This window comes from Nicotiana tabacum, chromosome 18, assembly GCF_000715075.1.
Source record: "Nicotiana tabacum cultivar K326 chromosome 18, ASM71507v2, whole genome shotgun sequence".
Taxonomy (NCBI): Eukaryota; Viridiplantae; Streptophyta; class Magnoliopsida; order Solanales; family Solanaceae; genus Nicotiana; species Nicotiana tabacum.
This window is the reverse complement of record NC_134097.1, coordinates 143,826,253-143,898,341: the sequence shown is the minus strand read 5'-3', so window position 1 is coordinate 143,898,341 and position 72,089 is coordinate 143,826,253. Positions and strand designations below refer to the sequence as shown.

At 38.0% G+C, this 72,089-nt stretch overlaps 2 protein-coding genes and 1 non-coding gene across 6 annotated transcripts; all 3 read left to right on the top strand.

The window, feature by feature from the left end:
- The first annotated feature begins 28,492 nt into the window (after nucleotides 1–28,492).
- On the top strand, nucleotides 28,493–28,604 carry LOC142173125 (small nucleolar RNA R71). The gene has a single exon (XR_012702555.1). It is a non-coding gene; the product is annotated as a small nucleolar RNA R71 (small nucleolar RNA).
- A 7,096-nt stretch (nucleotides 28,605–35,700) lies between these two features.
- On the top strand, nucleotides 35,701–41,856 carry LOC107763276 (uncharacterized). 3 transcript variants are annotated; one of them, XM_075237389.1, is made up of 10 exons: nucleotides 35,701–36,458; nucleotides 37,157–37,278; nucleotides 37,433–37,495; nucleotides 37,922–38,011; nucleotides 38,101–38,266; nucleotides 38,491–38,680; nucleotides 38,914–39,752; nucleotides 40,164–40,781; nucleotides 41,043–41,108; nucleotides 41,554–41,856. In XM_075237389.1, the coding sequence occupies exons 1-10, from the start codon at nucleotides 35,883–35,885 to the stop codon at nucleotides 41,659–41,661; spliced, it is 2,838 nt and encodes a 945-aa protein (XP_075093490.1). In that variant the 5' UTR covers nucleotides 35,701–35,882; the 3' UTR covers nucleotides 41,662–41,856. The 3 variants fall into 3 exon arrangements, with proteins under 3 accessions (XP_075093490.1, XP_075093491.1, XP_075093489.1); XM_075237388.1 differs by having other exon boundaries at nucleotides 35,702–36,458; nucleotides 37,151–37,278; XM_075237390.1 differs by lacking the exon at nucleotides 41,043–41,108 and having other exon boundaries at nucleotides 37,151–37,278.
- Nucleotides 41,857–64,932: 23,076 nt separating this feature from the next.
- LOC107831892 (zinc finger CCCH domain-containing protein 46) lies at nucleotides 64,933–68,896 on the top strand. 2 transcript variants are annotated; one of them, XM_016659691.2, is made up of 9 exons: nucleotides 64,933–66,238; nucleotides 66,614–66,796; nucleotides 66,885–67,064; nucleotides 67,156–67,256; nucleotides 67,343–67,606; nucleotides 67,688–67,835; nucleotides 68,039–68,242; nucleotides 68,335–68,415; nucleotides 68,505–68,896. In XM_016659691.2, the coding sequence occupies exons 1-8, from the start codon at nucleotides 65,202–65,204 to the stop codon at nucleotides 68,366–68,368; spliced, it is 2,151 nt and encodes a 716-aa protein (XP_016515177.2). In that variant the 5' UTR covers nucleotides 64,933–65,201; the 3' UTR covers nucleotides 68,369–68,415; nucleotides 68,505–68,896. The 2 variants fall into 2 exon arrangements, 1 of the variants encoding a protein (XP_016515177.2); XR_001658453.2 differs by having other exon boundaries at nucleotides 64,986–66,238; nucleotides 68,355–68,415.
- The last annotated feature ends 3,193 nt before the right edge of the window (nucleotides 68,897–72,089 follow it).

Sequence of the window (72,089 nt, the reverse complement as noted above, 5' to 3'; positions counted from 1 at the left end):
ATGCCAATGTTTGAAAGCAGATACTTGTGTGCAGGATCGGGCCAAAAGTGAAGTGGTGCCAGGTTACCTTGCGTGGTATAGAAGAGAAATTGAGCATGAAAGGCCGGCTAAAAGACCCCATATCCTGAATTTTGCCGAGTCATCACAAAAGCAATGAGATTGGTTAGCAAAAGAAAAAGGCTATCGTGTTGAAATCAGCAAATTGAAATGACAAATTAAAGGTCTAAAATATGAGCATGACGTGCAAGTTGCTACTGATCTGGGAGAAAAGAACAGGTTGACCCAGGAAAACGAGATGCTTAGGGCCCAGATCCAGCAGATAAAGATAGCCGCTGATAACCAACAAAGGAGCCGGTCAGATGAACGATTGATAAGAGGTTTAAAAATAGAAATTGATGAATGCCGGAGTGAGTCGGAAAATCTTGAGAATACCATAGCAGGACTCGAAGCACACTGGGCAAAAAGAACAGAAAAGTATAACCGGTACCTGCAACAGCTGAAAAGGGATCACAAGCAAACCATTGCCAATTTGAAGAGAAAGGCGGTTACTCTTGAGGACAGAGCAGCTGAGCAAGCCCGAACCTTTGAAGCTAAAAATAGACGTTGCTACGATCTACTGGCCCAAATGGAAGTAGAAATTCAGCAGTGGGAAAATCAATATCTCCAGGATTCTTGGGTTTTTAAGGACCGTAATGATCAAATAGAGCACCTACTCATAGAAAAGAGGCAAACCAGGAATAAGATTAAGACCATTGCCCATGCCATCATCAGGAGGTGTCTACGATGCGAAGATATGACCAGCACTACCTTCTTCTCGGCAGTGATGATTTATGTCAAGCAAACCATGTATGAGCTGGAACAACTTGAAAGGGACCTCGCACCTAAGCCCGCGGTAAGGCCGAACGATGCCCCGCGGGCGCCAATTCTTAAAACTTTAATGTATTTATAGGTCGAGTCTGTATTTTCTGTCTTGGCGTCTATTGCTTGTCTTTTCGTATCAGGGTGTATCAGTAGTTGTTGAGTTTGTATTTATTTCAAGTATGTTATTCTCCCTTTTCCAAAAATGTTAGTTTGTAATAGATTGTTTTAGTAATAAAAAAAATGTTTCTTTATTTTTACACTCGTTTGTTTTGAACTATGTAATGATCTGATTCACGCGGTATCGTGATACGTAGGCAATCCTCATCGGATCCGGTCACATTTTTAACTTCAAATAATAAAAAATATAATAAATATAATAAATAAAGGGGGAGCATGAAGAGAAGCCGGAATGACGCATGTCATCGATACAAACATGTAGAAATTCACTTAACTGTATAGGTGCATCACACCCCAACGTGAGATTACCCGTTTGTTATTTGTTTCAAACTAACCATTCGTTTGCTGCTAAGTCCAGGTTTTTAGAAAAAGGTGGTTTGGTTTGGTGGAGGTCTGGCCTCACATTCATACTTTACGAGGTCGAAAGGAAGTGTTCAGTTGCCCGTCACTGAGTCAAGAGAAAGTGTTCACACTTATTTCACGAGGTCAAAGGGAAGTGTAGAGATGTCTTTAGAAATTCCTTTGCCAACAATTCCTGTCTCCGAGGAGAGTTCAATCTCGACCATCCCAACTTCCGAGTCAGCAACTGCTGAAGAAAACAGAATCTTGCGGCTTCGCATGTTGGAAATGTTGGATGACTGGAACAACGGAAAAGAGCCGCCGAGTGTAATCCCTGGATTCCCCGAGTTGTTCTCTAGGACAAGTGGGACTTCCAACGTCCCCATAAGTTATCCAACTACCCCATTCTGGTACCCGGCCATTTCAGCCCACTCTGCTGGATCACCCTTTGATTCTTATCCCCGGATGTCAACGACAGATGTGGCTACAAACACATTCACCGCACTGCCCTGTCCAATCACGACACAACCCACTACACACAGGCCTAATGTTGACTCTACCTCATTCACATTTCAAGCACCATCCTTCTCACTGGAACCAGCTCGGTTTACCACCAGCACTCACCCTCAACAGCCTCAATATGAGTTTACGCCTGGGCAAGACCAAAATCCCAGAGCTTTTGAACAAGATGAAGTGGCAAAAAGAATGAGGAGCCTCGAGCAGAGTTTGAAAAATATGCAAGGCTTAAGCGGGCAGAAGAGTGTTTCCTATACTAATCTGTGCATGTTCCTTCATGTGCACCAGCCCGTAGGTCTCAAAACGCTGAAGTTTAAGAAATATGATGGGCATGGCGATCCCGTTGCTCATCTCAAAAAGTATTGCAACCAATTGCGTGGAGCTAGCGGCAAAGAAGAATTGTTAATGCTATACTTCGGAGAAAGCTTGGTAGGAATAGCCTCATAATGGTATATGGATCAAGACATATCTCGATGGCATATTTGGGACGATCTCGCCAGAGATTTTGTAAGACAGTTTCAGTATAATATTGACATCGCGCCGGACAGGAATTCTTTGTCAAACTTGAAGAAGAAACCCTCGGAAAGCTTTAGAGAATATGCTATTAAATGGCGCGAGCAAGCATCAAGGGCAAAACCTCCCATGGATGAAATAGAAATGGTCATTACTTTCCTCCAGGCTCAAGAATCTGATTACTTCCAAAATATGATGTCAGCCATGGGAAAGCCTTTCGCGGAAGCGATTAAGATCGGGGAAATGGTAGATAATGGTTTGAAAACGGGTAGAATCTTGAGTCAGGCAGCCATAAGGGCAACCTCCCAAGCCGTCCAAGGCGGGTCCGGAGGAATGGCAAGAGGGAAGAAAAAGGAAGAGACGTCCATAGCGGCATCAGAAGCAAGAGAATATCGTAATCCCAGGCCCCGTTTTCCAGAAAAAAAACCACAATATTACTACCCCCACCAAAATGTGACCTATGCTCCTCAACCCTACATGGTCATGAATACTCAGCCTTATGTCCAGCCACCGCAACAAGCCAATCGGGGTCAAGCTCCACCTCCCAGAAATCAGCCTCCTTACCGAAACCATTATAATCCACAACTACCTCAAAATAACTTCCGTCCTCAAGAACCACCCAGAAGACGGACTTTCACACCCATTGGTGAACCGTATTCTACCATATTCCCAAAGCTAGTCCAGATGGGTTTCCTGCAACCAGTCCCTCAGACAAGGCACAATCCAGCATCACCTGCTTACAAAGCCGGTGTCAGGTGTGCTTATCATTCAGGAGCAGAAGGGCATGATACCAATGATTGTTGGACTTTAAGAAGGGTGGTAGAGAACTTAATAGAACAGGGAAAGATAGTATTAAGAGACGATGAGGTCCCAAATGTGACCAACAATCCATTGCCCGCTCATAATAATGGTCCGTTGATTGGGATGATCTGTGAGGACAAGGAGTTTGATCCTGCCCTGAAAGCTATAATCGCCATTGTCGATGCAGGGAGAAAGCCTAAAGCAGCCCCGAAGCAAGATAAAGGGGAAAAGAAGACTAGTACTGTCAAGGCTGAGCTCGAAGAGAAGGTTGAGACAAAGACAAAGACGATGGTGCCTGCGAAGAATGAAGTTCTCTATATTCCACGAGGTCGATCAGAGAAGCCACAGAGATTCGAAATAAAAGGGGCAATACCGATGTACGTGTCGAAAGGGGCCTATGTGGTCCGGGGGACGATTAAACCACCTTGGCTGAATGAGCCAGTGGTTATCGGACGCGTGCCACAGAAGCCAATGACAGACCTGTCCACGGTATCGTGGAATTATCAACGAACATTGGTTACATACAAAGGCAAAGAAGTCACGGGGGAACTTCCAGAGAATACTTCCGTTGGAAAATATTCGGGCACTCAAGAAGTAAACAATGCCACACGGAAGCGCTTCCCACCCAAGAAGCCTGTAAGCGCTGAAGAAGCAGAGGCTTTCTTCCAAAAGATGAATATGCCTGACTATGAAGTGTTGGATCAGTTGCGCAACTACCCTGAACAAGTGTCTCTGCTATCTTTTCTAATGAGGTCCGCCGAGCATCAGAAGATCCTGCTCAAAACTTTGAATGAAGCGTATGTGCCGGTGGAGACTTCAGTTGAACAACTTGAAAGAATGACGAAAAGGTTCTTTGTAGTTAATCAAGTTTCTTTTAGCAAGAACGATTTACCTCCGGAGGGAGCAACTCACAACAAGGCTTTACATCTGACAGTCAAGTGTGAAGACTACTACGTCAAGCAGGTAATGATGGATGGAGGTTCGGGTGTTGACATTTGTCCGCTTTCCATGCTGCAGAGAATGGAAGTTGGGACATGAAGGATTCGCCCCAATAATATATATGTAAGAGCTTTTGATGGCATCAAAAGGGACACCCTCGGGGAAATAGACTTGGTATTGACTATAGGACCGGTGGAGTTCGAAATAACTTTCCAGGTACTGGATATGGACACGTCTTACAATTTTCTCCTCGAAAGACCTTGGATTCATGCTGCAGGGGCTGTACCTTCCACTCTCCGCCAAATGGTGAAGTTTGAATATGAAGATCGGGAAATTGCGGTCCATGGAGAAGACGAACAATCTATTTATCGGGACCCATCCATCCCATATCTTGAAGCAAGGGAAGGGAGTGAGCACACAGTTTATCAGGCTTTCGAAGTTGTGTTGACAGAGCAGTATGAAGAGGGAAAACCATGCCCCCAACCTTTCTTGTCCAACGCCTCAATCATGGTTGCTAAAGAAATGATTCGACGGGGATTCAGACCAGGGAAAGGGATTGGACGAACGCTGCAAGGAATAACGGAACCCATCACCTTACCTTCCACTAAGAAACTCTTTGGGATAGGTTTCCAACCCACTCCAAAAGATGAAGATTGGGCAAAGAAGAGAAAAAATGAGGGATGGAAGTTGCCTTGACCATTGCCACATTTATACGAAACTTTCATCAAACCAAAGTACATTGAAGAGGAAGATGACAAGGCCTTTACGGCCGAAGAGATCGAAGAAATATGTGGGGCAATGAGAGAAATGCTTTACGAAACTCACATGGTTCAGCAGGGAGAAGGCACAAGCACCACTGAGGTGTTGTATATGGGTCCCAATGCCAAGCTACAGAATTGGAAGGCTACACCATTCCCAATTAGGCAGGAGTCCGGGTAGACCTGTCCTGCCACCTTTCCTGCATCACGAGTTATCCCAGGGTGTAACTCGGATGTTTTTCTTTAGTTTCCTGTTTTAACTTCCTGAATTACATACCCTGTTATCTTCCCAATTCCAAGGAATAAAATCAGTATTTCATCATTTTCCCTTTATTCTTTCTGATTTTTGCTATTTTTCTTTTGTCTTTTCCTTTCAGTTATAATAATGCGGCTTTAAATAATATGACATGCTTGTGGACTTCACGCCCAGATCCAAACGAGCTGTTTAATTGTGAAATAATGAACCAAGAACCGGAATATGACGAAGAAGAGGCTTTTAGGGAAATAAATCGAGAATTGGAACACTTTGAGAATAAACCTAAGCCGAATTTGAATGACACTGAACCGGTTAATTTGAGAACTCCTGAAGAAATCCAAGAAACCAAAATAAGCATTCACACAAATGAGAAAATGTGAGATGTAATAATTCAACTCCTTTTTGAATTTAAAGATGTGTTTGCTTGGTCATACGATGACATGCCAGGATTAGGTGTTGATCTAGTGGTGCATAAATTGCCAATTTACCCTGATTGTCCTCCAGTTCAACAGAAGCAGAGGAAGTTCAAGACTGATGTCAGTGATAAGATCAAAGAGGAAATCACAAAGCATTTGAAAACGGGAGTAATCCAGGTAGTCCAGTACACTACGTGGTTGGCTAATGTAGTTCTGGTACTGAAGAAAGATGGGAAGACTCGGGTATGTGTGGATTATCGAGATTTGAATAGGGCGAGTCCCAAAGACAATTTCCCATTGCCCAACATCCACATCCTTGTTGATAATTGTGCCAAACATGAGATACAGTCTTTCGTAGATTGTTACGCTGGATATCATCAGGTGTTGATGGATGAATAAGATGCCGAGAAAACCGCCTTCACTACACCTTGGGGTACTTACTGTTATCGGGTTATGCCATTTGGTTTAAAGAATGTCGGGGCAACTTACATGAGAGCCATGACTGCCATTTTTCATGATATGATGCATCAAGAGATAGAGGTGTATGTAGACTACGTGATAGTCAAGTCCAGGACTCAGGACGATCATGTCCAAGACTTGAGGAAATTCTACGAGAGGCTGAGAAAGTACGACCTGAAGTTGAATCCGGCTAAGTGCGCCTTCAGAGTCCCATCAGGCAAAGTTTTGGGTTTCATAGTAAGCAGGAGAGGTATCGAGTTAGATCCAACAAAGATAAAATCTATCCGAGATTTACCTCCTCCAAGAACGAAGAAAGACGTGATGAGTTTGTTGGGCAGGTTAAACTATATCAGTCGATTCATTGCCCAGCTAACCAGTACATGTGAGCCCATATTCAAGCTATTGAGGAAGGATGCAGCAATCAAATGGACGGCTGAGTGTCAAGAGGCTTTTGACAAGATCAAAGAATATCTGTCAAATCCTCCAGTTTTGGTCCCGCCAGAGCCAGAGAGACCCATGTTCTTGTATCTGACGGTCTTGGAAAATTCTTTTGGTTGTGTCCTCGGGCAACATGACATAACCGGAAAGAAAGAGCAGGCGATCTATTACTTAAGCAAGAAATTCACCAGCTATGAGGCCAAGTACACTTTGTTGGAAAGAACATGTTGTGCTTTGACGTGGGTCGCTCAAAAATTGAGACACTATCTCCAAGCTCATACTACTTACCTTATAACCAGGTTGGATCTGTTGAAGTACATATTCCAGAAACCAATGCCTACTGGTAGACTAGCCAAGTGGAAAATCTTGCTTACTGAATTCGACATAGTCTATGTCACTCGCACGGCGATGAAAGCCCAGGCGTTAGTGGATCATTTGGCTGAGAACCCGGTTGATGAGGAATACCAACCATTGAGTACTTATTTTCCAGATGAAGAAATAAACACCATAGAAGTAGTCTCGGAAACGCTCATGTTTGGAAGATGTTCTTTGACGGGGCCGTAAACACCAAAGGTGTAGGAATTAGGGCAATCTTGATCTCACCCACTGGTCAGCACTATCTTGCTACAGCAAGGCTTCGTTTCTTTTGCATGAACAATACAACTGAATATGAAGCCTGCATCATGGGCATGCATATGGTGATCGATCAGGATGTTAAAGATTTGTTGATTATGGGGGATTCTGACCTGATTATCCGGCAAGCCCAAGGTGAATGGGAAACTCAAGATGTCAAGCTTATTCCTTACCGACACCACGTGGAGTATCTCGGCAAGCGATTCAAATCAATAGAGTTCGGGTATATCCCACGGTGTCACAGTGAACTAGCTGATGCACTTGCCACCTTAGCTTCAATGTTACCTTACCCAGGTAACGCCCACATCGATCCCTTGGAAATCCAAATTAGGGAAAGACACGGTTACTGTATTGTAATCGAGGCAGGATCGTGTACCCAGCCATGGTACCATGATATCAAGAGGTTCTTAAAGACACAAGAATACCCCGAACATGCTACTGGAGATCAAAAGAGGACTATTAGGCGGCATGCAGGTGGTTTCTTTTTTAGCGGCGAGGTATTGTATAAAAGAACCCCGGACCTCAACTTGTTAAGATGTGTTGATGCTAAGGAGGCAGGAAGAATCATGCATGAGGTACACGTGGGAGTATGCAGGCCCCACATGAACGGGTATGTTTTAGCAAAGAAAATCCTTCGAGCGTGTTACTACTGGATGACCATGGAAAAGGACTATTTTAGTTTTGTTCAGAAGTGTCATCAGTGTCAGGTGCACGGTGATTTGATTCATGTACCCCCCACAGAACTACATCTTATGTCGGCGCCGTGGCCTTTTGTCACTTGGGGTTTGGACGTCATTGGTCCGATTGAGCCGAAAGCCTCAAATGGGCACAGATTCATATTGGTCGCTATCGACTACTTCACAAAATGGGTCGAAGTTGTCACTCTCAAATCGGTCACTAAAAAGGCCGTGGTGGATTTTGTACATTCAAATATTATCTGTCGTTTCGGTATTCACGCAACTATCATCACAGATAACGCGGCAAACCTGAATAGTCACTTGATGGAGGATGTGTGCGAACAGTTCAAAATAACGCATAGGAACTCCACTCCTTATCGGCCCAAGGCCAATGGCACTGTTGAAGCAGCAAACAAAAACATCAAGAAGATTTTGAGGAAGACGATCCAGAGTTCCAGACAATGGCATGAACAGTTACCTTTTGCTTTGTTGGGATATCGCACTACAGTACGCACATCAGTAGGGGCAACCCCATACTTGTTGGTTTATGGGACCGAAGCTGTGATACCGGTAGAGGTAGAAATTCCTTCGCTCCGAACCATTGTTGAAGCAAGAAATTGAAGATAGCAAGTGGGTTAAGACTCGATTAGAGCAGTTGACTTTGATTGACGAGAAACGAATGGCCGCGGTTTGTCACGGGCAGTTGTACCAACAAAGAATGGCCCGTGCTTACAACAAGAAAGTACGACCCAGGAATTTTGAAGTAGGTCAACTGGTATTAAGGCGCATTCTGCCACATCACCAGGAAGCGAAAGGAAAATTTGCTCCTAATTGGAAAGGCCCGTACATCATCAGGAAGATACTGCCAAGAGGAGCGTTGTATCTGGGTGATATTGAAGGAAATGATCCTGAAACAGCAGTGAATGCGAATGCAGTCAAAAGGTACTATGTCTAAGTATACTTCGGTGATGTCTTGCCACATTTGAGATGATGAAGGTTTTATTCCCACTACCCAAACACTGTCAACTCTCTCTACAAGCCCTTTGAGCCGGTTATGTTTCTTTGGCTACCTTCTTGAAAAAAAAAAATCAAAAACAAATGATTGGCCTGAACTACGTCTAACTTGATTCCGAAAGGATACGTAGGCAGCCTCTCTACGGGGTTCAGTCACACCAAAAATAAAATCCAATTTTCCCTAAAGTTGAAACTGGGGCCTACCAAATGGTTCCGAAGTTGTAATTTCATCCACAATTCTTTTTACCAAAAACCAAGTACAAGTCCTTCGGATTAATTGCCAAAGGCGAGGGAAACCAAGAAATATCATGGTTGGAAGCCAATGCATTCTAAGATTGAGAGAAATAAAATGAGAGAGTCTTGCCGGTGAAAACCTTCGGGCACCTTGAGGCGACGGAAGTAGAGAAATCGAAAATGAGAGAGATTGTTTAGTAAAAAACTCGTAAAGAGTGCTATCAGGCGACAGTGAGAAGAGAAATGAGAGAGGTCGACTAGCGAAAACCCGCAAAGGGCGCTGTCGGCCGAAAAAAATGATTCCACCTCAGAAAGTGCTGGCAAGGTTCCCTGGTTTGGAAACATAGATCCGTGTTGGTTCATAAGGAAATACAAGTTCATGAGGGTCGGGCATCCAGTCCAAAAAGCATGTCATGTCAATTTAAAGTCAGCATGTGCCTCAGATAAGTCTTTCTTTTCCCGAAAGGGACGCTTCTCTTTTAAATTCGTTTCTCCGCTTTTTGTTTTACCTTCCTTGAATCCCTTTCATTTTAACCCTAAATTCCAAAATGTGTTGAAAAGAAAAGGTGGCAGGACCGGTTTCACAAAGCTTTGTTTAGCAAGAAGTGAAGAAAATACCCCGCTTCAGTGGTGCGTCATTCCAATCTCGATAGATCATGATGTTGATTGCCTTCAAAGTAAAGACACACACAAAAAAAAAATCCCCAACAAAAATCCCCAACGAGTCTGCCCCAATAAGAATCCCCACTGAGTCTGCCTTAGTTAAAAATCCCCAAGCGGAATGGGACGGAAGGACCAAAGCCTTACACGGGCGAATCATCACAAAATCCGGAAATGCGAGTCTGATCAGTTTGAAAGGGGGTCGCCAGTGAATCCAATCAATGGCAGAGTTTCTCAACAGAAATGAGGCCGGGACCAAGAAATTGGAATGATCAAGGCCACCGAACCAACCACCGTTTTCAAACTGACAATTGTTCTTTGTTTGGAAAATTGAAATAGGTGCAATCCAAAGCAACCGTTGCAAGAAGCAGGTGCCACCCAAAAGGAAAAGAAATGTGCGAGTGCAAGAAATAGCTTTGCAACAAGGAATCAACCCAAAAGGGAAGTTTCCCCAAATTCTCTCCTGCATTTTTACTAAACAAAAAATGAAAAAAAAAACAACAAAATAAGAATAAAAAAAACCAAAAAATAAACAATAAAAACGAAAAGAGAAGTAAGAAGAAAATTCAAAAAAAGGGGTTTAGTTTAGAAGCCCCAAAATCAATCTTTCACCTGTTGCCAACATTAGGGCTCCAATCCCTGAGTTGAGCAGTTTTCTTTAGCCAACATTAGGGCTCCAATCCCTGAGTTGAGCGATCTTCTTTTAGCCGACATTAGGGCTCCAATCCCTGAGTTGAGCGATTTTCTTTAGCCGACATTAGGGCTCCAATCCCTGAGTTGAGCGATTTTCTTTAGCCGACATTAGGGCTCCAATCCCTGAGTTGAGCGATTTTCTTTTAGCCGACATTAGGGCTCCAATCCCTGAGTTGAGCGATTTTCTTTAGCCGACATTAGGGCTCCAATCCCTGAGTTGAGCGATTTTCCTTTAGCCGACATTAGGGCTCCAATCCCTGAGTTGAGCGATTTTCCGATATTAGGGCTCCAATCCCTGAGTTGAGCGATTTTCCGATATTAGGGCTCCAATCCCTGAGTTGAGCGAGTTTTCTTTAGCTGACATTAGGTCTCCAATCCCTGAGTTTGAGCGATTTTCTGTTAGCCGGCATTAGGGCTCCAATCCCTGAGTTGCGATTTTCTTTTAGCCGACATTAGGGCTCCAATCCCTGAGTTGAGCGATTTTCTTTTAGCTGACATTAGGGCTCTAATCCCTGAATTGAGCGATTTTTCTTTTAGCCGACATTAGGGCTCCAATCTCTGAGTTGAGCGATTTTCTTTTGCCAACATTAGGGCTACAATCCCTAAGTTGAGATTTAAACATAGGGCCTCCATTCCCTAGTCACCTTTGCCAACATTAGGGCTCAAATCCCTAAGTTGAGATTTAAACACAGGGCCTCCATTCCCTAGTCGCCTTTTGCCAATATTAGGGCTCCAATCCCTCAGTTGAGAGATTTTCCTTTAGCCGATATTAGGGCTCCAATCCCTGAGTTGAGCAATCTTTCTTTTAGCCGACATTAGGGCTCCAACCCCTGAGTTGAGCGATTTTCCTTTTAGCCGATATTAGGGCTCCAATCCCTGAGTTGAGCGATTTTCTTTAGCCAACATTAGGGCTCCAATCCCTTAGTTGAGCGATTTTCTGTTAGCCGATATTAGGGCTCCAATCCCTAAGTTGAGCGAGTTTTCCTTAGCCGACATTAGGGCTCCAATCCCTGAGTTGAGCAATTTCCTGTTAGCCGACATTAGGGCTCCAACCCCTGAGTTGAGCGATTTTCTTTTAGCCGGCATTAGGGCTCCAATCCCTGAGTTGAGCAGTTTTTCTTTAGCCGACATTAAGGCTCCAATCCCTGAGTAGAGCAATTTTTCTTTTGGCCGACATTAGGGCTCCAATCCCTCAGTTGAGCAGTTTTCCCTTTTAGCCAATATTAGGGCTCCAACCCCTGAATTGAGCATTTTTTTTATCTTTTGCAAACATTAGGGCTCCAATCCCTGAGTTGCGCCTTTTAAACTTGAGGTTTCCAATCCCCTCATCAATTCTGCGGGTTTTTATGGCAATTAACTCACGAAATTTTCCTAGTGAAACTGGGGTAGAAAATTTCGTTCGTTTGTTTTGTTGTCTCAGCAGGTCTGATCTCGAGGCGCATGGATCGAGATGACCTACGGAGTGAGTCTCAATCCAGAATAAAGAAAGGAAGAAAAGAACAAAAAAAAAGACGTTCCCAAATACTGGAGCAAACAAAGGGTGGATCGCTCAAAATCTGATTGAAGTCCCGAGCTCCGCCAATCCCGCTTCACTCAATGCTGCAAAAAATAAACAAGCACCTACAACTTGCAAGCATCAAGATTTGGATCGAAGTCTACAAGCAGAATCAGCTAAGACCCAAGATCAAGTTACGAAAGAATTATAGATAGGAATCTTGTAACTAGCGGTTGACAGGCATAAGTAGTTAGTTCAGTTTCAATTTTTCTTTGGTTGTAATAAGGAGGTCGGTAAAGCGGTAGCGGCAACAGCAACAGCAGTAACAACAAGCATTGTAATCCCATGGTAGTCCCAGCTACCAAAATTTTCCGAACTACATTGACCTGATTCCTGTTTAGCCCAGGATATGTAGGAAATCTTTGAAGCAAAGATTCGGTCAAATCTTTCAAAAATGGGCTTCACGCGGAGTATTCCAACGGGCAAAAATCGCTCATATCCGCTCACTTTATCTTTGCACGAAAACCTCGCATGTTTTCGAACAAAGAGGGGCAGCTGTGAGCACGTGATTTTTGTTTCCACGACAATTACTCCAAAAGAAATAAAAAAAAAATAATAATAAATTGTCTTTGTGTATAATTTTGTGAACTTGCGTGGCATTTTGATAGCTATTTGTAGTTTTGTCTTTGATTGTTTATTTTATTAATTAAAAATACAAAAAATGTGGATTGCGTTAAATTTAGGATCTTATTCTACCATTAGGAATTAATTAAATCATATTGGGTTTTTAAATGAATGAAAATCACACAAAAAAATATTATTTTTGGTAATTTTGTCATTTTTAGCGTTAATGGTTGATTTGCTTAATTATATATGATATTGTGTGTTAATTATTACTAAAAATCAATTAATGTCTGTGTGGTATAATTTTAATTTTATAATTTATTTTTGGGATTTTTGTAAATTCAGATTTTTAATTAGAAATTAAAGAAGGGAAAAGAAAAGAGTGCAAAATTGAGGAAAATATTTGGACCTGGGCTCGTTTTAAACCCAAAAATCAGGCCCAAACACATTGATCCAATCCGTCCCCAGGATACAAAAAAAAATGACGTCGTTTCGGCACCCTTCATCTGAACCGTTGGTCAAATAGATCCAACGGTCCAGTTCAGGTCTCTTATTAATCCAAACGACACCGTTTAGGCATGACCAATCAGAGCCGTTCATCCCATCCAATCCAACGGCTCTAGGCTTTCCCCAGATACCCGACCCACTGATACCCGGATTGACCCATTCCCAATATTAAACCAAAACGATGTCATCTCTTTAAGTTGAGAGATCAAGGCCGTTGATCAATGGTGATCCAACGGCCAAAATTCAACCCCTCGTCCCATATATAAACTTTCCCCTCTCTTACCCCCACGCCCTAAGCCAGACCCCCCCCCCCCATCTTCGTCTCTTTCAGAGACTGAACCCAAACACCCTCAGAACCCTAGCGCTGCCCTTCCATGCCCTCATCATAAACCCAACGGCAACAATGCCGGTAACCACCAGATTAACACCCCTAGTTCACCTCGACCCCCTGGACACGGATCTGCAAACCGTTGGTCTCAAACCTTCCCCCATCGTCTCGAATCTTCATTTTGAAGATTCGAGCCAAACCCCAACCTATGCCAAACCACCCCAAATCCAAACCAGTTACCCCTCTGACCTCCCTCGTGACCAAACCAAGCCTGGTTTAGTTCGAATCTAACCAGAAAAGCTCGCACCCCAAATTTGCGCCCCGAGAACCCTAAAAGTCCAAAACCTGGGGTTTTGTCCAATTAAGTGAAGGGTTGAGGTTTAATAGACCTTAATCGAGGTGTTCTCAGTTGAGAACACTTCGATTAAGGTCCATTCGACTTTAAAATAGGTCGAGTCCAGTTCGGGCCTGGTTCACTTTGTTCTTAATCTTCCGAGATAAGTTCCTTTCCCTTCTGCTTTTGTTTCTATTTGTATTTGCTTTGTATGATTAGTTAGCTTGTTTGATTTTTTTATGTTATCTTCTTTCAATTCTGTCCGTCTTCATAAAGACCTTTTATGTAGTCATTTTTTCTTCTGAATACTTGTTACTTGTACTCACAGTGAATTATATGTCCAAGCTGTTTTGAATCATAGGATAGTTAAGGTCGTGTTTAAAATCTCATGTTGCATCTAAAGTCACTGAAAGCCATCTGATGACCTGTTTGATATATTTTATTGGTTGTTGGCTATCTGTTGTAGCTCACATGGTCAATTAAGTAAGTGTCGTCAACTAAACTCACTTGAAAACTAGAAAACATGAGGCTGCCCATTCCAGTAGGATTTCTAGCATGACTCCTGTTCTTTGTGTTAAGAACTCGTATCAATGTGTTGGTTTCAGTATATTTTTGATCCTGGTTTGCCTCCTCAATTGCCTGTTTGATCCTTGGGCTTTGATTTGGTCAGGATTGGTTCCCAATATGACCTACTCATACCATTGGAGTAACTTCCCTGTTTGACTGAGTATGAATCAATAAATGAAGAAACTGGTTGTAGCTGTAGAACTGTAAGCTAACCTGAAACCAGTCTTAAGAGTTAAGTCTATATAGACTATAACCTCCAACTTCTAAGCTTAAGGGCAATGCAATAAATCACAGGAGTTTCAGGGGTATTCTTAAAAGTTCTGAAATGCTTAAGGGCAAATGGGCTGACAATAGGGTACTAAAATATTAATTAAACTAATGAAATTAATTGACCAATAGTGGGATTGATTATATGTTAAGCATCTTTAGCAGCTGGAACTCAGTAACAACATGGGTTAATAATAAAAAGCTGAAAATGCACATGAGAATAGTAGTGGAACCTGCTGTACAGTAGGATATCCACTGCATTTTTGAATTTCAGAAGATTAAAATAGAGGAGAAACTCCATGCCTAGACAATCCTAAGTGGAAATGACAGCCTTTAGGATTTACTTTAAGCCATGGGCAGCCTGCCTATAAAAGGGAGTTCTTCTCTTCTAAACCGGGAGGAGAAAAAAAAAGGTCAGAACCCAAAAAAACTGGAGGAAAAACAGAGAGAGTTTTGACATAACATTTTGGAGAGACCAAGAGTTTAAGAACCAGAAGAGAGGGAAGGGGGTTTGGAACCAAAAAGAAACTTGAGAACAAAGAAAAAGCTGAAAATTCTGCTTTTCTTCACCTTTCTTTTGTTTTGAAATCAGCATTAACTGTTTTGTTCTATTCGAAACTTGGGCTTCTTTCTTTGAGTATCCAAAAACCAGAAAACTGTTGTTCCACTGTCATTGCGGATCCTCCTATTTCTGTTTGGCCTCAACTGAGTCTCCGGAGTTTGTTTTGGTTTGGATTTTGAGCACTGTTTCCATTGGTTGTGGCTGAACTCTTTCACTGGGATTTATCCTACTTATTTTACTGCTGAAACTGCTGCTTTTGGTGCTTGTTGTTTGTTGTTGGTCATTGTTGTTGCGCTGATCACTCCTCTTTTCCTTCTTGTGTCCAATATCCAGGTACACACTTGAATTTCACGCTGATGTAACAGTAACCATGAGTATAAAATGAAAGACGTGAAGAATTTCAATCATTTGGTGCTGCAACTATAGTCTTATAAAGTGTTAGAAGATTGTATGATTCTTTAAGGTTATAACTCAATAGAAAATACATTAGGTAGTTTGCACTTAATTGAAACTTAGTTTGTTTAATACTGTGATCTTAGTTGTTTAGTTGTCTGTATGATATGGAATGCACAGGTGGTTAGTATATCGATAGTTAAATCTTATCTCTAGTCCTATTTTACATACATAAGGCAGATTGCTTCTAATTTGGCCAAAAATGCAATATAGTTTTAAGTCATTTGAGCTGACTCTATCAAATCGGATTTCATTAGGCAATTTATAGGACAATGTTTGAATCCCATTAATAACATCCTCTAGTAGTTAATTCCATTAATCTCATTAAAATGAGTTAGTTTAAATTCAACTTGGAGAACGTTTAGCGTGAGTTTAGCATTTTCTCAATCTTGTATGCATTTTTTTTAATTAAATTAAAAGCATGTTCGCTCATGGAATAAGGCACGAAATAATTCCCCGTCTCACAAATAATTGATCTGATAATTAATAAGAGGCCGGAGCTGGCCAAGCATGTAATTTAATTAGCGTACATTTTCTTTCTTTCATTTTTAGAGACAAACATAATAGAAAATGTAGTCACTGTAGGTTTATCCTTTCAAAAAAAAAATGAGACGGGCCTCGCCAAAATACAAAAAAATGCAAATTGCGGGGCCCTCAATAATTGGTCGTAATAAATATTTAGATTTCTTGGGATGGACTGTTTAGTGAATTTCACTGCCTTCCCTAAAGATAATAACGCGTTAGACTCTTTAGGCGCGATTTAATTAAATAACCTTCTTAAATTCAGGTGCGCATTTATGCGACCCAAATCCAAATCTCAACGGAGTTGGAATGTATTAACAACCACGGGCGCATTGATTGTGACGTGGTTCGAAATGCATTTTCACGACGTTGCAATTCCATAAAAAATAAATAATAATAATAATAATAATAATAAAGCGATTTAAACCTAATAACATAAAAAATAAATAATAACAATAAAGCGGTTTAAACCTAATAAAAGCACACAATCTATAACATGTATTAAAAATCAGATATTTAGCCATTATAACAATTTAAGCGACCGTGCTAGAACCACGGGATTCGGGAGTGCCTAACACCTTCCCTCGGGTCAACAGAATTCCTTACTTAGAATTTCTGGTTCGCAGACTTCATTTGGAAAGTCTAATATTTTCCTCGATTTGGGATTCAAGATAAACCGGTGACTTGGGACACCAAAAGCCAAACCTTTCCCAAGTGGCGACTCTGAATTAAATAAATAATCTCATTTCGAATATTGTCACTTAAATTGGAAAAACCCCCTCGTGCATTTTACCCTTCGGGGCGGGCGCGCAAAAAGGAGGTGTGACAGTTTTCACAATCATAACAATAGAATTCATCATTAATGTTAAAAACAAGAGGAAGAAAGGTAAAAACTCTGTGCCGAATCTTCCCCCTTGCTTCTTGACTATTCTTGCCTTCAAAAACCTCGATATCTTCTTTTAGGGCGAGCTGGGCTTCTTATAGGTCAAGGAGAGTCGCCTCTGAAGTTACGAATTTACCCCTGAAATAAAAATCCCCGGAGGAACGAGCACGGTCGCGGATATACCACGGATGGGCCGCGCATATCGACTTTCATTCTGCCTGATGAGCGCAACCGCGGATGGCCCAAACTCCTGGAGTTTAGCTCTGCCTTCCATTTTTCCTTCTTCTTCTGTGCGCGCTCACCTCCGATTGGCATTCCTTGCTCCAAATTAACTCCAAAACACTCTTTAATATCCTCATAGCCAGCATTCGCTCCTGCAAAGCACAATGTTCTTAATTAGAGCAATTTATTATTATTTAACATTCAAATATCAATAAAGTGCAGCTAAGTTAGAGCGTAAATGGTAGCTAAACTACATAATTATAGCCTACTATCAACACCACACACTTAAACCATTGCTCATCCCCGAGCAATCAAACCACACTCTACAGAGGCCTAACTTCACTAAGTGACTTCCCTAATTCGTCACACCAAGAATATTTCACATAGATTGAGCACAGTAGTGTAATATCTTCACTTCAAGAGTTGACTCTCACATGTCACGCAATATTCCTAACTTACTCACTTACTCTAACATAGAGGTCAAGATTTACCTTTCCTTCATGAATCAAGTGCCCTCACATCGCAAACTAGAGTAGTTCCACACACAATAAAAGTTAAGAACAATTAGGGACTCAAGATAGACAGAATTCACTCACTCTCAGAAAGAACATTCATATGCCACAAAAGATGCACCATAGACTTTCCCGTAGTGTACTACTCTACTAATCGAGCTCATTTAGTCTAGGATCAAGTAGGACTTTATTTGGTTGTAATGTAGGCTAAGGGCCAGGTAGGATATATTTAGATATAATAGTGACTCCACCTCCCTAAGCACTTTAATACATATACTTTAACATTTAAAACGCCACACTTATGTCAAACCATGACTCCACCTTCACATAATTCTACATTAACTCCCAAATTATTTAAGCACCAGTATATCAAGAGTCACCACTAGTCAATGAATATTTGCACACAATACCACTATATTGTTTTTCTCTTTTTTTTCTTTAAATTCAAGTGGCTCTTGCTCTTTCAAATCAGTGCATCTTTCTCCTTATTTCATTTGTTCCACTCAAAAGCCAAACCAACCACCCCACACTTTAACTTTTACAACGTTCATAACAATTCAAGCGTTCATAAGAGGTGAACAGGTTCAAATAGATGGTTAATTCAAACAAAGGGGTAAGGCTTGTAATGTAGTTGCCGAAGAAGCAGGATTACAGGTTCAAAGGGGATTACAGGCTCAAAGGGTTAACTACGATACATAACAATTAGGCGGGTAAGTTATATATGTATGAATCAACAAAGAAATGCCTATATCATTTTCAAGACTGAACAAAACTACTATTTTGCTTTGTAGACACACGGGGCAAGTTCTAGGCATCACATGTAGTGCACAAAATACAACAATCCTCACATACACATGGCACATGATCCACTCCAGATTGGATCATCGAAACACTCTAGTTAGAGTACTTAAGACAAGTTAAGAACATTCCATTTAAGGCACTCTAACAAGAAACAACAATTGAGCCTAAGCGTCACACTAAAGTATCTACTGTATTCAAGGCATAATGACGTTAAGAGATCCTCCTTCCATATCAGCCCATAACCCACAAGTATCTAACTAAAAATTAAAAACTAACTAACCCAGTTCAAACAAAAACCCGTGGAAAAGAACCACAATCCAAAAAAAATAAAGGGTAATTGATACACTACCTACAAAAGAAATTTTTTTATATAATTATATCGACTTAGACCCTCAAGAAGCCCATTGAGTGATATCCGTCATCGGGACAAGTCGAAAATTTTGAATTTCTCACACATTCACACAACTAAACAAAGACCAAGATCAAGCTACATTCCTATATATATATACAACATACAAACGAAGTATCCCTCACCCTCATACTTAAAAAGATGTCATGTCCCTATGTCATAAAAAAGAAAGTAATGCGAGGCAAAGGAACTTCCCCGGACCAACAGTCTTGATCGCAGACAGTGTCGGGGTCTAAGTGACACGCCCGCCTCAGCGCATGCAGCCAGCCCATGATTCTCTTATCTAATTTAGCATTTTGGGTGGCCAAGGCATCAACTCTAGTCGCCAAGTCTGCGACAGTAGTTCGCAGCCCTGCCATTTCCTACTCTAAGGCTGCTAGCCGCGTATTCCGATCGATCTCAGACGGTCCTTCAGCTTCGGCAACTCGCACATGGGTGGGCGACTCAGCCCCCGCTTCATCCTGCTCGTCATCTCCCTCCTCAGGTGTATCAGAATTATCACTATTAGCACCTCTAGGTGCCACAGGGTCCTTCCCAATAGTCACTTTATCCGCCCGAAATTTTGCTTTTTCTTCACTTTTCCATCCACGCTCAAGTTCTCCAGCACCCGTGCCGCCCGGCATAATCTAATGACAAGTGAAGGGAAGAAGAAACCATACTGTCGTACTGGACAACGGATGAACATCTCTTCGTGAATAATCTTGGCCATGCCAAAATCGTGGTCATTCATGAAATACCAGATCAATGTCACTCTGGGATCATTCACTTTAGTGGTGTTAGAAGACGGGAACAGGCGGCTATTGATGACATACAACCAACATTTCCCTTCAAAGGTGAGTGCCGCCGAATGAAACTTCTTTCCATGTAGAATCCACATAACTTCCTTGTTGGGCACACATATTATTTCAAATAACAAATCCCACGTGGTGAATTATCTGCCATGGGCTTTATAGTAGTCATCCGCCCCAGGGTCCTGCCCGAACATGGGCAGCTGGTACGCTCTCCGAATGGCCTCAATAGATGCGTCCACATTTTTCTTTTGCACCGTGCAAACACCATTCACTTATTCCAGAAGTTTCACGTAAAACTCCCTCACAACCATCAAATTAGCTTCATCCGGTTCTTCAAAGAAAATATCCAGCTCGCGCCAGACCAATTCATTGTACATGTTGGGACAGTCATATTGGAGAGACCCTATATCAATACCCCTCTCCAGTATGGGCTTCTTGGAAGCCTCGTGACCAAAACGGTCCTGAGTTGCGCTGGAGACGAACTTGGAGCTATCATACTGACGAGCATGAGTTGAAGCTCGTGGTCTGGAGGATCCAGCTTGGCCACTGGAGGATGCGCATGTGGTTCTTCGTTTCTTTGATGGCGCCATAACACCTGAAACAAATATCACTATCAGCGAAACACAAAATATGTGAACCAAAGGCAGTTACTCAGACTTCACTTGCACAATTGGTCACAATTTACATTCAAAACTCACTGTGGAATTTAAACAAACACATGATGTGCACAATTTACCGGAATTCCCACATAAGAAATTGATAAGCCCAAACTCAACCACAAATAACCCAATGTCAACCACACATGTCAAGAGACACATCTACTACAATCTCAACAAACCCACTAGGGTAACTAGAGCACAATACTAACGAAATTTACTACAAAAGAAGAAGAAAACTACTACAGAAATAAGAACTCAAATAACCCAACATGAATGTAAATAAGTGCCCTTACCTGGTGGAGTTGCAAGTATTGTATGGGAGGGAAAACAGTTAGAAGAGAGAATAGGGTAGAGTGAGGGGGGTAATCTATGATGTGGGGGGAGAAGGGTTGGGGTTCTTTGGGAAGAGAGAAAGGGGTAGGTGATTTGATTTATAAAGGGGGGTTTGGGGTGGGGGATCGGAAATAGGAGTTAAGAGAGATGGGGTAAGAGATATCCGGTTAGGGGGGAATATTAGTGATTACAATATTAGAAATAACAGAAAAAAAGTAAATAATAAAAATACGCTAACTAAACTTGCAGACGGCGCTCTGTGCACGGTCGGTCTGCGGTCCAAGCGCAGTCGCGCATGAAAGGCAGTGTGATATGCAATCTGCACGGTTCGAGTGTGGTCTAAGTGCAACCACGGTTGTGGCAATGTGCGTGAGGCAGTGTGAGATGCCATATGTGCGGTCTGAGCACAGTTTGAGCGCAGCCGCAGACCTGACTCCAGAAATTTTCCTCTCTCGCCACTTTTCACCTATCTCTGGGTTGATCCCTTCAGCACCTGGTGGACTTATCACTCTCCCAAACTCACCTACACTTGTTAGTACCTACAAAATAAAAATAACAAATTCTAACTACACTAAAAATCACTACGCATTGGGTTGCCTCCCAACAAGCGCCTTAGTTAATGTCGTGGCACGACGAATACAACAGATCAATGGGTTGCCTCCCATGAAGCGCCTGATTTAACATTATGGCACGATGCATATAAGAGTATTTAAGGTACGCTCAACATTGGAGGCTCGATCAAATGGGTCACTGACACTGCCTTTGCTTCCTCCATGCCCACATCATGTTTTAATTTATGACCACTGACTCTGAACGTGCGAGAGTCATTACTCGCAGCAATCTCTATGACACCTGTGGGGTTAATTTCAACCACACGAAAAGGCCCTGACATCGTGATTTCAATTTGCCCGAAAATAACCTCAGTCGTGAGTTGTATAGAAATACCATATCTCCAGGTTTAAAATTCCGCTCAACAATATTTTTATCATGTATCATCTTTATTCTCTCCTTGTATAATCTTGTGCTCTCAAAAGCATGGTATCTGAACTCATCAAGCTCGTGCAACTTCGTTACTCTACTTGTTCCCGCAACTTCAATATCAAGATTCGATTGTTTCAATGCCCACCAAGCTATATGCTCTAATTCTACCGGTAAATTACACGCCTTCCTAAACACCAACTTATATGGCGACATGCCAATTAGAGTTTTGAAAGCAGTTCGATAAGCCCAAAGTGCATCATCTAACTTCCTTGACCAATCTGTTCTAGTAGCATTCACAGTCTTAGTCAGCACACTCTTTATTTCTCTATTCGAGACTTCCATTGCCCGCTTGTTTGTGGATGATATGGGTTGGCCACCTTGTGGCGTACATCATACTTCTCCAACAACTTTGCGAAAACTCGATTACAAAAGTCAGTGCCTCCGTCACTGATTATTGCCCTTGGAGTGCCAAATCGGGTGAATACGTTCTTTCTCAAAAAACCAATTACCCCCTTGCATCATTTGTAGGGAGTGCTGCAGCTTCCACCCATTTGGACATGTAGTCCACAGTGACGAGTATGTACTTGTTGCCATGTGAGTTAACGAACGGCCCCATGAAGTTGATCCCTCATACATCAAACACTTCTATCTCCTGAATTGGGATCATAGGCATCTCATGTCGGCGGGAAATATTCCCAGTCTGTTGGCATTCATCATACCTCTTTATCCATAAATGTGAATCTTTGAACAGTGTTGGCCAGTAGAAGCCCGACTCCAAGACTTTCGCATAGTCCTTGCTCCCCCGAAGTGCCAAACATATGGTGACGCGTGACATGCTTACAAAATAGAAGACTGGTCTATCTCGGGGATACATATCCGGATCATGTTATCAACACAAATCCTGAACAGATAAGGCTCATCCCAATAATACATGCGACAATCACGAAAGAACTTTTCTTTTGAACAGAAGAAAGGTCATAAGGAACAATACCACTCGCCAGGTAGTTTGCAATGTCTGCATACCATGGCGCTTCCTCGAGACTCGTGGCTAGTAGTTGTTCATCTGGAAAAGTTTCCAGAATTTCTTCTACCTCAACCTTCTTTTCAGCTCCTTCCAGCCTAGATAAATGGTCAGCTACTTGGTTCTTTGTTCCCTTTCGGTCACGAATTTTTGAATCAAATTCTTGTAACAGTAGCACCCATCGAAGCAGGCACAGTTTTGACTCCTTCTTCTCGATTAAGTACCTGAGAGCAGTATGGTCAATGTAAACAATTACCTTCGAGCCTATCAGGTATGACCTGAATTTGTCAAATGCAAACACCACTGTCAGCATTCCCTCTAGGTCACAGTGTAATTTAGCTGGGCTCCACTCAGCGTTCTACTTGCGTAGTATATTGGATGCATGATTTTATCTTTTCACCGCCCAAGAACCGCTCCCACAGCATAGTCACTTGCATCACATATCAGCTCAAATGGTTGCTCCCAGTCGGGCACAACTATGATAGGTGTTGTTACCAGTCTCTTCTTTAGTTCCTCAAAATCTACCCTGCAGTCATCAGAAAACACTAAAGGGTGATCTTTTTCAAGTAATTTACACAAGGGGTTAGCAATTTTGGAAAAGTCTTTTATAAATCTCCTATAGAAACCGGCGTGCCCAAGGAAACTTCTGATTGCTTTGATGGAAGTGGGTGGTGGGAGCTTTTCTATCACATCAACCTTTGCATGATCCACCTCAATACCTTTACTTGACACTAGGTGCCCCAAGACTATACCTTCTTGTACCATGAAATGGCATTTTTCCTAGTTGAGTACCAGATTAGTCTCGATACACCTTTTCAAAACTCTTCTCAAGTTCACAAGGCAATCATCGAATGAGTTCCCCACCACTGAGAAGTCATCCATGAAAACCTCCATTATCTCCTCTACCATATCTTTGACGATGGCCATCATGCACTTTTGGAATGTGGCGGGTGCATTGCATAGGCCAAACAACATTCGTCGGAAAGCATAGATTCCATAAGAGCAGGTGAACGATGTTTTCTCTCTATCCTCCGAGGCAATAGAAATCTGATTATACCCTAAGTACCCATCCAGAAAGCAAAAGTGAGACCTCTCTACTGATAACTAGGGATTTTGACGCATTTTATACTCCTTCTTGCTGACGCTTTGATTGTAAATTCATACAAAATAGTCCCAAAAGGCTCATAAGTTGTGCTTAATTGTAGGTTTGATCAACAAAGTGACAAGATGTCAAAGATCAACTCAAAAGGAGTGAAACTTGCACAAGTACCAAAGACAAGACATACTCAAGAAAAACAGGCCGAGTGCGGCCGCACTACACTTTGTGCGGTCTACACTAGGGAGATTCAGAGAGCTGGTATTTTAGGCATTAAGGCAGTGCGGCTGCAGAAGGTTTTGTGCGGTCCTCACTAAAGGCTATGTGGCCGCACTACCATTCTGTGCGGTCCGCAGAGCCAAGGTTTAGAGAGGGTGAGTTGGAGCTTTCAAGCCTATGCGGTCCGCGGTCCAGTTTGTGCGGACCGCACTAGAAGCCTCCACGGTTGCAGTCCATTCTGTGCGGTCCACGGAGCCTGAGTTCAGAGATTCAAGTTTTCAAGTTCAAGAGCCTAGTGCGGCCGCACACCATTTTGTGCAGTCCGCACTAACCCCACAGGGGCATTTTTGTCTAGATTTTCCAGCTTAGTATAAATAGATCCTTTTTCCATTTTTAGGGTATCAGATATTGTAATACAGCAGCTGCGCTCGTGAGACGACTCTTCTTAGCCATTTTGGGCATTTTTACCTAGTTTTCATCATTGCATCTTTGTATTTAACTTAGCAATTAATTAATACTCCCTTTGTTCTAATTTATGTGAACCTATTTCCTTTTTGGTCTGTTCCAAAAAGAATGAACCCTTTCTAAATTTGGTAACAATTTAGCTTAAACTTATAACTCTACCCTTAATGAGAAGCTTTTATAACCACACAAATACTCTAGGGCCCATTTGGACTTGTATAGCACCACAAATTCCAAAAGTCTTCATTTTTTTCTTAAACTTCGTGCCCAGTCAAACAGGTTCACATAAATTGGAACGGATGGAGTATGTGTTTATCTTCATCTATTTCTCTGTTTTTCTCTTCAAGTATGAGTAGCTAAACCCATTAGCTAGGGTTGTGGCTCAACCCTAGTGTGGTCAATTGATGGGTGTTGCAATTTCGGGTTAGATTGACTATGGGTGTTTGTTATTTGGGTCAATTTCATGGTTTAATTACTGAATCAGTGGTTGCAAATACTAGTTTGTACTAAGTTGACTTGGGCTCTTCTTGAGAAAGAGAGCCTAAGTCTCCGAAAGTGATCCAACAAGGAATTGGGATGGACTCAAGAGAATTGATAGTCCTAATTAAAGGGTTAAACCTAGAGAGTAATTCCCGACTTGAACCCTAAGTTGTTTGAGCAAATTTGCATGCCCATTGGTCTTGATAAAGTCAATTGGGCAAAATCACTTGATCCACCGAGAGGTGTAGAGTGGGTAAAGTAGTGCAATGGTTATATCATACTCTCCAATCATGTCAATAGAGCCTTAGTTTCAAATACTCGTCAATTGACCACCTAGGTGGATGCCACTACCCTAGTGCTTTTAGAATATTTGAACAACCCGTAGCATTTAACTTTTAGCTTAACTTACAATTTGTAGTTTGTTAAAAATAGAATTATAAAAGAAAACCCCAAAAATTATGAGAAGTGCAATTTGGAACACTACGCAATCCTAGGCTAAATAGACACTCAATTCCAATTCTAGCTCTCTGTGGATATCGATCCCAACCCAAAATCGGGTAAAAGCTATTGCGACCCTCTCTCGCTACTTATTAGTGGTGCGGAGTTGGCTGCGATCACTTTTTGGCGTCGTTGCCGGGGAGCTAACGGTTTTGGCTATCTATTTAGTTAGTTTTGTGTATTGTTCTTCTTTTCTTCTTTGTTACTTACTTGTTTGTGTCACTACTCAGGTACTAAAATGGCATTGAACAACGCAAATGACCCTCTTGGAAAAGTGATTGCGGGGTAGGAGGTAGATGATGTTGAACACGATGAGGTTCCTCTTGTACCTCAAGGACAACGTAGAGGCCGCAACGCCAATGCTAATCCAAATGACAATATTCCTGACCCTCCTCCACCACTTCTAAGAGTGGCCCAGAGTACTTCTGAACCAGGGTATGCAAGTGCTATTGTCCCACCCAGAATACGAGCGGGCAACTTTCAGATAACTAATGTGATGTTGACCTTACTTGAGCAGCGTGGGAACTTCACGGGCATTGCAGATCAAAATGCCTACAAACATCTCAAGGGGTTCGTGGATACATGATGGGGGAGCAAAAAGGGTAGATACCATGTCTATAGGAATTCTAAATTCTCCATTCTCACATAGATACCATGTCTATAGGTTTCGAATTCTGCACATTCAAACACATATAGATACCATGTCTATAGGTTTTCAAATTCTGCACATTCAAATGCATATAGAAAGCACGTCTATAGGGAATTCTGAATGCCCATTTTCATATAGAAATCATGATCATAGGTCTGCTACTCTGGTCTAGAAATCATGCCTATAGGTCCTTCTAAATCCTGTATATTTATTATCATCTAGAAATTGTGTCTATAAGTATCTGGGAATCTGAATTCTACATATGCATATAGAAAATATGCTTATAGGACCTTTTAAATCATGTGTATTCATTTGCCATCTAGAAATCATGCTCATAAGACTTAAGTGTTCAATTGCATTTAGATACTATGTCTTAAACCAAATTCAGCACCTAGATATCATGCTTTTGCATTTTTACCATACAAGGCTTAAAATCAATTACACGTAGAAAGCATGTCTATAGGAGATATTAATCTAATCTGAATCATTTCATTCACGTACAGAACTAAAATCAGTAATAACGAGTATCATCAGTTTCAGAGCCTATAACTTTCGTTAAAGTGTGCTTTCTTTTCATAATCTGATTTCCCCTTTTTACCAGCATGTACTCAGTTTATTATTTTAGACCTTATTATTTCATAGCTTTCCTGAATTCAATAGATACCATACCTATAGGATCTTTGTCCAACACTTATGCAAGCCTTAGGATAAAAGTTATAAACTGAATCTGTTCTATTAACTACAACCAGCATGCAACTGATTCGAGCTTCTTATCTGAAATATGTAATAATCAGTCTACCTCAACCTCTAAGTTCTTTCATATTCAGCATTTAATCAGACCCTAAACAGTACGTGTAAGACATGCTAAATTACGTGCTTCTTTGACTAAAGGAGGTATATCTGAGCCCTTTTGCCTGTTATGTGCTTTCCCCCAATTTGTTATACATGTTCTTGCATGTCGCCTTAGAATTTTGCCTTTGAAACTACAAATAAGCCGATATCCCTTCCATTTAGGATTAGTAGTCCTAAATGCCTCCGGGACTGACAGGATTAGGGCGGGTAATAGCATGCAATGAGTAAACGAGACCATTCTGCGCTTTAATACCTTAATGGGGTGGGAAGGGTAGATATGGATATGATGTCCACGCGATAATGCCATGCATAACCCCTCATTGAGGAGTGATTACCGGACATTGTGTGGGGTGATCCATATTAGTAATAAACCTAGGACCCTCTTTCCTTTATTTGTTATCTCTTTTAAAGAATTTCAAATTTTTTTTAAAGAAAAATCAGCTTTCTTTTAGTTCTCTCCAACTTTATTTGTTTGTAAGCCCTTATGTGAAAATCCCCTATTATTTGAAGATTTATTTGTTTACGTGTTATTGCACCTAAGTTCACAATAATAGTCTGGCCGGTAACCACACTAGTGGATCCTGAGGGATGCCTAACACCTTCCCCTTGGGATAATTTCAAGCCCTTACCCTATCTATGGTTACTCAAATCAAACTCTCTTGGTGTCCTAATGCACCCTAATCATTAAGTGGTGACTCTTCAAATTCAAACCCAATTCCCAAAAGAGAATGAGTTGTCCTCCCAAATGTCATAAACCCGATTTCGCAAGAAAAAGGGGGCGCAACAGTAACGTCCCATGAGGACGATTATTTAGGGCCATGGAAATCTGTCCTAATTAGATCTCAATATTCTTTATCCCTGATTCATGTGAGTCTACTCTGTCAGTTAGTTTTCCAGTGTACCCAATCACTTGTTGCATCATTCCCTCAAGTTTAGCAAACATATCTTCATATCTCACAATATGTTGTTGTGAAGGTTGTTGATAAGCCTGTTGCTGATTTTGCTGGTTGTAACCTTGTTGCCTTTGGTAAGGCACAATTTGACCATGTGGTCACATAGCCCCATGGTTATTGTTGTTGTTTTTGTTATATTGCTGCTGAGCTGGTCTATATTATTGATTCTGCTAACCCCAATTCTGACCACCTGGTCTCGGTCCCTCGTAGTTGGCTACATAATTCATGTTCTCTTGATATTGTTGGTTATCACCTTCAGCACTCCATGGCAGAAATATAGTTGATTAATGCATGATGTACATAAACCCCCATTAGTTGCATCAACTATGTGTACCTGCTGTTTCTGGCCTGATTCATCAATCTTTTTGGTGAGGATGCTCATTTGTGTCAGTAGAGTGGCCATATTTCAGTTATGGAGTTAGTCAGGTGTAACACCACTGAGTGAACCACAGGAGTGATTGGAGCGTTTCTTGTTGTCCATCCTGAGTTTTGTGCCATCTTGTCAAGTAGGATCTTGCTTTCTCTGAACGTTTGGCTCAAAAATGCTCCACCTGCTGAAGCATCAACATTGGCTTTCAAACTATCTGCCAAACCCATATAAAATCTCTGCCCCAACATCTGCTCCGGAATACCATGATGTGGGCACGTACCTAGTAGACCCTTGAATCTCTCCCACGTTTCTTGTAACGTCTCTGTTGGTTTCTGTCTAAAGATCAATATCTCATCAACTTGCTGAGCAGTCTTGTTATGTGGGTGAAATTTGTTCACAAATTGCTTGACTAATTCCTTCCAAGTAGTGATGGAGTTTATGGGGAGTGAATTAAGCCAAGTCTGAGCTGCTCCTGTCATTGAGAATGGAAACAATAACAGATGTATTGCTTCCGATGTCACGTTGTGTTGCCTCTGTGTGGCACAGATTGACAGAAAATTCTTCAAATGCTGCTGAGGATCTTCAACGTATGACCTAGAGAATAGTCCCTTGTTCTGCAATAAATGTAGCATGTTATTTGTGATCTGGAATAAATCTGCTTGTATATGAGGGACTACAATGGCAATTGCTAAGTTGTCAGCGGTGGGTTGCTCCCAATCATATAGTGCTTCTTCTGGCACAAAAGGTACCACACCCTGATCATTTGGGTCATTCACTTTGTTTCTATTGTTTGGGTCATTCACGTTGTCTTTGTTGTTTAGATTATCGTCTTCCATGTCTGGTTCAATTTTTTCGGTTGAGTTCTGTTGTTGTTTGTCTTTCCTGTTTGCAGGGTTCAATGCCTTGAACACCTTCTCCGATCTGATAATGATTCAAACAATTCACTAGTTCTTGAGAAGTTTATAGACATGCACCTGTAACAACCACAACTACAAACGTTAGAATTTCAATGATCAGTTCAAATTGAAGAAAATTGACTACAGTAAGAATTTTTACACTTCTTTTTAACTGTAATAAATAACACCGTTAATTTCCCGGCAACTGTGCCAAAATTTTATCATGCCCAACTATGCCTTATAAAAAGTACAAAGAGGTCGCTATAAATATATTCCGGTTCACAAGTCCGGAGTCGAATCCCACAGGGAATTAAAACCTATCAATCATAGCTATTGGACTCACAGAAATTTACGTATTCAATCTTCGGAGATATTAAGTAATAAATTGGATGTTTACTAACTAAATATTACGTAATGCAAATGCAGTAATAAATAACTAACTACAAACAGTTTGTAAGCAAGAATGAGAATGATCTAAGGTTCTGATTTTCCCTCTTGTCGGAATCCTTTCCGCTATGTTTGCTATAAATTTGTCTAAGTTTTCTCTATCGATCATGAGTACTCTGACTGTTGTAACTCTCTCCCGAGTAAATAAAATAATATACTAGACATATTCTCCCAAATTCCGCTAGCTGGCCTTAGTTACAACTCACTTAGATCGCACCCAAGATTTCGTTATCCCTAATCCCACCTTTAAACCCTTCATATTGATCCCTCATATACGTTAGGAGTGGTGTTGTTCAACAACTACCTAACTATGCACTCTCTCCCGAGTAATATATACTAAATAGGTATAGTCGATTGAGGGCCCTTCAATCAACAACAATCACAATATAGTTGAACAAACAGAAAAAATACTATGAGAAATCTATATTAACATAAAAAGAAATTCATTCTCCAAGAGGTTCCATCAAAACCCCAGATTAAGAGTTTATCTATGCATAATAGTTTTCACAATCATAACAATAGAATTCATCATCAATGATAAAAACAAGAGGAAGAAAGGTAAAAACTCTATGCCGAATCTTCCGCCTTGCTTCTTGCATATTCTTGCCTTCAAAAACCTTTCAAAAACCTCGATATCTTCTTTTAGGGCGAGCTGGGCTTCTTATAGGTCAAGAAAAGTCGCCTCTGAAGTTACGAATTTACCCCTGAAATAAAAATCCTCGGTGGAACGAGCGCGGCCTCGGATGGGCCACGCATATCGACTTCCATTCTGCCTGACGAGCGCGGCCGCGGATGGCCCGCGCTCCTGGATTTCAGTTTTGCCTTCTATTTTTCCTTCTTCTGTGAGCGCTCACTTCCGATTGGACTTCGTTGCTCTAAATTAACTCCAAAGCACTCTTTAATGTCCTCATAGCCAAGATTCGCTCCGGCAAAGCACAAAGTTCATAGTTAGAGCCATTTGTTGTCATTTAACATCCATATAACAATAAAGTATAGCCAAATTGGAGCGTAAATGGTAGCTAAACTACATAATTCTAGCCTACTATCAAGTTGCACCGGTGTCTATCCACCATTTGACTTGATTTTCTGCTACAAATGCTTCTTTGACCATCGCTAGAAGTTCATCATTTTATTGTGGTTGACTTTTCCTTTCTTCGTTTTAGCTTTAAGAATTTTACAATCACGAGCATAATGACCAATTTTATGATAATGATAACACTCACTTGACTTAGAATTAGCACTAGTACGCTTAAAATTTTTACTTTTCTTTATCTTTGTAATTTTATTGTTATCTAGTTCCCTTTTGGTTGATTTATCTTCAACCACATGAGCTTTCATGACAAGTTCCTTAAAAATATTAGTGTCACGATTTCTAGTCTCTTGTTCAATTTGCAAATGTTACAATAATTGTTCAAGAGTCAAATTTTCTTATGTAAAAGTTTACTTCTGTACTCTTTCCATGACAGAGAAAGTTTTGAAATAATAGCACCGACATGAAAGTTTTCATCAAGATTAATTCCAGATATAACAATTTTATTAGTTATAAACTGGAATTCTTGCACTTGATCAGTGATTGACTTGTCATCAATCATCTTGAATTCCATATAATCTGAAACAAGAAACTTCTTTGAGCTCGCCTCTTCTGGCAAATAAATAGTTTGAAGTGTATCCCAAAGTTCTTTGGCAAATTTGCACTTGGCATAATATTGATCACAATATTTATTAGTCATTGCTCCAAGAGTATAATTCGTGCATAAATAATCATCATCTTGCCACTTAAGAATTTGTTTTCTAATCGAAGTAGCCTCATTAGTTGCTACCTCAGAATTAGGAGCATTGGGACAAGGTTGTTCAAGAACATACGTTAACTTCAAATGTCGTAGAAAGAATTCCATCTTTCCACGCCATCTAGGAAAGTCTTTGCCATCAAATATTTCAAAATTTGGATTTGGCAAAGATGGAACACCACTCGAAATTGTTGTAGTAACCATAGAGACAATTATCTTCAAATTTTTATAACAAGAATTACAACAATATTAGAAAATAAACTTGCTTGGCTTAGAGGCACGTAGAGATAACGTTTCTTGAAGATAGCTGGAGTCTCTTCCACGAGCAAACGGAATAATAAATAACAACTCTATCTCCGGGATTCAACTAAGCCACACAACAAGTAGCATTCAAGAATGTTGCTCTTCTATTCTTGAATCTATGATTTCACCATTTGATCAATGTCTCTTGTAATATTTTAAGGGAAAAGTAGTATTTTTGAATTGCTTATATTTTCCAAAAAAAATCAGCCCTATTTATAGGCTAAAGACTCTTGAAAGATAAGTTTATTATTTAATAAGTTCATGAATATATTCATGAATTTGGAAGATCAAATGTATTTGCTAAAACCAAAACATATGTAGTAAATCATGTTCATTCACTTTTAAAAAATAAGTCTCTTATAAATACATTAATTTATCAAATACATTATTTCAAATTTATTGAAACACTTATTCCAACATTTCTTTGGAAAAGAGTCCTCCATTTGGATCATAATATCACACGTTTTTCAATTCTTTCATGGTCATTTCTTTTATTTGAGCTTTTCCATTTTATTTGTTACTCTATTTTGAACCCTTGGGAAAAACTAAACAAAAGTCTCAAATATTTGGTGGTGCGTATTATTGGCAAATTTTAGAAAAAGAATTGGAAACAATTTATTTTCTTTATGAAAATGCTATTATGGTTATAAAAGATGTTATGGCCTTATAGGCAAGTAGTTACTATAGAAATAATGGTATCCATTTTTACAATTAAAAGATTAGTAAATGTATATGACTGCAAAGAGTGGTCCCATGTTCATGATACACTCTCAAAGAATTCTTTACAGGCAAAATACATAGTTTACTCATCGACCTTGCAGCGAAATTCTTGTTACACACCTTTCATTTCTGAATAATTTTTTACACACTCAATCTTTTAAAAGTGTATCTAAAACACACCACTTTTGTGCTTGACCAATTTTTTCAAATAATGTGAAAGTCACGTCCTAATAGGGTCGTGACAGGTATCATCGACTTTAAAAAGGAAAAAAATATATTAAAAATTACCATTAAAACCCATCTTCTTCATCTTCCCATTTTATATCTTAAGTACCATTTTTGTTGTCATCGTGATTTTTTGTGAGAAAGTTTCCTACAACAACAACACTCAACCACACTATCTAAAAAACTAGGCGAAAACAATCGATCAACAAATTGAGTTCAACAACTCAATAATCAACAAGACCCAATTGAATTTTCAAGCTTTTTTCGATACGCCAATAATGGTGGATTCTAGATTTTTTCACCAAACCTTCAATATTATTCTTAAAGCTTTTAAATCTATCACAAATAAATAGTTTTCATAATATTTGAATAATAAACGAACGAATTTCGCTCAATTTAAGATATAAAATTTTATGTTCTTTCAAAAAGTCTATTTGGGAAAGAAGATGAGTGGGAGGGTGGTCTGAGAAAGAAGACCAGAGGGAGGGGGCAGGGGAGACAAACAATAGGATTTTTTTACGGGCTTCACGTACTTTTTTTGTGTGTAAACACGTAAGTGCTATCTAGTCAAAAATAGTGTGTCTTAGATATATTTTTAAAAGGTTGAGTGTGTTAAAGATTTCCCGCAAAGAAGAGACGCGTAACAAGAATTTCGCTCCAAGGTTATGGGTAAACTATGTATTTTGCCTTCTTTATAATATACTTACAAAAAGTCAAATTCATGAGTAAACCATTACCATTTTTTTAAAAAAAAAAAAAAATACTGAGTAGTATTCAAATTTACTTGCACATCGCAAGTTTTTTAAAAAATTTTTTTATGTATATTGCTATTATCCACCAGCATAGGTGTTAAATAACTTTGTTCTTCAAAAGCTTAACAACAATAACAACCCAGTAAAATTCCAATAGTGTGTACGCAAACCTTACTCTTACCCCGATGGGGAATAGAGGCTATTTTCGATAGACCCTCGGCTCAGGAAAACGAAAATAAAACAAGAAGAAATAATATATCAGCATCGTCAACAGAAACCATAGAAATAATACAAATCATAAAAACCATAAAATAGATGGCATGCAATAACAATAACCAGTAATCAAAGCTATGAAAAATAAAAAAGATAGTGTAGACATAATAATAACCACTAGCCGTCTAAGAATAACCCTATCAAACCAGCCTCACCCCCGGTATGAAGTAGAAAAAGTTCAACTACTCCTTAGCCTACAACCCTAATGCTCGACCTCCAAACTTTCCTATCAAGGGTCATATCCCCTGAAAATTTGTAGTCGTGCCATGGCTTGATCACCTCTACCGTACCCACCAAAGCCAACCGTTCACACCTCCTTCAAAAGCTTAAACATATAAAAATAAATCGCGAAACACTATCGATTCATGTCTTTCAAATTCCAAAAGTTATAGATTCACATCAATTATAGAATTTTAAGGTATCTTAGCTGAAAATTACCCTACTTTTGAAAAAATGCGCAGTGCGCGAACTCAAACCATGTCAAATTATAATTTAGGTTATTTGAATTATGCGTAGATAACCTTAAAATATAAATTTTTCAAAGAAAAATTATATATAATCATCTATATTAATTAAGAAGCGGGAATTAATCTCTCTATATATATGTAATAATCCAATCCCTTAATTTGAGGATTTGTATTTTATTTCGCTATCAATATTAAAGAATACTACACATATTATGTTGTGATGTGTCTTGTTTACGCATATTAAATCAATTCTTACTAACATTTTAAGATCATACAAATGAATATATTTCTCCATCAGGAAAAGTCAATAATCACAATCTCCAGGTATATGTTGCCTAGCCTTTGCTTTTACAACTGTCATTTTTGATGGCTTTAATTAAAGAATAGAACCTAACAACTTGGACTAAAAAAAGTTAATGAACCTTATTCTGTCTATTGTTGCCGAGTACCAACCCTATGAACAACTTAGACATGAAGTATTGGATGGGGGTGGGTCGAACTGGGGGGTGGGTTGAACTGGGGTGTGGGTGTGGGGCGGGGGGGAATGGTGGGGGCAGAAAGTGATCCTCTATTATTAAATATTAATCTTGAAAGATTCCACAAAAAAATCAGGTCCACAAGAATCAAAATTGTATCTTTGTAATTCACAATTTGTGATTTTGTGAAAATATGGAATAAAATATTTGACATGGACAATCTTCTATATTAGCTATTCCAGTTAATTTTTAATTTTAAAAAAAATAAAAATAGTGTTCGGATTCGCTTGTGCGCACCTTAATTATATTTCCGAGTACTTATCACCTTCTACAACCGTAGATACCGAATAATTTTACTCATTAATAGTTAAACATATGAGAAAAAAACCATGACAATCTTAAGACCGTGGAAAGTCATCAATTTAGGTTAAAAAACATTAAAATATCTGATAAAGTTATAAAACAATTACAAGGAAATCAAAAGAAAGAAAAATAGAAGTTAAACAACCACCCTTGACCCCATTAAACAGTTTATTACCTTAGTCTTAATTACTATCTCTGTTGACTAAGAAACCATTAGTTGAACTAGCTAGACAGGTAGTTACAATTTAAGAACCTATATATTACCAGTTCCAAACTACTCCCATCATAATTGTAAAAAAAAAATATCCCTCATATTTTTTATATATATAAACACATAATATAACCCCTCCCTAAAAAGGCGAAGACAAGATATTCACCAAGGAAATTCAACATCTATTATATATTCATAAAAAAAAAGTTAATCTTATATATGCAGTGTAATTTTTCGGCATAAAAAAATTGAACACGTGAAAAAATCAACGAAACTCAAGATCTATTATATATATACATACATAAAAAGTTGACCTTATATGCAACAACCCAATAAAATTCCATAAGTGGGGTATGGGGAGGTAGAGCGAACGCATACCTTACCCCTTGAGTACAGAGGCTATTTCCGGAGGACCCTTGGCTCAAAAGATGAAAAGATACAATAGATCCATACTAGCAACAGCAACAAGCCAGCAAAAGTTGACCTTATACATGCAGCGTAATTTTTTGTCTTCTGCCCCTAGCCCCCCACCCCCACACACACAACACACACTCCCAACTCCCCTAGCCTGCCCCTATGAAGAATATTGGCTAGAAGTATGTCTTACTTCCAAAAATGGTACCTGTTGTCCTTAGAATGGTGCCAGAGTTAAGTCTATTTTACTATAGCCCATAACTAGATAACTGTTGTTAGCAGTATATGCATATCTTATTCATGATCCAAGAACCATGTTATTCAAGTTCTATTGTTTCTATCTCATGTTCTTGTCCATTTTCATTATCTTGTCATCATTAAGCTGTGTTAGTATTTCAGATTCTGAGTCAGAATCTTGGTTTGTGCACCAATATGTAAGACAAACTCAGAGAAAATTTGAGCAGAAAACCAACAACTTTTGGGAATATGATGAGCAATCCAAGAGTTGGGTACAAGTGAATTTGCCTTATGACTTAGTTTCTTGTTTCAATAATAACTGTACAAAAGCCAATAGAATTATTGATCAGATTACTGATACTACTACTACTTATCAAGAACCTGAAAAAAGGGAGATATTTACAAAAGTTAAGGATGAGGAGAGTTGTTCTTATTCAAATCTTCCTTTGAGAAAAAGAGTTTCTTTGACAAAAATGTCTGAGATATCTATTTGGATCACTGGTATAAGTGGGTCAATTTTTGAAAGATTTTGGAATGGATTGCTTTGGGTAATAGCACCTCATGATTTGCCATTATCAGCAGGATATGCAGTTTCTGTTTTTATTGTCAATCAGACAGTTCTTGCTTTATCAGAATCAGGAAACCTTTATCAGGTAATCATTAAGCATCCAAATAGACTACAAATAAGCATGTAAACAATCATTCAACTTTTTGATAAAATTTTGGTGAATATCATAATATGATTCTCTTTTCTACTGATGCGGAAATATATGGAGCGACATGGACAGTGATGATTCATATAGCAGACCTCGACTTGCTTGGAGTTGAAGCGCAGTCATTGTTGTTGTATTAGATTATGATTCTCACTCATACTTGTTGTTTATCTTCCTCTGATCTAAATTTTAGTGAATATCAGATTATAATTCTCTTTTATAATGATGGACTGATATGGGCTTAAATGGAGCGACGTGGACATTGAGGATTCATATAGTCAACCCCGACTTAGGATTGAGGTGTAACTGTTGTTGTTGTTGTTGTTGTTGTTGTTGTTGTTGTTGTTGACCTGTTGTTTTTGTTTTATCAAATTATAATCCTCAGTCAAATTTGCTGTTTATCTTTGGTGTGAATTTTAGAGAATATCTTATTATAATCCTCCTATATAATATTGGACTAAGACGGACTTAAATGAAGCGATATGTACAGTGAGTATTCATATAGCTGAGTCCCAAGATGTTTGGAATTGAAGCGCGGTTGTTTTTGTTGTTGTATCAGTTAAAATTTTCAATAAAATTATGCTCTTTATCTTCCTTTAGTGCAAAAAGGGTAATCTATATTTTCCCCTCAGTTGCAGTTAAGTAATGATCAGCCAGTTTGGATTGATATTACGTCACCAAGCGATCGCCTACCAAGTACAGAAACAACACAAAGTTCTGTAATTCAAATTGTATCAGGAGTTGTCTCCAATGATAGGAAGTGAGTATAGAATATTCAATCCAACTATTTGATTTCCATATTGAGGATTATCTTGAGGAAAAAACAAAGTTAAATTATGTTAGTGCAGATAGTTGTGACTTGTGAGCTCCAGGGCTAAAGCTAATAAGACCTTGAATTTGTGCATCAACATCAGGAGAATATATTTCTGCACAAAGATTGGAACTTTATTAGAACTCTCTGAGGTTGATCCTCTAAGGTAAGAACAACTTATGCATATCACACACTAAGTTACTTTTTATTTTCTATAATGACCGACAGAATGGACGAAGAGGAGCCTTGGCGTAACTTGTAAAGTTGTCGCCAAGTGACTAGGAGGTTATGGATTCGAGCCTTGGAAACAGCCTCTTGCAGAAATGCAGGGTAAGGCTGCGTACAACAGACCCTTGTAGTCTGGTCCTTCCTCGAACCCCGCGCATAGCGAGAGCTTAGTACACTATGCTGCCCTTTTTTACTGATAGAATGGACGCAAATTTTTGTTTTTAGTACTGTGCAAAGTCAGAATGTTATATGCACAAGCCAAGAAGCTAGGAGAGAAAATGCGCGAACTAGGTAGCAAGAATGATTTTTTGCTATAGAATATATAATGGAGTTTGCTAAACTGTCTGTTTACATATGTAATTAGGTGGACAGATCATGGAAAACCTCCAGGAGGAAATGTTGCAGCAATCGCGGACGCATCTACATTTAGATCAGAAGTAGTCTTTACTATAAGGTGAAACAGCAAAAAGATCCTAGTTCTTTTGTTTCAGCATCATTCCAATAACCTCTGTAACTTTGTCTAATGGTAATGTTTTGTTTCAGTACTGCAGGCGATCTTTATGAATATGATGAGAGATCAAGACCGTCGTGGAAGAAGCATATAAGAAAAGAATCTTCTGCTCAAAATACTTCTTTAAAACCATCTCTAGGTTGCAGTTTACAAGGAGTGAATGGAGCTATATCAAAATCCCTATTTCTCTTGACTAAGGTGCAAGATCTTGTTTTGTCCATCGCCTGCACTTACAAATTTAGTTTAAGAAAACAGAATACTGTACTAAGATAACTATGCTGCAACAGTCACTTTGATCAAGCGAAGTGATTTTCTTGTTTCGCTTTCATGTGTATAAAATCCTATCATGGCATCACTATCTAATTAGGTGCTAACATATCGTGTTTTGGCTTTCTTTTCTTATAAATTTCAAACATATGAAGGGAGGATATTTGATAGAGAGACGGTTACAGCAAAGGAAATGGAAATGGATCAATCATGGAAATCCGAAAGATCATATCCTCTCTTCCATTACATGTCTTTCTGAAGTAAACTTGGCTGAAAATGCAAACTCATTGTTTCTAACAACTGCAGCTGGTTACATTTTTGAATATCGAATTCCAGATCATTCAGGTTCGTCTTTAACGTACCTGTATTCTCTTTATAAATGTGTGAATTCGTTGCTGAGCAACCGATAAAGTATTCAATGATTTGAACCTTAAACAAACATCAATATTTTGATGCTTCGTCGCTACACTTCTTAATATATGCTACCATAAAAAGTAAACCAAATGAAACAAAATTCATGTAGTTCTAGTAAGTTTTGTAAATCTGCCTTGAAAATTGGATATTCGACGTGAATACAGGCATTGAACAAGATGATGATATTACGGAAAGTTGGATTAATCATGTTTATCCTCCTCATGCCAAGGCTGCAAGAGGAATTCCAGGAGTGCAATTACAAACTGGCAGAATTATTTTTCTACTTGATGATGGTAGGCTCGGAGAACTTCACCTATCCGGCCTCGGTGGTGAAAATTCAGGACCACATTATCAGGTTAATGCGAGAAGAAAATCATCACAGAAATATGTCTGGTCTATAATAGATGCACCAGAAACTGAAGGATGGAATGCAGAATATTGTACTGAAGAACATGGACCGTCGAATTGCATTGCAGGCATCAAAGATGAAACCACCGAACAAGATCTCACAACATCAAACGCGAGAAGGCGAAGGAGTAACAAAGAACAGCAAAGTTACATATCAATTGATATGTCAGCTAAGAAGGGTGCTGAACCTGAGGAAGACTACAATATCCCGGATAAATGGATCAACACTAATTTCCGTCTGAGGGTGATGCACGAAGGGAAATCGTTCTTCCTAATAACAAACGATGGTATGATTTACGAGAATCTAAATTCTGAAAATGTATGGTTCTGGCTTAGGCATGATCATTCCACAGCTATTAGAGGTGCCCTTGGAAACTATATTGGAAGTTTGTTTTTGGTTGACGAGCAAAGGAATTTGCTCATCCGAGAAAGGAACGGTGATGAACTCGCATGGATAAATTGCACTGCTATGAGGAAAGGAAGACAAGTAATTGGAGGTCCTCCATGGGATGATCTACCAGGGAAATATCGAAAAGTTACTAAAGAAGATGCAGTTTTCTTTGTAAGCAAAAGTGGGAGATTGCTACAATTCACAGTAAGTAGCATTATACTATGTCTACTTGTCTAGTTTCGCGGTCCAAAAAAGGGTGAGTATCGTAAAGAAAACGAGTGGAATTAAGCATATAAAAGGCCAGACTGGTGCACTAAGCTTCCGCTATGCGCGGGGTCCGGGGAACGCAACCTTACCCTGCATTTACGCAAGAGAATGTTTTCACGGCCTCTTGCAGTCTAAATAATGATAAAATGAAGGCTAAAATGAGTGGCATTAAGCATATATTGGATTCAAAATCTTGAACTTTCAAAGCGTCCATTCAAAATAGTGACAAAATGAAGGCCAAAATGAGTGGCACTAAGCATTTATTATATTCAAAGTCTTGAAATTTCAAAGCTTCCAATCTATATAGTGATAAAATGAAGGCTAAAGAGTCATAAACTGTTTCTATAGGTTGCACTGAGAAAGTTCAAATGGAAAGATTGTCGATATCCAGGCAACGCGAAGATTGCAAGCATTGCTGATCAAGAGCTGCTCCGAGAGAACGTGGTGTTTGTCATTGGAAGGAACGGACGCTTATACCAGTATAACAAAGTCACCGGATTATGGCACGAGCATTACCAGTCTCAACATTTGGTTCTATCGAGATCTCCTGGAACTGCAATGAGGTTATCTTCACTGTCACTACAGGGTTCTCTTTTCATGCTATCGGAAGATGGTGGACTAGTCGAGTATCAATGGAATCCATTGTCCAACGGATGGAATTGGATAGAACACGGAACGCCTGATCCAAGTGTTATCCTTGTTGGTTCACCAGGACCATGTTTCAAAGGTGCTCATTTGTTCTTAATAGGTTCAGATGGGAAAGTTTATCTTAGGTTCTTGGACAATGGGACATGGAAATGGAGAGGCTGTGGCTTTCCATATATAGAAAGTAAAGTCGAGGAAAATGAAGAACATGTTTCTGACCCTCATGATTGTAAAGAAACTTGTACTTACGACGATCTTGCAGCTCGCTTAGAGAAAACTGAAGAAAAATTGCAAGCTTTAAACAAAAACTGCGACTCCAAGGTTAGTGTTTATCGGCAATATTTCCTCTAGTGGCTTCATGATTCTTTGGACTATGTTACGTGGACTCTCCGTCTTCCCTGGATGTAAACTGTTGTTGTATGTTGCCGTACTGGTGTCAGATCCTCCAAATATAATACATTTTGGAGGATATGATACAGGTACAACGACATTTTTGGAGGATCCGAACAACATAACATACACGTGAGTTCATGCAACAAAGTCTATAAATGTTGTCATGAGTTGACATTGGTCTATAAACAGGTGGCATCGACAAGACCAATTGCTCATACTGAAAATTCAGTCATATTTGAGCTCAGAGATGGCAGAGTAAGTAAACTTGATCTCTACTCAGTATTAAAGCCAATTACTTATATATAAAAGCCTAAGATTGTTAAATGGAGTTAGCAAATTTAAACAATCACTATAACTGCGGGGCCTAAGCCAGCTTGCACGCACCTGAGTTATTCTACCAGTATCTACTATCTCCCACTAACACATTATACTGGATAACCCTATCCACCAATATTTAGGTAGATGGGAAAAAACCAATTAGCATTTTTTTTGTCTCTACTGAGATTTGAATCATGATCTCCATAATTTATGTTGCTCGGACTCTTCGAAAATGTCGCCGAGGGCGTCACGGATCCTCCAAAAGTAGTGTATTTTCGGAGGATCCGACACGGGTGCGACAACATTTTGAAGAATCCACGCAACTAGCCCATAATTCGACACTGTGCATTAAAAATTATTGACAAGAATATATCATTCTTAGTTGGCAGAAATGCGACGGAATGGAGATACAGATTGGAAATGGTCACGTACCATTGGCACTCCTACTAGCCTTTGCATATCAAATATCTGGGCAACTTTAGCATCATAACATGAAAACACACTGTCAACAATAGCTGCAGGACAGGGAAATGATCAAGAAAAGCAACAACTATACATGTAAATATATACAAGAAAAACCAACAGAAATTAGAAAATAAACAAACTTGTACAGTTTATAAACATATCTCTTTCTACAGAAACTGTATTAAAGTCCTAAAATGCATCTAACTCTACAGCTTATGCATTTTTTTAGAAACCTATGTTATATAGCTCGTTTACAAGTATGTTTCTGATACGGGTGCATGTTCACTTTTACCCGCGCCAGAAACTATTTACATTTGATAGCCGAAAAAGTGTATAAATTTTTTGTATATAATATACAAAATATATATATACGGGTGCATGTTCACTTTTACCCCGCGCCAAAAACTATTTACATTTGATAGCCGAAAAAGTGTATAAACTTTTTGTATATAATATACAAAATATATATATATATATATATATATATATATCCTATTATTTTGAGAGCGGCTATACAACATCATTTTCCCAATTATAATTGTATCTAGTTTTTTTCATATATTTTAGTGTAATTCGAAGAACTGAAATATTTACGCTCATATCATACCTGTTCAACAGAGGTACAAAAGAAAAGGGTTTGTGATATTACTGTTATGGTAGTTAAAGTTACTTTAAAGTGACAAAAATAAAGTTGAGTAATTTTTTTGTGATAATGAATAAAGTTCAATGACCACATGAAATTTATCTAAGATAATTTCATTTAATAATTAATAAATTAAAATAAAATAGTTGAAATTTAAAGATCTTGGATTCGAATCCTTTAAAAAAATCCTATAGAAACTACAGATGTATCATGTATACCACTTCATAATTAATATTATCTATATGCTAATGTGTCAGAAAATGTATCTTAAGTACTGCAAATATCATTCCATTGCGAAAAATGAAAAGCAAAAGGTGAATTATGTATAAATAGTTTAATTAATATCTATCGTTAGCTACCACGCCCATAGGGTGCTAAGTTTTCTTTTTAATATTTTTTTACGAGGATACTATTGTGTGTATTTGTGACAGGGCTAGATTTAAGAAGAAAATAGAGTACTAATCTTCACTTCACCAAATTTGGCAAAAGAACTCATGTCACTCCCTTGAAAAATTGCAGGACTTGTTAGATATTATAAAGGTTGAGTGTGCTTGATTGCCTAATTATGTGGGCCTATACCATTGAATTAACTTATATTCATTCGCCTTAAATGTTTATGTCAAATCAATAATTTAACTTTAGCTATTATAAAATGAAGTGAGAAATGTATATAAATACAAAAGATACATGTCCGTTGTTTATTGATTTGATGATTTGACGGAAATGTAAGTCTTTCTTTGTTTCATTTTATTTGTCGCAATTTGATTTGATATAAAATTTAATAAAAAAATATTTATAAAACTTATGATTTTATATATTCTGTAATATTTTTATGACTTTAAAATTTTTGAAAATTGTAATCTTAAATATGATATAGCAGCACTTTTTTGTTTTGCCAATCCTAGACGGGCGCTTCTAAGGAACAATAGTCATCCACTCGCCATGACAATCCATGACATTCTATATAAATTTCTCATAAAAAAAGTTTTGATAATATATTATACTTTTTTGAATGAACTAATAAAGATGTAATATGAGATAAAATAGAAGGGAGGGAGTAAGATTTTTTCCCCAAAAATCAAATGGTACAATCGAAGCATGTTATAAAACCTTTGAATAGACGCATGTCCCAATCCTACTTGGTTTGATGTTAGGGACAATTAATCTAACAACATTAATGTTGGAGGGTTAGGTGGTCTCTCGGACAAGACAATAAACATGAGTATACTATATTACAAATTCCAATAATGTATTATCTTCACCCAAGGAATTCTTCATATTTGCACTTTTAACCCGCTCCATGCATTAATTATGCCTCTGATATGAAAGGCATAATGACATGGAAGGTGAAGTAGTTGGAAAAGTCTTTGACCATATTAACTTGTACAGAAGCTTGGCTAGGTAGTTGTAAGCCAAAAATATCGTTATTTCTATTGAAAATCGATTAAATTTGAATGCGCGCGAAATTTTTTAGTGGGCGTCTATAACAATAATAATAATAATAATAATATATTCAGTATTATTCCACACTATAGGATTTGGTGAGGGCAGTGTGTACGCAGACCTTATCCCTACCTTGTTAGGATAGAGAGGCTATTTCCAATAGACCATCGACTCAAGATAATATAAGTACCACATTAATAAAAATATAGGCAAAAAGAGACAGTATCAAAAAGTCATATAAAATCAGAATAACACAACAAGACAGTAAAGTGATCAACAATGAAAGAAAACAACAGTTAGTCATAAAAATCTACTACCAATAGAAAACGAGATTGCGTGCCAATACTAAAGTTATGAACACTCTATACTACATACTCTACTACCCTAATTCTCGACCTCCATAAAAATTGTAATATTTCATAAAAAATAAAGAGAAAAGAAAATTTCAAGTGAAAATGGTATTTGAAAATTAGAGTTGCATTCGGACACGAATATAATTGGAGCTGTTTCTTAATTTTTATGAGCGATTTGAAGTGAAAAATTTTAAAAAATAATTTTTTTGGAGTTTTTACATTTCCGAATATCCGAAATTTAATTTTATGTAAAGTTTAAAATTTTCATGGTCAAACACTGATTCGAAAAAAAGTGAAAACTTTCCGAAAAAAGTAAAATTTTTTATGGCCAAACGCGCCCTTGTATCTGAGAATAAAGCGCTCCCTAATAAAGGTACCTTCCTGCCCAAGATTTGAACCGAGAAGTGACCAATTGTTAAGGAAGAAATATATTTGTCATTCTACTACAACTCTTATCGCTAAGCAAAAAATATTGTTTAATTATAATTAAGTAATAAAGTTGTAAATATAAAACACGTCTATATTTATTGATTTAGTGTAAATAATGAGTTTATTTAATTTTTTACCTTCTAAGCTGCATATCTATAAACACATCAAGTGAAATACAAAGTGAACTTTTTTCCCTTACCAAAAAGAATATACATCTTGATGTTAAAATACTCAATTAAAATGAACGGTGTTGTTTTTAATTGTCAATTATATTTCATTTTATCTAATGAATAACTATATTATTATTTCAAAAATTAAGAAATTAATGCCCGGATTTCAAAAATAGATGCCTTGACCCACATATTTCGAACTCATTATTATAGGAATCTTAAATGAGACCTTAATCAAATCTCATTGTTAGCCTATTTATGTATTTATTTATATAGTAAATTGTTTTATAGGATACCAAAAAAGGATCTATTTTTAACCTAAGAATTTTTTATATATAATCATATGCTATCTAAATTTACTGCATAAAGTTCATTAAAAGAAGATTTTTGTCAAAGATTTCTTTATTTTGAGGACTCGAAATAAATTCTCTAATTAAGAAGTGCGGAATAATTTTATTTATCTCACCACATTTTACGGTAATATTTTAAAATTTTATGATATGATGCGGAGAAAGCTGTAACAACTCTTGAGGAGCAGCGGAAAAAAAAAATTCTCTTATGAAAAGATTAAAAAAATAATAAAATAAAAATAAAAAGAGAGAGAGAATCTAATTTAAAATTTAAATGAATTGGGAAAAGGTGCGGAGAACGAAGAAGTTTGTCAGTATAATTTTGCTTTTTAAAGTGAACGTGCACTATTCCAACGCACTTCACCAGTAATCAATCACACTCTCAGTTACAGCGCGTGATCAGACGTAGCACAATAGTTTGACTAGATTTTTGGGGATATGAAATGGATAACGACAGTACTATATATGGGTTTCGGGTTGCCCATTTGACCCGGAGTACTAGTATTTCTTCTCTCATTTTTGTTTTAATAATTGTTAAAAGTATTCTTTTTGCGCAATGGTTTGAGACTTTAAGTAAAGAAGTCAAAAGGAGGGGTAATTAGTGCTAATTGAGCTTTAGATTAACCAAGAGAATGGTACTAACATTTTTTTTTCTTTTGCCTTATTAAGTTTTAACAGTAATTTTAATATCTATTTATTTTTTTATTTATACTAAAAGGTATCATAATCCTATATTTTTGACAAGATTTTTCTCGAAATTAAACTTCCTTTGAGTTTTGCAACAATTGTTGTTTACTTAATCGTAAAATTATGCATTTGATATTTTAGTTTTAAATGATGACCTGAATGCCAATCAACATCGAATATAATTATTTTTTTGTATAATTTATTTCAGTAAAGCGTACGACGTTGATGCTGCGAAGTAGAGAACTCAACGGTCTAAGGTGGCCTCATTTCTCCTTACCAAATCCAGGGAACTTTGAATACACCAACAAGAGCAGCTTGATGCACAAAGTATCCCACAATCATGCATGATTCAAGGAAGAATCGCATCCAAAGGGGTGTAATGTAGACGTTTCTAACACAAAAATTAGTGACTGCTAACATTGTTCGAAAGCGCGACCTATAGGTCACGATGAGACAACTTTATTGTTACTCCCAATCTCCCCTTCGAAATACACTATGATCCAAAAAGTTATGACCCGACCCGTTTTGGAATAGGGGCATAATGATCTCCACTTGTGGAGTGCAATAAACAACAATTTATTACTAGTTGAATGTGAAGAGTGAGGGAGAGTGGTTGACAGGGAACATTTCCCTGTGAAGCAGATCTGAAATACTCAGCATTGTTTTGTCCATTTCTATAAAAGAAAGGAGAGAGGAGCCCCCACAAAATATAAGGGAAGATAAAGACTAGACTTTGAGAGATAAAGCTAATTTATTTACTCTCCCCTATGCTGTGCTGCCCCCAAACTAAAAGAAAAAATAAAGTTGTGGTTCTTATTACCTGTGCTGCAGCATCATCAAGGCTAATGCTCTTGTTTTTTGCTATTCTATCCCTACCCCATTCAAACACACAATAATTTAGTGGGCGTTTGGACATGAGAATTGTAAAATTTTAAAAAAAAAAGTAAAAAAAAAAAAATTCAAGTAAAAATAGTATTTGAATATCATTTTGTGTTTGGACATGAATATTATTTTAGGTTGTTTTTGAAGTTTTGTGAGTGATCTGAGTGAAATTTTGAAAAACAATTTTTTGGAGTTTTTTAAATTTTCGGAAAAATTCCAAAATGATCTTCAAGTGAAAATTGAAAATTTTATGAATAAACTCTGATTTCGAAAAAAATGAAAACTTTTTTTAAACAAAAAAAAAAAATTCTTATGTCCAAACGGGCTCAACCTTTTATAGAACCCACTTTTTCATTTCAAAAGAATTCTATGTTTTGTAAAAAAAATATTGTTTTGAAAAGTTAAATTTACATTTCTCACATTGGATATACAACAATAACAATAATATATCCAATGTAATTTCATAAATAAAATCTAGAAAAGAATAAATATACAATCGTACGTAGATCTTATCTCACAAGTGGGTTCTAAAAGAAGTGGTACCATGGTATGCAACCCTTATCTTACGTTAATGGGGCAAAGAAACTATTTCTCATTGGGTATATAACTAAATAAGTTTTCGATTTTAGTGACATATATTATTAGCCTAAATTCAAAGTGAATAATACACTAGTGAGCTTAATTGCTATATAAGATATTTGGAGTCGCTTAGTATCAGAAGCATAGCCAAGATTTGAATTTTACGAGTTTAGAATTTTAGTTCTTTTAAGCTATTAGATTCTAAATTAATAATATTCAATAAATTTCATAGATAAATATATAATTTAAATCAAAGTTAATAAATTCGGTTGAATTTGCGTTTGAAAAGCTAGCTAGAGCAAACCTTAACGTTCAACTAGGTTTAGACAAATCTCAAACATTTGAGAATATAGTGGAGCAAACTTCGATAAGGATGTTGAATGCTGACAAAGGGGCAGTTTATGTAAAAGCCTAGGATAATTTCACATCGCAAAACACGGAAGAGATGTTAGCTAAGAAAATAAGCTTTAGACCTTGGTAATTTTTTTTAAAACTCAACATTTTAGAATTCAGAAAAAATAATATTAATAGTGAGTTGGACTGTTAATGAGAGTGTCGCTTCTTGTGCTCACTGTAGACATCGAAATTTTAAGGGATCAAGCCAAATCCTAAATTAAAGATACTACAATACTCTTGAAATCCTAGGAATCTATTAGGGTTTCTTGGAAGTTACTCTACCCTAAACCCTAACTCACACCTATATAAAGGGGTACATATTTGATAATAGGCTAGATTCATGTAATTTGGCGATTGTTTATACCCGGCTTGACTATGTTTTACTGTTCTAGAATAATTAAATGACGATAAACTGGCTCTAATTGTGAATTTCATGTTTTGCAGGAGCGAGTTGCGCTTATGAGGATTTAGAACTGTGTTTGGAGCTAAATTGACGCAAGGGAAGCCCCTCGGAGCTGAATACGTTGAAAGAAGAGAGAAAAGAAGAGCTGAAATGTTGATCCAGCTTAGCGTGCCCACTAGCGCGACAGCGCTAGCCCAGGAATTCGAGGCAGAATACTAGGCCATATACGCGGTCATTAGCGCAACCGCGCTAGTCCAGTTCGGAAAATATAATTCATGGGTAAACTTGGAAGTTTGGGGGTAATTCCACTTAACCTATAAGAGGTCTAGCTCAGCCCAAAGGGACATTATCAAGGTTTTTAGACTGAATTGGAGGCAAGAACAAGTGTGAGAAGAGCAATCAACCATTAAAGTTTTTCAATCTTCTCTTTGTTATCTTTATTTGCATATTATGAATACTTTTATGGTTTTATTTTGCTTTGCTATGAGTAGCTAATTCCTTAGTCTAGGGTTTTGATGGAACCTATTGACGGAAGAACTTCGTGTTATGCTAATATAGTTTGCCCGGTTTAATCTCTATTTGTTCAACTACGTTCTTGTTGTAGTTAATTGATAGGATCCTCAATTAGTTGTGCCTATTTAGTATGTATTACTCGGGAGAGAGTGCATATTTTAGGTAATTGTTGAACAACACCACTCCCAAAGTATATAAGGGATCAATAAATGAGGGTTTAAAAGTGGGATTAGGGATAACGAAGCATTGGGTGCGATCTAAAGTGAGCTGTAATAAAAGCCAGCTAGCGTAACTCAGGAGAGTCCGTCTAGTAAATTGTCGTAATTACTCGGGAGAGATTCATAGTAGTAAGAGTGCTCATGATCGATAGAGACGACTAGGCAAATCTATAGGAAACATTGCAGGAAGGGAGTCCATCAATAGGGGAAATCATAACCTTAGATTCTTCTCTTACTTGCATACAACTCAGTCATATTTAGCTTTTAGTTACTTGTGTTCATTCAGTTATAGTTAGTAAAAACATATCCAATTGTTATTCAAAATATCTGGAAAGTTGATTACGAAGAATTTAGTGAGACTAACAAGAGTAATTGGTAGATTAATTCCCTGTGGATTCGACTCTAGGCTAAATACTCGGATTATATTTGCAGCGACCGCTTAGTCCTTTTTATAAGGCATAGTTAGGCGTGATCAAATTTTGGCGCCGTTGCCGGAGAATTAACGGTGTTATCAATTACAGTTGAAAGAAATACAAAAATTCTTAGTGTAGTCAGTTTTCATTATTTTCAATTTATACATTGAAATTTTAACGTTTGTTGACTTGGTTGTACAGGTGGATGCCTAGAAACTCATCGAGAACTGGTGAAGTATTTGAAGCATTATCAGATCCCAAGAAAATTTTCAAGGCCTTGAATCGGGCTAACCGGAAAAACAAACAACAACAATCAACTGAACAACTCGAACCATACATGGAGGATAATTTGTTAGATCCAGCTACGCTATTGACGCCAGTGGCACCTCTTGTGCTAGTGGCTGCTCTATATGACTGGGCACAACCCACAACAGAGAATTTGGCCATAGCAATATTAGTCCCGCAGATACAGGCTGAGTCTATTTCAAATCACGAATAACATACTGCACTTGTTGCAAGACAAGGACTATTATCGGGGTCATACATTGAAGATCATCAATAACACTTGAAGAAGTTTCTGTCAATCTGCAAAACTAAAAGGCAGCCAACGTAATACAGGAAGCAATAAAGTTATTGTTGTTTCCATTCTCAGTGACAGGAGTCGCCCAGACTTGGCTAAACTCGCTCCCCATTAATTCCATAACGACTTGGGAGGAGTTGGTCAAGTAATTTGTGAATAAGTTTTATCCACCCAACAAGACTGCTCAGCAAATTGATGAAATTTTGAGCTTCAAACAGAAATCAATGAAGACACTGCAAGAAACGTGGGAACGATTCAAAGGGATGTTGGTTATATGTCCGCACCACGGTATTCCAGATCAGATGTTAGGATAGTGGTTTTACATGGGTTTGATAGATAGTGTGAAGGCTAATGTTGATGCTTCAACTGGTGGAGCATTCTTGAGCAAAACATGGAGAGAAAGCCAGAACCTGCTTGACAAGATTGCACATAATTCGAGGTGGACAACCAGGAATGCACCTATCACTCCAGTAGTTCACTCAGTGCCCTTAGATCTATCCAACACTCTTGCTGAAAATATTGCCACATTAATGACACAGATGAGTACCAAAAAGGTGGAAGAGTCAGGGCAGAAGCAACATGTACATATTGTAGATACTACCAATGGGGGCTTATGCACATCTTGCATTAGTCAGCCAATTGGTAACCAGTGGAATGCAGAAAGTGAACATCATCATTACCCTAAGGACATGAATTATGTGTCTAATTATGGGGGCCAGAGATAGGGTGGTCAGAATTGGGACCAACAAAATCAGCAATACAGGCCAGTCCAGCCACAACTCAACAATGGAAATATGGGAGGTATGCGACCTTACAATAATATGGCGCCTTACCAAAGGCCACAGGGATATAACAATCAAAATCAGCAGCATGGTTATCATCCTCCTCAGCAGCAGCATGGTGGAAGACAAGAAGATGGGTTTGCTAGACTTGAGGCAATGATGCAGCAGGTTATTGGGTCAAATGCAAAAATGAATGAAAGGGTAGATGCACATGAGTCAACTATAAAGAATATTGAAGTGCAGATAGGCCAGATTTTGATGTCTTTGAATATCGTCCTCATGGGACATTGCCTGCAGACACTCAAATAAATCCAAAAGATCAAGGCCCGAAGTAGTTGATGGTAGTGAGTCTACGTAATGGCAGAGACTTAGACTTGGAGCAAGACAGGGCTCGAGAAAGCAGACAAGATGAGACACTTATACCAGTGCCTATTGAACTAGATGATGCAATGAAACTGACAAAGGTGATAGTACAGACTTCCCAGGAAGAAACCAACACACAGATTGGGGCTGAGAAAGAAGATGAGACAGCCCAGGAACCGGTAGTTGGGGTGGTGCCTGACAAAGAAAATACCCAAACCATTGGGAAGAAGAGACCTCCAGCACCATTTCCACAGAGGCTAGCCAAGTACCAAAAAGAGGAACAGTACAAGAAATTCTTGAAGATACTGAAACAAATCCAGGTAAATATTCCATTGATTTATGCGTTGAAGGAGATGCCTGGTTATGCAAAAATAATGAAGGACTTGATGTCCCGAAAAATTGATTTCCAAGACTTGGCCACAGTGACTCTTACTCAGACCTGCAATGTTGTGGTGACTAGACCAGTTGCTGAGAAGTTGTCTGACCTAGGGAGTTTCACAATTTCCTGCATCATTGGTAACTTTGCTTTTGCCAAAGCACTTTGTGATTTGGGGGCTAGCACAAATCTTATGCCCCAGTGATTTATAAGAGGTTGGGGATTGGAAGAGTTAGACTCACTTCTATGTTATTGCAGCTGGCTGACAGAACCGTGAAAAGAACCTCTGGTATCTTGGATGATGTGTTTATCCAGGTAGGGAAATTTGTGTTCCCTGCAGATTTTGTGATTCTAGATTGCAAGGTGGATGAAGAAATTCTCATAATTTTGGGAAGACCGTTCTTGGCCACAGGGAGAGTTCTTATTGATTGTGAAACGGGGGAGCTCAAGATGAGGTTGAACGATGAGGAGATAATATTAAATGTGCAGAAATCTATGAGGCGACCGAGTGAATTCACCAACTGCTCTCTTATTGATGTTGTGGATGTAATTATAGAAGCAGATGATGAGATACTGACTATTGAGGACCCTCTTGCTGCATGTCTAGTAAATTTAGATGAGGTGAATGGGGAAGAATTGGCAGAATAGTTGTCGGCTTTAGAGGGTAGAGGGTTCTGGGATAGAATACTTGAATTTGAGCCCCTGCACCTAGAAAACAGAGAAACTCCTCCAGCCAAGCCATCCATAGAAGAACCACTAAAGCTGGAGTTGAAGCTATTGCCCGCCTATCTCAGGTATGAGTTCCTTGGACCTAACTCCATATTACCTCTTATTATCTCATCTAGTTTGTTAGATGTGCAGGCACAACCACTTTTACAGGTACTCAAGGAGTGCAAGACTGTTATTGGGTGGACCATGGCAGACATTAAGGGGATCAGCTCGGCATATTGTATGCACAAAATTCCACTGGAAGAGGGGCAAAAACCTTCCAGGGAGCATCAAAGAAGGCTGAACCCCAACATAAAGGAAGTGGTGAAGAAAGAGATGATTAAGTGGTTGGATGCGGGAATCATTTTCCCCATCTTTGACAGCAACTGGGTTAGCCCGGTGCAATGTGTTCCTAAGAAGGGTGCTATGACGGTGGTCAAAAATGATAACAATGAGCTGATCTCGACAAGAACCATCACGGGATGGAGAATTTGTATGGATTATTGGAAATTAAATCTGGCCACCCGGAAAGACCATTTCCCATTTCCCTTCATTGATCAGATGCTTGATAGATTAGCAAGGAGGTCCTACTTCTGTTTTCTGGATGGGTACTCAGTGTACAATCAAATCTCCATTGCACCAGATGACAGAGAGAAGACCTCCTTCACATGCCCATATGTCATTTATGTTTTTCGAAGGATGCTCTTTGGCCTATGCAATGCACCCGCCACATTCCAAAGTTGCATAATGGCCATATTCAATGAAATGATCAAAGACATAATGGAGGTATTCATGGATGATTTCTCAGTGGTGGGAAACTCATTCGACGAGTGCCTTATAAATCTGATTCGAGTGTTGAAATGATGCATTGAGACTAACCTGATACTTAATTGGGAGAAGTGTCATTTCATGGTACAAGAGGGCATAGTCTTGGGACACCGAGTATCAAGCAAGGAAATCGAGGTGGATCGTGCTAAAAGTTGACGTGATAGCAAAGCTGCCACCCCCACTTCAGTCAAGACAATCAAGAGCTTCCTCGGGCATGGCAGTTTCTACCGGAGATTCATAAAAGATTTCTCAAAAATTGCCAACCCTCTCTGTAAGTTGTTCGAAAAAGATCACCCTTTCTTGTTTTCTGATGATTGCAGGGTAGCATTCGAGGAGTTGAAAAGGAGGCTAGTCACAACACCCATCATTGTCGCCCCCGATTGGGAGCAACCATTCGAACTCATGTGTGACGCCAGTGACTATGCAGTGGGGGCAGTGCTGGGACAGCGGAAAGACTAGCTAATGCACCAAATTTACTATGCTAGTAGAACGCTGAGTGGAGCCCAGCTGAACTACATTGTGACTGAAAAGGAGATGCTGCCTATGGTGTTTGCATTCGACAAGTTCGGATCATACCTGATTGGATCTAAGGTAATTGTATATACTGATCATGTAGCTCTCAGGTACTTTATTAAGAAGAAGGAGTCCAAACAACACCTGATTCGTTGGGTGCTGTTACTGCAAGAGTTCGACCTCGAAATTTGTGACCATAAGAGCACAGAAAACCAAGTCGTTGATCATCTATCACGACTTGAAGGAGCTGAAAACCCAGTTGAGGTTGAAGATATTCTAGAAACCTTTCCAGACAAGCAGCTACTTGCTACAAGCCTTGAGGAAGTGCCATGGTATGCAGACTCTGCAAATTACCTAGCAAGCGGTATAGTTCCCTATGACCTTTCCTCTGTGCAAAAGAAAAAGTTTTATTGTTGTTGCCGCATGTATTATTGGGATGAACCTTATATATTTCGAATATGTGTTGAAAATATGATCCGTAGGTGTGTCCCCGAGATAGAACAATCTTCTATTTTGTAGGCATGTCACGCATCGACGTATGTCGGGCATTTTGGAGGAGTCAGGACGGCCGCGAAAGTGCTAGAGGTCGGGTTCTACTGGCCAACATTATTTAAAGATGCACATCAATGGGTGAAGGGCTGTAATGAATGTCAACAAACCGGGAACATTTCTCATTGCTATAAGATGCCCATGAACCCAATTCAAGAGGTTGAAGTGTTCGATGTCTGGGGGATAGACTTCATGGGCCCTTCATCAGCTCCTTTGGCAATAAGTACATACTTGTTGCTGTAGATTACGTGTCCAAATGGGTGGAAGCTGCAACACTTCCCACCAATGATGCCAGAGTGGTGGTGGGGTTTTTGAAGAAGAATATATTCACCCATTTCGGGACCCCGAGAGATATTATCATTGACGGAGGCACTTACTTCTACAATCGAGCCTTCAAGAAATTGTGAGCAAACTACGATGTACGTCACAAGGTGGCATCCCTGTATCATCCTTAGACCAGTGGACAGGTTGAAGTATCGGATAGAGAGATAAAGAGTGTACTGACCAAGACTGTGAACGCCACAAGAACTGATTGGGCGAAAAAGCTAGATGATGAACTCTGGGGCATGCAGAACTACTTTTAAAACACCAATTGGGATGTCACCATATAAGTTGGTGTTCGGGAAGGCCTGCCACTTGTAAGTGGAATTAGAATATTGAGCTTGGTGGGCAATGAAACAGATGAACCTGGACATTGATGCTGCAGGCACAACTAGAGTTACAGAATTGCACGAGCTCGACGAGTTCCGATATCTTGCTTTTGAGAGCACAAGGTTGTACAAGAAAAGAATGAAAAGGTTGCACGACAAGAACATTGTTGAGCGAAATTTCAATCCCAAAGATATGGTATTGCTTTATAACTTAAGATTAAGGCTATTTCCGGGTAAACTCAAGTCACGATGGTCTGGACTGTTTTGAGTGGTCGAAGTATTACCTTCAAATGCTGTAGAGATTGCCTTAGATAAAGACTCTCATATATTTAGAGTCAATGGGCAGAGATTGAAACTATATGTGGGCATGAATGAGCCAAAGGAAGTGTCATAGATCCACCTGACTGAACCAGAGGTCGAACGAGCCTTAAAAACGCTTATCTGCGTCGTGTCACGACGTTAGATCAAGCGCTGCATGGGAGGCAACCCATTGATTTGTTGTAATCGTCGTGCCACGACATTAACTAAGGCGTTGGTTGGGAGGCAACCCAATGATAGTTAGTAGTTGTTAATTTTGAGTTTGGGAAGTACTAACCAATGTAGGTAAGCTTGGGCAGGTGATAAGTCCATCGGACACGGAAAGAACAGGTGAAAAATGAAAAAATTTCATGCCCAGGAACGTGCTCGCGCTACCCACCGCGCTACAGGCCGCGCATATGGGCAAACATTTTGCCTCGGCTCTCAAACACTAGCGTGACCGCGCTATGACCGCGCAAATGGCGAAGTACACTGTTTTGACTAGCGTGGCCGCGGTAGTACCGCACTACGACTGCTCTAGTCCTGCCCACCTGACGCGTTTTTTTTACTTGATAATAGTTTTTTTTTTAAATTTTTTTCCTTTATTGTGTATGTTAAATCTGTTAATTTATTTCTCCTAACTATTCCCTACCCCCCCCCCCAAATCTAATTACTCACCTCTCTTCACTCCCAAAATTCCCAAACGCAGAAAAATCCCCCCAACCCTAACCCCTTCTTCTTCAAAATTCCATCTTCTTCAACTTCCCTCTTCTTCAAATTCCCAACCCAAATTCCCCAAAGCTCAAGCCGAAACCTCCCCTTACTCTTCTTCACTTCTCACCATCTTCTCTCACTACAGATAAGGTCTCTTTTTTTACCAATTTTCTTTTTTGTTTTAGATTTTCGTTTTGATATTTTTTACTTATGTAGTAGTTTTTTTTTTTTTTTTTCTTTTCTCAGTAGAAATTGGTAGTGTATGTGTAGTGTTTGTGGGTGGTGATGCTGGTGGAGTTGTATCTTAATTTAGTGGGTGAATTTGGGGACATTGTGGTAATATTGGGGTAAAACATATTTGAAATGGGGTGTGGGTACATATTGCCCACAAGGTGTTTGTTTAAATGCCACAGTGAGTTAAATGAGTAATTGTGACCAATTATGCGTGTGAAGTCTGAGTAACCGCATTGAGTCACATTTGGTTTTGGGCTGTGCTAATGTTATCCCTTTTCTAGGTACTATGGCTCCATCTAGGAAACGCCACACCACAGGTGCCTCTTCCAGCAGTCAAGATGGATCGTCCAGGGTGTGAGGGTCAGCTCCTGCTCGTCCCTTTGATAGTAGCAGGTTTGTCACAGTCAAGGCTCTGGACCGCTTTGCGAATAAGGCCCCTAAGAAATCGTTACCGAAAAGGGGCATAGATATAGGGTTAGTCCAGCTGGGTTGCCCTCACTTGTATCATGAGCTGGTAAGGCGGGGGATACAAATCTTCATTTGACGAGCCGGACGAGGGAAATGTGATGGTTGTCCGTGAGTTCTACGCCAATGTAAAAGAACATGTGAATGGCGTAGTAATTGTGCGCAGAAAGGCGGTGGATGCCTCTGTTGAGGCTATACGAAGGATGTACCAGCTGCCCCCTCCTGTGGATCCATATGAAGACTATTATGAGGGGTATGGCAGATCACACACATAATGGGAGATGTTCTTTGAAACAATTTGTGTACCCGGAAAGGAGATTGTCTGGATAAAGTATGGATAGAAGTTTCACTCAGCGGCGCTAACCTTTGAAGGGAAGTGCTAGTTGTATGTTATCAACAACTGTCTGATCCCGTATTCCAATACTACGAAGGTGAATGGTCCTTGAGCAACTCTGATTTGGTGCTTTATAAATAGTCACAACTTCGACGTGGACAAAGTGATTCATGAGGAGATGTTCACCCGTTGTCCAGTGAAAAGGTATGGGTTCTTCTTCCCTTCCTTGGTTACTCGACTTTGTCGGGCAGCGCGGGTGCCAAAAAATCTGGATGTGGATAGGAGAGTGCCAAAAGACCACAAGTTTCGAGCAAATAAGGTCACTACTGGGAAGGAGCCGGTGGCAGCGGGTAGTGATGATAGTGGTGAATCTGATGACTTTGAGGATGAGGAGGCTGAGCAGGAGGATGTGAGGGCCGATCCACAAGCCCATGAGCAAATTGTAGTGCCATCTGGGACTACAGCACCATCTGGGGCTGCTCCGGTTACCCGATTCACAGTTTTGGAGCAGGAGGTGGCTGGATTACGTACTTCGGTCACTGACTTGGGTACATGTGTTGACGTTGTGGCTGCCTAGTAGGTGAAATTGGAGAAGAAAATATTGAGCTGGCTGAGAGCTCTGGGCCGTGCTTGCAATTTGAACCTAGAAACGGTCTCCGATCAAGAGTGATCTTTCAGGGAAGTTCCTTTATCTCACTGTTCTTTATTTTGCATGCCATGAGGACATGTTTTCCTTTTTAGTGTAGGGTTGGGTATACTTCAATGTATGTGTGTATATGTAACAACTTTACTGTTTGATATTTTCGTTGTTTTCCTTGATTGTTTTTTGTGGTTTTGAGTAATAGTCAAATTAGGTAAGTTTAAAGTAGGTAAGTTGACTTATCCCAACGGCGAATCTCTTTCGACGGGGTTCTTGAGGGTCTAAGTCGACGTAAAAAAATCTGGAAAAAAATATGTTGGACTCTTCCTAATGACGGATCTTCTAGACAGTTTTCTTGAGGGAAGTGAGTCTAAAGAAAATACCAAAAAGATTTTTTTTTTTTGTTTTAGGTAGTGTAGTAACTTCCCCTTAGTTTTTCTTTAGGCCACGGTTTTTTTTCAAGGGTTTTGATTGAACCGGGTGTAGTTAGTTTTTGTTTATTTTGTTTATAGTTTTTAGTTAGTATTGATGGGCTATGAGCTGAAATAGAAAGAGAAACCTTTGGCATTGACACACCTGAACACAATAGGCACTAGACTGTAACGCTTAGTCTCAGTGGTTGATGCTTGCTAGAGTGCTTTAAATTGTATGTTTGTAACTAACTTGAATACTCAAGCGAGAGTGTCTTGATAAGTCAATTTGGAGTGAGTCATGTGCCATTTGTGTATGAGTTGTACTGTATTCTATGCTTTGCATTTGATGCCTAGAACTTGCCCCGTATATTTGCAAAGCAAAATAGTAACTTCATTCAGTTTTAAAAGTGACATAGGCATTTTTTTTGTTACGTCAGATATATAAAGTGGACCCACCTAAATGCAATACATTGTAGTTAACCCCATTGAGCCTATAAGCCTGTTTCTTTGGCAACCACATTACGAACCTTACCCAATTGTTTGAGCGGCCCATCTATTTGAACCCTTTTACCTCCCATGAGCACTTGAATGATTATGATATACGCAAAAGCTAAACTGTGGGGTGGTGGTTTGATTTTTAAGTGGAACCAATGAAATAGAGAAAAAGTGCAGTTTTTTGAAAAAGTAAAAGAGTAAGCACCACTTTAAAAAAAGAAAAAAAAAGAGAGAATGAGTAAATGTAGTATTTGATGAGTGGTGACCTCATACAGTTGCACCTAATGGAGCGGGATGTTATAAATAGAAATGTAGTGGAATGTTTGGTTGACATGAGTACGGTTTTGAATGTTAATGTGATTGTATCAAAAGTGCTTAGGGAGGTTAGTCACTATATCCAAATATATCCTACCCGTCCCTTATCCTACATTACAACCAAATGAAGTCTTAATTGGTCTTAGACTGACTGGGCTCGATTAGTAGAGTATTACACTACGGGCAAGCCTATGGTGCATCTGTGTGGCATATAAATTTTATTTTGGAGAGTGAGCGGATTTTGACTGTATAAGTTCCTAATTGTTCGTAATATTATTATTTGTGGAACTACTCTCTTGTGTGATGTGAGGGCATGTGATTCGCGAAGGAAAGGTAAGTCTTGGCTTCTGTATAGAGTAATTTGAGTAAGTACGAATATTGCACAACACGTGGGAGTCGACTTTTGAGGAAAATATTGTTCACTACTAGACGTAACTTGGGTGATTTGTTCTTGGTGTGATACGTTAGGGGAAAAGCTTAGTGAATGAACCTTTTTAGAGTGTGGTGGATTGATCGAGGACTAGCAATGATTTAAGTGTGGGGTGCTGATAATATGCTAGATTCATATAATTTGGTGACTGTTTATGCCCCAACTTGACTATGTTTTATTGTTCTAGGATAATTAAATGACGATAAATTGGCTCTAATTGTGAATTTCATGTTTTCATGAGCGAGTTGCGCTTATGAGGATTTAGAACTGTGTTTGGAGCTAAATTGAAGCAAGAGAAGCTCATCGGAACTGAGTACATTGAAAGAAGAGAGAAAAGAAGAGCTGAAATGTTGATCCAGCTTAGCGTTGCCATTAGCGCGGCCGCGCAAGCCTAAGAATTCGAGGCAAAATACTAGGTCAAATGCGCGGTCATTAGCGTGACCGCGCTAGTCCAGTTCAGAAAATATAATTCAGGGGTAAACTTGAAAGTTCGGGAGTAATTCCACTTAACATATAAGAGGTTCATCTCGCCCAAAGAGACATTATCAAGGTTTTTAGATTGAATTGGAGGCAATAACAAGTGTGAGAAGAGCAATCAACCATTAGAGTTTTTCAATCTTCTCTTTGTTATCTTTATTTTCACATTATAAATACTTTTGTGGTTTTATCTTGCTTTGCTATGAGTCGCTAATTCCTTAGTCTAGGGTTTTGATGGAACCTGTTGACGGATGAACTTCATGTTATGTTAATATAGTTTGTCCGGTTTAATCTCTATTTGTTCATCTACCTTCTTATTGTAGTTAATTGATAGGATCCTCAATTAGCTGTGCCTATTTAGTATGTATTACTCGAGAGAGAGTGTATATTTAGGTAATTATTGAACAACACCACTCCCAAAGTATATGAGGGATCAATAACTGAGGGTTTAAAGACGATATTAGGGATAACGAAGCCTTGAGTGCGATCTAAAATGAGCTGTAATAAAAGCCAGCTAGCGTAACTCGGGAGAGTGCGTCTAGTAAATTGTCGTAATTACTCGGGAGAGATTTACGGTAGTAAGAGTGCTCATGATCGATAGAGACGACTAGGCAAATCTATAGGAAACGTAATAGGAAGGGGGTCCATAAATAAGGGAAATCATAACCTTAGATCATTCTCTTGTTTGCATACAACCCAGTCACAATTAGCTTTTAGTTACTTGCTTTCATTCAGTCATAGTTAGTAAAAACATCTCCAATTGTTATTCAAAATATCTGGAAAGTTAATTACAAAGAATTTAGTGAGTCTAACAAGAGTAATTGGTAAGTTAATTCCCTGTGGATTCGACTCTGGGCTAAATGCTCGAATTATATTTGCTGCGACCGCTTAGCCCTTTTTATAAGACATAGTTGGGCGTGATCAATATTTCCTTGAAGAGGGGTCTAAAAATCCTATAAACTATTGGGTATTCACAAAAGGATCAAAATATGGCTGGATACTTCTTGACAATCAAATAGTTCAAAAAGCTGGAGATCAAATACTTTCCAAGGAGGTCTGCATCATCCTACATTCGAGAAATACGTGGCTTCAGCCTTCAAATCACAGAGATAATCAGTTTTATTTTTCTACACAAATTTATTTTGCAAACACTCACCTTTTAAAACATTTATCATTAATTTTTTATTTTAGACAAGTATCAAAAGCATCTTTACTCTGGAGACTAACAATAATTCTAGAAGTAATTATTCATTATATCGTCATTAGAGTACAGGATATACCTTAAAAAAAACTATAATAACATTCAAATATTCCAAATAAATAGAAACAATGCCTTATAATAGAACTATCACATTCTTTACTGCCGAATAAAACCAATATTGATATATATGGTGAGTGTAAAAGAGAATGAAAAGGAAAAAGAAAAACCAGTTGATTCCACTAAAAAAAAAGATTTTTATATACTATAATTGACCCAAATTTCAAAACTTTATCAAAATTCTTAATTGGAGATCTCCTGCTGCACTTCTTTTTTACCTTTTGAAATTTGAATTAAACTCAAAAGCTATATATAAGAAATTCATATTTTATAACATTTTTAATCTATTAGAAAGATGACCTTTATCTCTTGTAGCCTACTACTTTTGATATTTTAAACTACTGTCGAGTTTGGACTCGTGCATTATTATATTTGAACATAACATTTAGAAATAGAGTTAAGTTTTTTGTTTCAAAATAAATTTTAAAAAGTTTTCATTGCAAAATATGAAAGTAATTTAAATTTGAGTTAATTACAAGATATACCATCAAACAAAATTATCAGACAGTTCACGTGTATTGAACACGATTAATGATTGACTCATTATCTAATCAGTTTGAAAAACAAGCATAACGTTTTCTATTTTTCCAAGTGTATGTGACGATTTGATGTTTCACATGTATTTTGCTCATTTTATTAGTTTGTTTAACAATGTTATTTATTTTGATGACAGGAAAACTACAACAATCCAACCAAATGAATCTGATCTTAATAATAATCCCATTTGTATCCAAAGGTGTGTTCTAAGCCTGTAGCGGTTAATAAAATGAGTGAAAATTATAAAAAATATTTTTAATTTCTGCAAATATAATATAATGCTAGGTAATAATTTTTTCCTGTTCGTATCAATTTTGTTAGTTTCTTCAGTTTATCGAGGATATGCCCTTCGATATGAGGATGTGGAGATCAAGAATTAGAATAGATGGATAGTAGGTAGTCAAACATATTTTATTCTCATAACAGTAGTAACAACAACAACCCAGTGGGATCCCACAAATGGGGTATGAGGAGGGTAATGTGTACACAAACCTTACCCTACCCTGGAGGACAGAGAAGTTGTTTCCGAAAAACTCTCGGCTCGAGAGGAAAATATGAACAAGTAAATAACAACAACAAAAGCAGAAAAATGAAATAGAGTAGATGGATATTAGGTAGTCAAACATATTTTTTTTCTCATAACAGTAGTAACAACAACAACCCAGTGGGATCCCATGAATCGGGTCTGGAGAGGGTAATGTGTACGCAGGCCTTACCTCTACTCTAGAGGGAAAAGAGACTATTTCCGAAAGACCTTTGGCTTGAGAGGAAGAATAAGAACAAGTAAATAACAAGAACAAGGCCAGGAAAATGATATCAACAATGTAAGGACCAGATTCTCATAACAATAGTGTTAGTATTATTATCGTATTTCCTTATTTTCAGAACTCTATTACTACCTGATGTTTTCTTGTACTCCAATTATCTTACTATCTTGCAGTTGTTATTGTTTTCGTTTTGCTTCTCCACTACTGTATTTATTTTTCAATTTTTTTTTATTATTTTACTTTCTTTAGGCCAAGGGTCTATCGAAACAACCTATTTATTTCCACAAAATAATACTGAATATATTACTGTTGTTATTGTTGTCCATATTTTATTAGTCAAAATTATTCGATACATGTACTAATCTATATCTATCTATACTATATTAAAAGCACGAAGGCCCTTAGCGAAATGTTGATTGAACTTTTTACCCTTCATTAAAAGCCATCACAATAGACAAAATTGTCATTTACTATTTTCCTCAAATTATTGCCTAATTATTTTTATAATATTTCACTTAATAGTTACGCACAAATTTATTAAAAGAAAGTCCTTATTCCCTTTGATTTCTTTCCAAATATGGAGACTTGAAGAAGTCACTATATAAGTATATCTCCAAGTAAATTTGGAGAATTGAAAACGTATAGTTGTCCAATTTGTTTCATAGTTTGTTTTGATTTGATTTAGGTTTAGCTTTTTATTTTTTGTAGTATATTTTCATGAATTAATATTTAACAATAATTTTGACTTTCAATTTAGAACTCCACATAAACTCTCCGCTAAAGTTCTTGCTTATGCTCTTTTTGATTTTATTGCAATCTATAGTGTCAGCCGACCAGGTATGCTTTTATGTTCATTTAAAGTGCTGAGATTTTTTTGCTTAGTTATATTGTGGTTTCTCTTTTATTATAATAATAATAGTGCAATTTGCTTCTTGTAGCCCTTCTACAATAAAGTTTTTTCTTTCTGTATAGGATTATAATTTCTTGCACAGTAATTGTCAAGTTCATTAATCCCATACTTGGCGACTTCCATGGGTTATTCGACATGCTAAAATTATCTAAAGTCGATGTTTCTTTCGCTATTTGTAATATATGTCTATTTGTGAATGTGTGTTCCTTTGTATATTTTTGAGATAGTAATTATATTAAAACTGCAAAAAATTTATAGATTGTGAAACATAAATAGTTGAACTCTAAACAGTTAAAAATTTAACGTAATATGTGCTAATTTGCAACTTAGAATTGTTATATTTAATTTACAGAAAGGGCCCTGAAATATTTTGTTTGACGTTTCCAATAATTTATTCTCTTATATTGTTTGGCGCGACGCTTTATAGACAAAATTGTTATTTACTATTTTTCTCAAAATATTTTTAAATATTTTTCCTTATAAAAGAAACACTAAATGCTCCCATGGTAACAATGCATCATTAATACTCTGAAATATATTAAATTAAAGGAGAGAATTTTATTTGTTTACTTACAAGAGTTATTCGGAACTTTGGATTGTTTATTTGTTTTTTCAAATGGAATTAAATTGCATATGCGAATCTCCTAAAAAGATGGGTTAGAATTAACTTATTCTAGCAACTATAAAGAAACATGAACCTATTTTTGTCTCATAATAATAGGAAGGAGTCCTTCACTAACTATAATTACAAGAAAATAAATCAGCAAATTATATTTAGAAAAGACTTACGTAAAATTCGTTTACAAAAGTTATAGAAATATAACCAATAATTTATTTATTTTATATTTTTTGCAGGATATATATTATAAATTCAATGCACAAATAAATAATATAAAAAATAAAAATTATAAGGTCCTTAGAAATGTTGACTTTTTATCATTCACTAATTTTTTTTATAGTCGACGAAAAAGTCATTTGCTAGTTTCTTAAATATTAAATAAGTATAATCATAAACAAAAAATGTATAGCCTATTTTGGTAAGAATATGCTGAAAATAGAAGTCTAAATAAATATGTCATTTAGTGTCACGATTCAAAAGTATTTTTAATTAATAAGATACGAAACAATATCATACAAATAATTAATAAGAGGAATTTTTACTATAAAGTCGCAAGTGATAAAGTTTAATACAATTCGTTTACAAAAGTTTTAGAAATAAAACCAATCTAATTAATTTATTTTATATTTTTTTACATAATACATATTATAAATTCAATGCACAAATAAATAATATAAAAAGTAAAAATGATAAGGTCTTTGATTGAACTTTTTCGATTCACTAAAAGGTCCCACAATGACAAAAAAGTCATTTGTTATTTTCTTAGACATTAAATTAGTATAATCTTATACAAAATTATATAGGCTATTTTGGTAAGAAGTGTGCTGAAAATAAGTCTAAATAAATATATCATTTAGTGTCACGATTCAAAAGTACTTTAATTAAAGAGATACAAAACAATATCATTCAAATAATTAATAATAGGAGTTTTTACCATAACGTCACCAATAATAAAGTTTATCAAATAATACTTTGCAATAATTTATTCTTCTTGTATACTACATTTTTTACTTATTGAGGATGACATGCGCATGCAAAGCACATATACAAGTATAAAATTTAACGGCAAGCAATTTAGCAACGAATTAATAACGAAATTTGTAACTAAATCCAATTTTTTTTATAATATTTATTGTCAAATGAGGTACGCATTTTAATTTTGCGCGTACACTTAAACTACTAAAATAAAAAGTAACAATACGTGCATACTAATTGAGTCCGGACACCACTATTATAGGGAAGATTAACAATCTACTAGATTTTTTTGTCTAACCAAATTAAAACAATTAAATTGAGACCCCCCAACAAAAAGAAGTCACTAATTTTCCTTGGAAGGTCAATTATATCCTTCTCAAGTGTGACGTTGAATAAGGCATATAATGATTGCACAAATATAACATCAAACCCCTATCATTACCTTTTATAACATGGTTTATATCTCGGCCACCTCTTCCTAATAATTCCCCAAAATAAAACCTTCCCCTAACCCCCACCCCCCCGCCCACAAACACACACACACTATTCTAATAAATCCTCAAATGGTAGTACACTACTACTACTTTTTTTCTCTCTCTTTATCAAAGGTTTTTAAAATCTTTTTACTCACTATTTAAAAGTCCACTATCCTCTATCATTGTCCTTTCTTTCTCTCTCTTATTTCTCTTTCTAGAAAGGTTCCAACTTTAGGGAAAAACCAAAGGGGTTTGTAGTAGTAGTAGAAGTAGTGATAGTCACACTAGTGAAGTAGTTTTGTAGTAGTGAATGTTTTTGCTATGGATGCATATGAAGCAACAAAGATAGTTTTATCAAGGATTCAAAGTTTGGATCCAGAAAATGCTTCAAAAATCATGGGTTATATTTTGATACAAGACCAAGGAGAAAAGGAGATGATAAGATTAGCTTTTGGTCCAGAAGCCCATTTGGTTTCACTAATTAACCAAGCTAAAGCTTGTTTAGGACTTTCATCAAACACTTCATCTGCAACTTCAACTCCTTCCTCTCCTTCACCTTTTAACCCCATGTCAAATGCTACAAAGTTGAACCCTTTCCCTCAATCTTCACCAAGAATCATGATTCCTAATAATGGGTTTGTTCATTCTTCACCTAATTCACCTTGGTCTAGTGGGTCACCTGTGTTTTCAAGAAGCCCTAGACCAATAATGGCTAGCTCTAGTTCACTATCTTATGCTGCTGTTGTGAATGGTTCAACTAATTCTGTTTCTGGGTCTTCAACTACTTCACTATCACTACCTTTTTACAATAATAACAATGAGCTTAATGATGAGTTTGGTAGTAATACTAGTGTTCAAGTTCAAGATCATCAAGTCTTGTCATTTCTTGATGAGTCATCATTGGATCCAATTATGAGTCCTAGTGGTAGAAGTGATTCACTTGTTTTCCCTTATGGGAATTGTGAGGAATCCCCTCATGCTCATCTTCATAGGAGGAGTTGTTCAGTGAATGATGTTTTTCTTGGTGGGGGGTGGGGGGTAGATGATAGTGGGGGTGGGGGTAGTGGGGGGTTTGGTTGGAGACCTTGCATGTATTATGCAAGAGGGTTTTGCAAGAATGGGAATAGTTGTAAGTTTTTGCATAGTGTTGGTGGATTTCAAGATTCTGATGGGTCTAGTGCTATTGTTGGTTCTCCTAGTAATAATAAAGTTGATTCTTTTGATGATTTTCTAAGGATGAAAGCCTTACAACAGCAGCAACAACAGAGGTTTGCTGCTGCTTCTCTTATGGCTTCTGGTGCTCATCATCATCCACTTGCTTATAACAAGTGTATGAACATCTTGAATGATAACCAAAGGTATTTTTGATGTATCCTTAGCTGATATTTGCTTCTGTTTGTTGTTCTTTTAAGGAAAGTTTTTAACTTTATAACTTTCTTGAATCTGGGGTAGTAGTATTTTTTCACTCTTACCTTATTATGAACTTGTAAATGTTTGTCTTGCTAGTAATTTGGTGATTTATGCTGCTGTCTAGTCTAATCTTAAGCTTGATTTGGTATATACTTGTATTAAAAAACTTATCTGTAGCAATTAGCAAGTCATTGTTTAAGGTTAGGTAGTTATAGTCTAGTACATGCTGCTAAGTTTTTTCTGATTGGTACGTCATTTGGAGGTTGAGAATTGGAATATTGGTTGGACATTTGAGGTATATTCATGTATGGTCTGAACTGCAGATCGGCTGCAGCAGCGTTTATGATGGGAGAAGAATTCCACAAATTTGGTCGATGCCGTCCTGATAGAAGTGATTTTTCAGCAATGGCAATTGGCGGTATCTCAAATTCAAGTTCGCGACAGATTTACTTAACATTTCCTGCTGATAGCACATTTAAGGAGGAGGATGTGTCTAATTACTTTAGGTACGTGTTTATTGTGGTCTGGATTCTTGGAAGTCTTGAAATTGGAATGAAATTGATGATGAAGTGCCTTTGTAATTTGTTTTTGAAGCATGTATGGGCCAGTCCAAGATGTTAGAATTCCTTATCAGCAGAAGCGTATGTTTGGATTCGTTACGTTTGTCTACCCAGAAACTGTGAAGCTCATCTTGGCTAAAGGGAACCCTCATTTTGTGTGTGATTCTCGTGTACTTGTCAAGCCTTACAAGGAAAAGGGAAAAGTCGCAGACAAGTAAGTACTAACGTTGATCATGTTAATGTTATTCTTGAGTTATTACGGCCCTTTATTCATGTCTAATGTTTCATTGTTGATTAAACTAAAGGAAGCAACTGCAACAACAGCATTCGCTGGATAGAGGAGAGCTGTCGGCATGTTTAAGCCCATCAGCGCTCGAGTCTAGGGAGCCATATGACCTTCCCTTTGGTAAGAAGATGAATTAAACTTCTGATTTTCTTCTCAAAGTGTAGGATGGATTGTTTTGATAGTTTTAAGTGTCTTTTCATATATAGGTGCAAGAATGTTCTATAATTCGCATGAGATGATGTTGAGAAGAAAATTAGAGCAGGAGGCTGAATTGCAGCAAGCCATTGAACTTCAAGGCAGAAGGTTAATGAATTTGCAACTGATGGACCTGAAGAATCAACATTGCAACGATCACTTCCCATCGAGCCTCTCTGCTAGTCTTCCAACTGCTTCCGAGATGCAGTTTCACTCTCAAAACAGTCATAATCTTGTTCCTCTGTCTAATGACATTGATGAAGAAATCCCTGCAGGTTTACCTTTGATAGATTCTTTGCTGTTTTCTTCTTTAGTTTGGTGGATAGAGTATTTGCTGATTTTATTTCTTTCTGCAGAAAACACCGATATCCATGAAGCTACCAAGTCCCCATCTAATGCATCTGATGAGAAGGTGCCTCAGGAAATGCTGCCTAGCAATATTGGGAACGAGAACGGCAGCAAGGAGCAGACCGCTAACACCGGCGACTCTAATCTTCAAGAAAGGTACTGAACATCAATTTCTTCAATGGAATTTCAAGATTATTAACAGCATGTTCTTAGTTCAAGATTGTAGTTGGGAGGCTTTCCTTTCGTTTGGTTTCCCCAGTGAGAATGTCAAATTTTGCTGGAATTGGTTCTAAATTAGCGCAAATTAGTGTTTTTGGATTCTTTCTAATGTTATTGATTTTTGTTTGATGTTGAAGCAGCTTGGAGCACATCCTTCCTGATAACCTTTTTGCTTCTCCTACAAAGTCAGCTGCAGAACACCAGGCCTCATTCTCCACTGATTCAGCTGAAGCCGGCGTTAGTTCCCCAATAACTGCTACTACTACTAACAACATCTCTATGCTTCCCACAACTTCTACGCTCAACATGGCTTCTCTTAAATCTTGTTACTTCCACATGCCAAGGTACTTTATCTCTCAACATCTTTTCGCAATCCACTCTCTTTGTTTTTTAAAAAAGAGTGAAAAGAACTTAATTTGAGGTGGTCATTGACCAGGTTTACTTCTGGGCAAGAAGCCATTGAAATGTAGGTGTTAGAGTTTGTGCAAGGCTAGCTAGGAGGGATTAACTTAGCTTGGTAAAAGAATCTTCTTTTATTTACTTTTGGTTTCAATTTTCTTTGTCATTCTTCTTTTGAATTAGATTCTCTTTGTATTGTTTATGCAGAAAAGTTTGAGTAGTACCATATACAAGAAGTAAAAGTCCTCTAGCTGTATAGCCAAAGTATACCAACAGAAGTAAAGATTGGTAAGGAAAGATCTCCTCAAGATTGTTGTCATCATCAATACCATACTACTTACAACAAATACATAATGTATACGTAAAGGACAGATGAACTGATTAATGAGAGTGGGGTCTCTCTCTGTGTTTATTTTGTACCCTCTTTTGTAGTTGTGTGCTGGACCACACTTTGAACAATAGCAAAAAATCAAAGGCAGGCTAGTAGTAACCCTTAGTTATGATAGTAGTTTCCTCTCTTTCCTCTGTTTTTTTTACCGTTGTTAACTTGCTATCATGTAAAAATTAAAGTTGAAATATGAAAAATGCCTTTTAGATCATCACTTTATGCTAAATGGGGTTCTAGATTTAGCTTCCAAATTTTTCAAGAATGAGTTGATACCAATACCATTTACTTTGGTGGAGCTAGGCTATGTTCCGCGGACTTTCCAAATATGACGTCGCACCCTTGTCGGATCCTCAATAAATGCACTACTTTTGGAGGATCGGACATGTAACTTTTAAAGAGTCAAGAGCAACAGAGGAACTAGGTACTCAAAAGGGAAATAAAAGTGAATACTTTGTATGTAGATTGCAAAGATCTTTGTTTTCCTGTTTTAAGTCCATCATTTATTAGGAGTAGAGGGATTACACTTGGAAAAGGAAACCAGGGAAGAAAGGGGCATACAAGGTTGTGCCTAACGGTCAATTAAGTGAGTGAAACTATAGGAGACTAGAGTTCAAATTTCTGTAGCGACAAAAAATTTGGACAATTTCTTTCATCTGTCGAACTCTTGGTGTGCAGAGTTATTCGATACTTATACTGGTAGAAGATAATAGATACTAGAGTTTGTGCTGGTAAGATGAGATAGATGCCTGATTAGATAATAGAAGTGCATACAAGTTGTCCGGATACTACTCCTTTGGGAGGGTTTTTTGGGGGGCGGGCGGGGAGGGGGTGTGTGAAGGGAAAATGGTGGGGTTAAAAAAGTTGTGTTCTTTTGTGCTATCAAAGGCTACTTTAAGGGGGACTCTTTTGTCTCATTTTGTGGTTTCTTTTAGTTGGACATGAGGGTTGAAGGGCCATACTATCACATGGCTACTGACACAAATTTGAATGGTATCACAGAGGGGGTACCCCTCCTCCCCCACCCCCACTCCACTACTTTCACTTTCAAGTCCCATATTATTCATACTTAAATCTTAAATGTGTCTTTGCCTTTTTGTTTTTATGGGTATTGATGCCTCCTCCTGTTTTGGCATGCTTTCCATTTAATCTTTTGTGCACATGTGCACCCAAATTTTGATCCTTTTGCCCCTAATAACTATTAGAATAATTTTGTCTTCTCACCAACATAAAAGAGTCTAAACAGGATTTGTTTATTAAATTGACATAACATAAAGTGATTGAATTGATGTTCTTTTATTTCCTAATTTCTATTATTTTGGGACCCTCAATTGGAGTTGGTGGAGATCCTCAGGGTAGATATTCTTGTTTCTCTGTCTCTTGATTTTATATGGTGTTAAGGCCAAGATAATAGATAAGTAATCATAGAAATTTGAGTTCTTCCACGAAATCACGTGCCCCATACGTTTATGTTTTATTATATAGTTTTGTACTTGGTACATAACGTTATCTGCCCTAGTTGAGGTCATATTTGGCTCTAAAGTCCGCATTTTAGATTAACTCTAATTTCTTTTTCTGACTTTCACTTGTCATTTTCGGGTTACAAATGTAGCCGATTAGGGCTCTATTGATAAATGAAAGAAAGGATTGATGAGTCCGAACCGTGAAAACCTAAAAGGCTCTATTTATTAATGAAAGAAAGGATTTATGAGCCCAAGTCATGAAAACTTAGTAGAAATGGCATGGGGTAGTCACTATTTAAGATGGTATTTATATTTTGTCCAGCAATTCTAATGTGGAGCAAAAATAGTCACTATTTTATTAAAATTAATATGAAAAGACATTTTTACTCTTTCTTCTCTTGCTTTTCTTCCCAAACCCTCGTTTTCTCTCTGCATCAAATACATTGGAAATATTGGACTGTTCGCTAGTTTCTTTGGAGACAAAATTCAGGAGTTGTGCAAAATATTCAAATACTAATAGCTGCTTACTGAAAATTCTCGACACAATATTCAGATCAACACCAACGAATACCTTCAAAAACGTTTGCTCATCCTACTACGTAAAACAAAAAAATGCATTAATCTAGAATGACTGCTTACAATTACAATATTGATTCTTTTCCTATTACTCTATTGATCTTTCAGTAAAATATGGTTACCAGGAGGAGATGCCTCCCCTTAAACAGTGAAAGGGTGGTTGATCTTGAGTTTTAGTTTCGTGAACTTAGACTAATAAACTCAAAAGTTAAGGACAATAGGTCTTGAACTTACAGTTACAAGTTCAAAAGTTAAAGACAATAGGTTCTGAAGTCATGAACTTAGACTAACAAGCTAAAAAGTGGCAATATGTCCCTAAGTCAACAAATTTTTAGAGTTAAAAATGGACTTGAATCAATTCATAGGATATTATCTTGGGACAAAGGAATATTCGGTTGTCTTTAATTAAGTGGAAGTTCTTAATTTAGTAAAATCTGGGGGGCAATAATTGGGACAATTTTTTGTGTGGGGCATCTGAACTTGAATGTATAGAAACTTTTTCACATGTAATCAAGTGAGTTGCACCAATTAAACATGATTTGGGCGTTTTCCTACCCCGATTGACTTGGACCACAATCTTATAAGATTTGGACTGCTATTGCCTATTGGTAGAATTGAACTTGTTTAGAAGTAGTTATAGCATTTTCTTTTTAACCCCTCCCTGCTTAGGAGGATCTATACTGTTTTCACACTTTCCCTCCAGCATGACTCGAACTTAGAACCTAACAATTGTAGATGGAGGTGCTTTTACCAACTGAGCAAGCCTCACTTGTCAAAGGTTATAGCTAGGGGTGTACATAGATCGGGTTAGTTCGGATTTTATAATTACCAAACCAAACTAATTGTGTCGGGTTATTAAGCCTAAAGACCAAACCAAACCAATAAAACTCGGGTTTTTCAATCTCGATTTTTCTCGGGTTTTCGGGTTATTCGGGTTTTTTTTTACGGATTTTTTCCGGTAAAATCTTCGTAAGATACAACTATATTTCCGAAAAAATAATATAAAATACGAGATGTGTCATGGCATTATCCTAAAATATTCAACAATAAAGACAATAAAATATGTAATATAAATATTGCTAATTAAAAAGACATAATAAAAATAAATATAATCTAAAGGTACTAAGTCATGCTAAAATAAGTAGACTAATAAAGGAGTATTAGTTACATGACTAAACGCTAAAAGAAAAAGGTTATGCATTTTATCTAAATTATTGCAAAACAAAAAATAAATATTCAATACATTACCGCGTAGTATTGAATTGAATGTCTTTTGTTAGCATTAGTATTGACTTTCTTCAGTTAAAATCAAACCAAACTAATTATGGTCGGGTTCTTTTTTCCAACACCAAACCAAACCATAATCGA

Excerpts from the sequence above, each read along its gene's own strand:
- LOC107763276 (XM_075237388.1), top strand. The coding sequence starts at position 35,883 with ATGTTATTCAAGTTCTATTGTTTCTATCTCATGTTCTTGTCCATTTTC. Across the intron at positions 37,279-37,432 it reads GTTGTCTCCAATGATAGGAA|GAGAATATATTTCTGCACAA; the intron begins GTGAGTATAGAA and ends CATCAACATCAG. Across the intron at positions 40,782-41,042 it reads ACAAAAACTGCGACTCCAAG|GTGGCATCGACAAGACCAAT; the intron begins GTTAGTGTTTAT and ends GTCTATAAACAG.
- LOC107831892 (XM_016659691.2), top strand. The coding sequence starts at position 65,202 with ATGGATGCATATGAAGCAACAAAGATAGTTTTATCAAGGATTCAAAGT. Across the intron at positions 66,797-66,884 it reads GATGTGTCTAATTACTTTAG|CATGTATGGGCCAGTCCAAG; the intron begins GTACGTGTTTAT and ends TTGTTTTTGAAG. Across the intron at positions 67,607-67,687 it reads TGATGAAGAAATCCCTGCAG|AAAACACCGATATCCATGAA; the intron begins GTTTACCTTTGA and ends TTCTTTCTGCAG.